The 72,089-nt window shown below is 40.7% G+C and overlaps 1 protein-coding gene across 4 annotated transcripts; it reads right to left on the bottom strand.

The window, feature by feature from the left end:
• Positions 1-12,009: 12,009 nt before the first annotated feature.
• LOC125744551 (solute carrier organic anion transporter family member 4A1-like) lies at positions 12,010-40,893 on the bottom strand. Of its 4 annotated transcripts, XM_049016523.1 has the most exons (13): positions 40,738-40,893; positions 25,484-26,452; positions 23,776-23,866; positions 22,584-22,705; positions 22,292-22,403; positions 20,710-20,864; positions 20,352-20,601; positions 18,945-19,107; positions 18,550-18,722; positions 18,143-18,207; positions 17,782-17,930; positions 17,328-17,477; positions 12,010-12,362 (listed from the first exon to the last, which is right to left on the bottom strand). In XM_049016523.1, exons 2-13 carry the CDS (start codon positions 26,280-26,282, stop codon positions 12,357-12,359), a joined length of 2,235 nt encoding a protein of 744 aa, XP_048872480.1. In that variant the 5' UTR covers positions 26,283-26,452; positions 40,738-40,893; the 3' UTR covers positions 12,010-12,356. The 4 variants fall into 4 exon arrangements, with proteins under 4 accessions (XP_048872480.1, XP_048872477.1, XP_048872479.1 ...); XM_049016520.1 differs by lacking the exon at positions 12,010-12,362 and having other exon boundaries at positions 15,669-17,477; XM_049016522.1 differs by lacking the exons at positions 12,010-12,362; positions 40,738-40,893 and adding an exon at positions 40,410-40,728 and having other exon boundaries at positions 15,669-17,477.
• Positions 40,894-72,089: the final 31,196 nt, after the last annotated feature.

The raw sequence follows: 72,089 nt of genomic DNA, 5'->3' as shown, positions 1-72,089 counted from the left end.
ACGTTGCTCAGGTTGCCTCCTGAAACCCAAAGATATGCAGGCAGGTAACTGATGTCTCTAAATTGCCCCTGGTTAGTAATTATGTGTCAGTGTACGTTCTGAGTGACGGACAGCCATCCTAACCCAGGGGTAACCTTGCTTAGTTCCCCAAGCTACCTTGGCAGGGGCAGAATTGGGGAGGGCAAACATCCCTGGGCCTGCCATCTATGGGGCCCCTTGCTCATTTTATCGTTTTTTTTTTTTTTTTAGTAACAAAACAAATAGACAAAATGTCCTCTTCAAGCCTTTTATATAACAATTTTGGTTCAAATATTATAATCGGCACCACTTTACAATAATGCTACCCATATAAAGAGTTTACGAACGGTTTATAATCTGGTTATTAATTAGGTTGTAACATTTTGTAAATTATTAATAGACAATTTTAAACAAGTTATAACACAGTTTCCCTTTTATGAATTAGTTACTACCATTTACAGCTGGCAAAAGGGAGCCTCATTGTAAAATGGTATGTTGCATAATTATGATAATATATCTTAAATTTGGCTGATCGATCCGGCGATGCGAAACTTCTTCTCCCCAAGATCGAAGAAATTTTACTGACAGCACTTCCATCCCCACCCTGATTGGTAGGTTTCACTGTTGGCACCCTGTGCTTTGATATATTACTGAGCAGAATACTGATGTTCCAATGTTTTTAATTCCCTCTCGTTTCTCTTTCGGCTCCAAAAAAATCTCAAATGGCCACCTTAGTGGGCCCCCTATCCATATCTGTCCAGGGCTCCCAGAGAAGTTTGCATGCCCCTGTATGTGGGAAAGGATTCCATATACTGTATGTATATGTGTTTGGAATATGGATGAATGGATAATTCATAAGGCAGTGTAATTGTACACAATAAGAGAAGAATAAAGTCTGTCTTACAGGACGTTTTGCAGGTGTATAAAAATACATTTTGTGTTTCTGAATTTGAATACAGGATTTGTAATTTTCAGATGCTTCCACTTTAGTCAGTTTATTTACCTCTGTTTATGATGTTTTTGTATGTGTGTGTCTGCAGTTTGTATAATGAGTGCCTCTCCCTGCCCAGGCGAATGTTTGTGATTAGGCAGTACACCTGCCGTAATTGCACACCTTCCCCCAGATGTTCAGCTTCTTGAGCTAACAGGCGCAGCTGTGCGCTGTTTACTCAGTACTGTCCCGTGCATTTGTGCACGATGGCAAAATGGAAACATTGCAAATGAAATAGCAAATATCCGATGCTTTACGCACAGAAAAAAGGGCCGTTGCTAGTGGCAACTAATGACCCTTATTTTTTCAAATATGGAGAATCATTAGTGAATAGATTATTTTAATGCATGCTTTAAAAGACATCGGCACGATCTACCTGTCACTTGTAAAATGTCAATATCCTAGATGTAAGAGTAAATGGAGAGGTTTTCCAAAGAAAAGAGTGGCAGGAGGCCTGTCCATCTGGCATCGGAATCAAGCTGTATGCTGAGGTTGATACAACACTCCCTTTCTGTCTGTTGACACTTTCATGTTCTGAAATTAGCCAATAGAAAATAAGTATAGCAAGAAAAGAAATTTCCGTAGTTCTTTACTCAAAGCTGTCATTTATAGTGCATTGTAGATTCCTTCATAATGCATTATAACGGTCAGTATAGGAGTTAATAAAGCATTACAGCATCTTCTATTGTCAGTCATAAGGCATTATAGTGTCGATTATAGTATTTCATAAGCTCCAATGAAGCTCTCATCTATAATGCACCATATATACCTGTATAATGCATTATAATGATTGGTATAAGAATTATGGATGCTTTGTACTGCATTATGAAGGTATAGCATATATATAGTGCATTATAGATGAGAGCTTCATAAAACATTCAAAATGCGTAATAAACATGGCTGTAATGAGTTATGCCTTCTTATAAATATTTTTAGGCATGTTTATAATGCTTTTTGAATGCATTATAATGTGCTATGACTATGTCCATAGGTTCTAATAGAAATGGCATTCAAAGAAAGTGTTACCGAAATTTCTTATACATGGCTAATTTCACTAAATGTACTATCAAAATGATATCTAAACAGTAGCAGTTCAGCTGGCTTACTGTCTCATCATTGTCTTCATACTGTGTAAATTGACTGTTTGGTACTGCAGACAAAGAAAGGGCCCTGAGATCAGTTTTTGATCTCATTTTGGCATCTCAAAACTCCAGAGTAATTCACCACGTACAGGGTTTTTATGCAGTCCTGAAATGTTTGGGGCTGTATCTGATTTTGGTGTTTATCAAGTCTGCAAAAGTATGGAAAAAGGAAAGAAAGTATGGAGAATATCTCAAATATTTCCAAACTATTGCATCTAATTGGCCTACTATACATTCTAAAAACAACATCAGAATTTACTTATTAATATTTTTGATAAAATCACCAATGTGAACTGGTTGTCAGCACAAGAACATGCAGAGAGCGTAGACTGAAGGGCAGCATCCCAAACGAGTGAGTGGAATGTGTCTGTGGGGTGCTTGATTAATTGGCAATGGTATTTGATTAATTGGCAAAGAAATGAGCCTTGTGATTTATAATGGTCGCGATGGGAAAATACAAATTATTACCTGCTTCGCAACCCCAAATACTGTGACTGGTTGGCTAAGGATTACAAATGTGAGTGAAAAAATAGACAAAATGTGTGTAACGTTATTTAACATGCGTTTTCAGCCATCTGGCATGCGGAAGCAATGCCATCTAGTCACAGCTGGTGGTGGATCCTGGTAAGGACAAGCCGGGGAATTGCCCAGGGCAACATTTTCTGGGAGGCGCCAGCTTTACAGACTTACAGTGTCAATCATGGTGCGTGACCACTAGGGGGAGCTAGAAACGTGTAACACTAGGGGTGAGCCCAATATCTGGTTGCAATGAGAAATCAGCATTAATAATGCATTCATTCCAATATTTATCTATAAAAATCCATGTGTATCTTCAGCACTTCTTTCCATTTTCTGGTTTGCATAGTATTAAGTTTGTTTTAAAATCTCCTGGTTAGACGTAGGTTTGGGCAGTAATATGGTAGCAAAATTAGATACCACCCAAGTCAACTTAGATGGTTCGTGTACTTCCCCGTTGTCTGCATTTTACATTATATTGTGGTGTATAGCATTTTGGCAGTGCTTTCAAAAAGTAGTTTAATTAGTTTTTAGCATACAAGCCTATGTGTGCCTGTATATTTGAATTATTTTATGCCGATTTAAGATGTTCTGCAACCTAAATACAGAAAGCTGTAGGGTTCAGTCCTAAATATATCACATTACAAAAGACATACAGTTAGGAATGGTTGTAGTACAGTTTTATATTGCTTGCATGAGCTGGGCCAATATCAGACTGGCTAATCACTCAAAAAATCTTACTTGTCCTCCACTTAATAAATCTGACTGACCTCATCAAAACTGTTAATCAATTTTATGGCCCAACTGAGGACTGACATTCCACATCCCTGATGTAGGACTATGCGAGCTAAGCCTTCTGGAAGTGATTCAATGGTAAATTTAAGGTCAACCCAGTAGGCAGATCATATTTATATTGTTATTATCCACTGTCTGCTTTTGCAACATTTACTGAGCTTTTCAAATGTACTTCCAAGTAATAACACTTCATATGTCACACTAAAAGACAATGAGCCACCATTATGCTGCTGTAATCCACTTACAAAAATATTCAGCCATGATTTATTTAACATGCATTTGTGAATTTGTGTCTCATAAACATTTGACACCTCTCAGTTGTTTGCAGAATCCGAGTTTGTTTCCAGGGGCACAGAGGTGCTTGTGGACAGGAAGCATACAGGTTCAATTTAGTGCTTCTGTTGGTTCATGTGCAAGGATTGATATAATTGGTATGCAAGTAGGCATTCACCTTTAAAAGCGACACGCACGGCAATCGATTAATGTACCAGCGTGAATGCTTATGTGTATAATGTGGAGGGACCCTGACTGGCACATGGACCGATCCACTGGGGGCCTGTGGAAATTGTTTCATTGCTAAGGCAGTGATCAGTGTTCAATGGGGTTTGGAGCTCACCATGCTCTGGGGCCCAGTGGCCAGCTTCCCTGGCACATGGACGACTCCGGTACATTCTATGGTTCAGCCATCTCTGTCAGGGTGGCTAGGAGTCTCTGGCCAACAGACTTTTATGTGAAAGCTCTGGAAAGCTTTGTAGATTTGATACTTAATAAATTTCACATTAGATTTTTCCCTAAGCATTTAATTTAACTGATATAATTTAATTATACATTTAGCTATTGTAATTTAATTTAGCTGTTAATTTTCAGGATCCATCGTTTATTTGAATATCATTATGCAGGTTCCATCCATTCATCTTCCTGCCAATTACCCAATACAGGGTCATGGGGGGGGGTACACATTGTAATTGTTGGGAAAATTGGTTATTATGTAACAAATTACACTTTCGGATTGATGTGCATCTACTGATAATAGATTGGGAACTATGTGAACACCTGGGAAGCCAGACTCCATATTTTGGAACAATATGTTAGACCCAGAGAAGGAGATGAAAAGGACAATATAAGTAGCATACTGTCACGGGACGCTGGAAGCCGGTAAGGCGAACAGGCAGGCGAGCCAACAGGAAGTAGGCAGACAGGCGAAAGCAGGGCAAACGGGGATTTATTAAGGCAGACGGGAACAGGAAACATCTCACACGAACTAACATCAATGACGGACCAGGACCACAAGTAAGACCAGGACTTAAAACAGGACAAGACTAATCAAAGTAATCAGACACAGCAGGAGACGATCAGGGAAGTACACGTGGGCTAAGCAGGGGGCGTGGCACACACGAGGAGCGGACGAGCCGGGCATGACACATACATCTTAAAAATATACATTTTAAAAAAACTCAGGTAACAGTAATCCCTAATGAGAACTTTATGTCGGTAGCAGCAGGATCACAGTATCGTCATAAGCGGGATATGAGTGCCATCATACCCTACATAGCCTTAGGTCTTCATTAATGGGGAGGCCCACACAGTGAAAATAGAAGTAATAACTATTAAAAACAAACAAGTATTATAGATATAGCTTAAGATTAGCAAAAATAATCTGTTAGATGGTTTCTGGCAGAAGATATTCAGAAATGCAAGGCTGTGGGAGAGCAGTGGTGTATTGTGAAGACAGCAGACAGGCGTGTTCTGATTGAAATCCAACAAAATGACAGAATATGCGGAGAACCTCTAATCCCTGGATGGCCTGTGTACTAATTACGCTCCATACACCTTTCCACCACTTAAAAACTGGCACCAAGGTCCTGTGTAGGTGTAACGGTGAAGTTGCCTGTTATGGAGCCCTTCCAGTGCAAGTCTGGAGCCATAAGAAGCGGTTGGATTTTTCACTAACTCAAGTGGATATTTTTCTGAGCAGCTCTTAATTATATCTCATATGTGCCGCTGTCGCCTTTCTTTTCCCTGACCATATTGATTTTAATGTTTGGTATATTTGCTCAGAAACTGATTAGAAATGAAAGCGATATTGGGACGACTCCCAAGGAGAGCTTCATACTAAACTCTGAAAGCATTCCGGTCTTATCATGTATCATGATTGGTGGAATAGCATCAGAATGTTTTTCTATGAGTGTGTTTTATGGTTTGGAAAGTTTTTGAAGGTGTTGTGCGTATATTTTCACTGCAAAATGTCAAAGGTGAAGCATTTGAGAACTAAAGATACTGTAAACATTTATTTTAATGGAAAATGCAGAATAATCCAAAAGGAAGTGAAAATAAAACGGAAATTTATGTATAGATCCTGAACTACTTTGGCCTGTGCCCTTCCAGGTTCTTGCAAAATCCTTTTGTCTGATACACACGTTTCTCTTTAACACTACATTATATATTCGTCTCCGAGCAAAAATAACAATGGCTTTCATTAGCACTTGAGGAATGTTTAGGGAACAGATGCAACAAAATACCATGACGTTTCCTGCATGACACTGGACATTCACAGAGTAGTTAACCAATTAGTTATACCACTTGATATTTAAAATATGAGTGCCTGCTGTGTTGGCCAGATTTTAAGCGTACATATAAACAAAAAATCCTTCCAAAGAAGGAAAATCCCTTGATGATAAAAGCTACTACAAAACTCGATGTTTTTCCATGTCTGTAATAGCCTCAGGCTGTTTCGTTAAATTTAAACGGGTAATTGCTTTGATTTGAACAATACGGCGCTTTTGAAAAATTCTTGTATGCGTCAAAGAAAATAAATGAAAGTTCAAATGAATGAGAACTAGAGCAGACATACTATCGAAAAAGATTTCAGCTTAATGGCTTATGCTGCTGTACCTGCATAGACTAGAATTTTTAATTTATTGATCAGTGGTCATTGTTAACACACCACAGCACACAGTGTGCAACAACGAAATGTGTCCTCTGCATTTAACCCTTATGTGACTTTCATGACATAGCAGGGGGCAGCTAATTCAGCGCCCGGGGAGCAGTGCTTGGGGGGGGCGGTACCTCGCTCAGGGTACCTCAGTGGTGCCTTGCTGGTCGGACTAGGGAAGAGGGTGAGAACACTGAGCTGATATCGAAAGTAGCAAGCAATGCTAAAGAACCCCAAAATATATAGTTCTGGTATCAGAATTTTCACCATGGTGTCATAGCCTACCACATTTTATATGATTTGGGCACAAGTATGGTCTGCAGTGGTCCAGCCCTGTGTATCTAGTAAGCAGAGGTTCAGGTCAAGAAAGTACAAAGTCAGACCAAGGTTTTGTTTCAACCAACCCATTGAGTACTCTTGTATATGGTGACTCTTTTACACTCAACTGGTTGGTTGAAACAAACCCATGGTTTGGATTTGAGCTTTCCACCTCGATCAGTAAGAATGGCCCTTTGTGAAGGGAAAGGAGCAGACCATGCTGTGGTTCAAGTGTTTACCATTGTTTCAGTATCTGTATATGGTATAGCCTTTATATATGCCTGTATATGGTGTATCCTTTGCTCACACAAAGGATCCCTTGGGTAGGAAATATGGATGGAATCCTGAGTATGCAGAAGACTTTCGAAATTATATTTGTTGTGTTTGACTGAAGGCTACTGTGAAATAACTGGTCATATTTTGAGGGTAATTCTTACAACTTAAGACATCACAGCATAATATAATTTTACTGCGCTTAATCGTGTGTATATCCATCCATTTTCCAAACCACTTATCCTACTGGGTCGCGGGGGGTCCGGAGCCTATCCCGGAAGCAATGGGCACGAGGCAGGGAACAACCCAGGATGGGGGGCCAGCCCATCGCAGGGCACACTCACACACCATGCACTCTCACATGCACACCTACGGGCAATTTAGTAACTCCAATTAGCCTCAGCATGTTTTTTGGACTGTGAGGGGAAACCGGAGTACCTGGAGGAAACCCCACGACGACATGGGGAGAACATGCAAACTCTGCACACATGTGACCCAGGCGGAGACTCGAACCCGGGTCCCAGAGGTGTGTGTATATCATTTAAAGGAATATGGCTGTAACCCCAGACAGGCTGTGCTAGTTCCAGGAAATGTGAATATATTCAATGACCCAACAACTTGCACTGGGTATAGTGAAAGTGTCAAAACACAGTAACAAAGCACCAAATCTGGCATTATAGGGGACTGATTAGTAGCTCCATAGTCAAAATGATGTACTTTCTTTGTGTAAGTAACAAACACAAAGAAACATACCATTCCATGACCAAGACCCAACATTACTTAATCTAGCACCATAATTATGTAGAGGACAGCTTTATCGTCAGATCATTATCAGAATCTGCAATAATAAAATTCAAGACAACCACTTATGGTGGCAAGCTGGCATGAGAGAGGGGCTGTGGATGCCAGGTCAGTAGTGTGGGTGGCTTGTTTGTGATGTGGCAGGTCCCCTCAGGTGGTCATCCTCCAGCAGAGAAAGCATAAGTAACTAGCTAGCCCCTTTTGTATTGTCTCCCCAACCTTCTCCCCAGTGCTGACTTTGAACTGCACCAGGACAGACAATCCCACTCCTCACTTGGGTCAATTCGCAGCTGTCAGCCATGTCCCACTACGATGCCTCATGGGCGGCTTAGAGACTGACTGCGGGGAAACTACGGTTACTGACTGCCTGCGTGGTGCTGATTGGCTGCTTGCATTTTTTTTACAAACTGGATTCCTGGTTGTCTGATTATATTTTAAATTTAATATTAACATATCCCCACATGAAAAGGTTTAAAGTATGCTTGCATGGAAAATGTTTTGTTTGTTCGGCATGACTAAGATATTATTTTAGTATCTGTGCTTTGTGCACATGAAATATATGGTAACGCTTTACGTTAACTGCACCTTCATGATGCCTTTATAACGCATTCATAGAACATTCAGTGCCCCTACATAATGCATTTATAGAGCATTCATAAGAAGCATGTAAGTATACCTTAATATCCTAACATACCTTAACAGCCTTAATGCACACTAATAACAAACATTATAATCATTTAATCTGATAATGTTTGTTATTAATGTATATTAAAGCTGTTACTGTATTTTTGGATGTTAAGGTATAGATACATGCTGACTATGAGTGTTCTATGAATGCATTATTAATGAATTACGACAGTGCACTGAATGTTCCATTAATGCATAATGAATGCTTTATGAAGGTACAGTTAATGTAAATCGTTTCCAAATATATTTTGAGAATGCTATGATACTGTTGATATCTGTATATAAAAGTTAACATGCATTATGCATTTGTAAAAGCTATAGTAAGCTGAAGTATCAGATGCTTAACAAAAAGTCCTCGCGGCCACTTTTGAGGTAGTCTGACATTCAGCAAATTCAGCACCAATAATCTGAGACCATTTGAAATATCATTCTTCTATTCTTTGTTTAAATCAACTATAAACACACATTTTTCAAAAACCTGTTTTTTGCTGGAAAATTGTAAGAAAACACATTATAAACACTTCTTGCCTAGACCGTTGAGCCCTGGAGTGTTTATGCATAGGGGTTGTCTTGTAATACTGGATCAGCTGGTCAGATAAATCTGCATTTTCCATGTGTTGCACAGACATAGTAGCTTCAGACAACTTACTTGCAAACTGCTTTATAACAGAAGTATTACGCTACATGAGCCTGAGAGGATGATGCATAAAATAATTCTTCAGTGAGAGAAAGCGATACAGCGACACATATAATAATACGTGAGTGAGAGAAAGCCAACAACACACATAAGGGGGTTAATTAATTTACACAGATGTAACCGTTACATTATAATGTCGTCATTTAAGATTTCCGGGTTTTTTTTATTACTACAGAAGGAGGTGAGGAGAAGCGCTACATAATTTCATGACGTTCGTGTATATATAACGACATTCATGATTTTGTATTATTTTTTACCGGTGTAGGTGTCACTACATAAGAATATGTTGTCTATAAGGATTAAGATAAGCGATTATTTAGTATCCGCTTCAAATTGAATGAGTAATTTATTATGCACGTTTGCCACCTCTCCCAAAGACAGCCACGATCGTGGAGTATAATTAATTTTGTTTGAATAGGTATCTGCTTCCCCCTCGTGGTGAACATAGCTTAAGCATGCAGTTTCATCTTATCATGACGGTTTTGAATTAGAAATGAATCAGGGCTGAATAACAATGTTCTGTATTCACGAACTTGGAGCATTAATGCAATTTTGTATTATCTCAGGGAGCAGTATTAAAACTCGTCACAAAGTCATTTTATTTCTTTCAAACAGTTCAGTCCAAGACAATTTCTTTATGGTAAAAATAGTGCTTTTTAAAATCCCAATTGTGCTTTTTAAAATCCCAAGTGCGTCTACGCCATTTTCCCAGCACAGAAATAAATAAACCAAATAACCCATAATTAAGATTTTTCAGTGACTCATGTTTGTTGACAAGCAAACAGAAACATGATAGTAAAAAAGGTTGTGCAAAAGCCATACAAAAACTTCACATAAGAGCACATTAATGCAGAGGAAAATAGTTCCTGTGAGATTTCTGGATATGATGGAAGGGCTGACATACAGTCACCTACTGTACAGTTGCTTGTAGTCGCATATAAGCCATGAAAAAGCTTAATTTCCCAGAATTTGTAATATTGACAGTAGTACCAGTACCGTGTAACCTGCTGCGCTGATAATGATTGTGCAACTTTGACTTTCCTGATAGACTGTCTTTAAAAACATATGAATTCAGCACGTGTTTTTGTCTAAAGTGATATACAAGATAGCTTAGTGCCAGAGACCAGGGTCGGTGAACAGCCCTGGAGCAACTGGGGTTGAGGGTCATGCTCAAGGGCCCAGTGATGATGTGATTACATTAGTGGCAATGGGATTTGAACCCACAACCACCTGGGCATGGGGACATATTCCTAATTCACTGAACAATATGATATGGGAAACACATGTGCAGGGTTGTGAACTTGGGTCAGCTGGCTGGAGTGCAGTTTTATTACCTTGTAAATAGCCTGTAGGGTTTGCAAATCACCCCAACGCTTTTGATGTAGCCGATTTTCAGTTTGTGATGGATTAATGTAGATTTGCTGTAATATTTCTTGTGTGGGCATGAGAGTCTGAAAGCATGAGTTTCACACCAGATGCGTGAGAGTTGGCAGTTCTGCATGCATTTTTTGCAAACACTTTATGTGTTATTATGTCAGTTATTGGAGAACTGAAGGATAGTTGACAAGAAATATGACCATGTGCATTTGGGGGGGGTTAGGGTGCCACTATCGCCGCACACCTCCAGCGTTGTGGGTTTGCTTGTTCCCCCTGTGTATGTTGCATGTTTCCTCGTGCTTGCAACTCCTGCAACTGCAGTTCTAAGACATGCAGTTCGGCTGATTGGTGCCCCAGCCTGGGATAGACTCTAGGATAGTTAGAAGATTCATGTCAATGGAGATTTACATTTAGACTCAGTTGCTCAAAGTTACTTCAAGTTCCAAAAGGTGTCAGGTGCCACTGTGATTAACCTAGATTGTTCAAATCAAAAACAAGTGCAAGACCTTATGGGAAAGACGCTGGTTAAGCAACATAATACAACAAATAAGAATAATAATGGAGCTGCAGGTTAGATAAGTTCTTTGTGTTACATAACATTTCACACACCGGATATGCACACCTAGTAAACATTACAAGCCGTGGATTCTCAACCTTCTTTTGAAAAATAGCATAACAGGAGCATCTGAAGTGTTTCTTGTTTCTAGAGCCATTCGTCTCCTTGCATACATGTTCCTGTTTCAGGCTTGAAATGGTGTACACAAGGAATGTAGAGAAAGGGTAAATACAATAAATGGACTGGAAACTGATGTTTCAGTGCACTTACACTCTGATGAGCTGTAACTTAAACTGTTTACACGCTAAAGATCAAAGAGCACTTCATTAAAAGATCTGGAGAAAAAAAGAAGAAGAATGTAATTCTTCAGGAAAGATGAAGGTACTTCCAGTTACATATAAAACAAAATGCTTTTCCAGTCAAGAGGATCAGACGTAACAGAGATTCAAACAGTGCGACTTTTGATTTCTTCATAAAAACTTTACGACGCTGCCTAACCCTGTCTGAAAGTATTTGTATTTAGATTTTAAGCTTTTAAACTTCACCACAGCTTTTCTTTTAAATAAAAACGATGGTCTTTTTCAAAGGTTAGATCCATTACGCATAAGTATTAGTGAACAAAAAATAGCAATAAAAACACTTATCAAAGTAAAAAGTTTCAAAACATGATTCTTTGTGCCTTAGAAGCATGTATAAATGTTTAAATATCAATACATCTTCTGTAACCACTTGTCCAATTCAAGGTTATTGTAGGTCCAGAGCCTATGGGTGCAAGTAAGGGCACAACCCAGGAAAGGATGCCAACCCATCCCAGGGCGCACTCACACACCCTACATTCACGCATACACATTATGGACAATTTGGTAACTCTAATTAACCTCAGCATGTTTTTGGACTGTGGGGGGGCTGGGGGGAAGCCGGAGCACCCAGAGGAAACCCCACGATGATGTGGGAAGAGCATGCGCACTCCACACACATGGAACCGTGGTGGGGATGTGAACGCTGATCACAGAGATGTGAAGCTAACCACTGCGCCAATCATGCCGCCAATCCGGTTAAATAAACACTGAATAATGGTTATACTTTTTAAACATGTATGCAGTTAATGGAACGACAAGTTGCTGTGTCGTTTCGATTTTGGAGAGTCGTACTGATTTCCTTCTTGTAGACGTGGGTTGCTCTCTGCAGATGAATGTCCGCCGTTTCTCCTGGCAGTCCTGTGACCCACCAGAAGCAGTGGAGATCACACCGGCTTATTCCTGAAGGGTCACAATAAAGAGAGAGGGTAGGAGAGAGAAAAGCAGTCAGGTGAAGTCAGATACTAATGAGACTGCAGTGTCTGGAAATCAGACCCGAGGAGGATCCAGAGTGGCGATGCCCTCGTGGGTTACATTGGCCACGTGATTTTTCATCATAGAAACATTTCTGTTTCTCTAAAATCTGCCCGGGTGACTCCAAGTTCAATGACAAAGCCAGACTTTTCACCGTAACCATATCAATCTTAGGCTGACCTTTAGAGAGATGGTTCCATTTTTTAAATCTCGAAGATTAGCTGAGCTTCGATGACCTGAGCCAATTTGGTGTGACTCAGGCTGCAAACGCCTAATTTCTTAAACAAACCCTTCCCAAGAGTGATAATTGTACGAGGCCTGCACAGCTTCAGACGATAGTAGCCCAGAAAAATGTAATGCTATTTTAAACATTTCTCTCAGAAGCCTCTTGCTTCTCATTCAGACTGTAAGGATAATCCCCAGGTCAATATTGGAGCCACTGGCAAGTAATACCGTTTATTCATTAGTGGACCTGCTGACCCAGACGTCAGATTTGTTTATTTAAGGAAACATTTAGCAGACTGGTAGTGGGCAGAAGCGGTGCAGATGGTGATACCAGGCACATGATTAGACAGCAGACATCATCCACTGCATGGTCATGCTGAAATGATATTCGGGGGATGTATGAGTGTGATATGGTTTTGGCGTACATATACAATCTGATAATCTGCGTGCATCTGAAGGTGATCAGTGTTTTTCTGCATGTAATGTGTGTCAAACTGCATTTCAGAAGAACAATCATTTCTGTGAGCACACCTGGTGAGCGTCGGGCAATCGGACATCATGGATCAATATGTCAGAAATGGAAAAATGAATAACATGATGCAAAATAAAACTGCACGGATAATAAACACAAAAGACTTGTAACAGTGACATGGTTATTTATGTTTCTTTGGGGGGAAAGTATTACAATTTTGGTCTCCATTCTTTGATCATAATATTCAGTTCACTTTAAAAAGTACCAAACACGACAACATGAAGCAGTATCAAAATACGGAACAGATAACAGTTAATCAGTAAAGCCCTTTAAAATCTTAAATAAAATACATTGGAAAGACAAATATTTGGCAACAGGTTGAATAAGTTAACGTGCGAAATAAAATTAACGAAACTATAATGAGGCGGGACACTGGGACGACACTGGGACACTGGGATTCTGGAAACCAGGCTCTAGCTACTAATACACAAGTCATTCAGTGACTTCGAGTCTTGTCGAGGTGAAAAAGCTCTAAACCTTTAAGGGTACAGATGCTCCTCGACGTGATGGATTCATCGGAATGTAAGTTGAAAATAATGCATATAAAATTTGGTTAAACACAGAAAAGGGCATTTCTACAATACGCTGTTAAAGGCGAAGCTGCCGGCGTTTCCCGTCATCAGTAGAACGTGTCAAACGGTACATCGCTAGGAACAGATCAAAATTCAAAGTTTAATGACAACTTAATGCATCGCAATCACACCATAGCAACAGGAATGTTTGGCAAGTTGAACCATCATAAAACTAGGAGCATCTGTATAATGAAAGTTGAATATAACTTGTTGCTTTTTTTTTAGACATGAAAAACATTAGCAAACTTAAACAGGAAACAATTTTACATAGACATACATAACTGTATGTCTTTTTTTACATTATGCAATATATTGATGCAAATTGGAATTTCACCCACAACAGCAGTGCTTGCATCACATACCCTTATTAGGAATGTTTCTCCAAGTAGGGGAAATAGCATTTTAAATGTATTAGCGACGTCATACATGTTGCAAATCTCCCAGCCGAGTGGGTGAGGGTTCTATGCAAACAGCAGTTCATTTTGCTACTGAAATTTCAATAAAGCCTTTCAAAAAGCCTTTTAGTGCACAAAGCACTTTTAGTGAAAAGCACTCTGCCACCACAACACTAGATCCAATAACTCTACACTACACTGTCCTGTCTTATAAGACATTGTTCCATATATTTTTTTCCTTGCCAGTTTTAACAGGCATTAATATAAATATATTTTTTTTAAAAAAAGCACAACTTCAATCCATTCATTCATTCATTCATCTTCTCACTGCTGGGGTCTATCCCAGGTACAAAGGTACAAAGCTGCAGTGCACTGCGGATGGGATACCAGTGTACTGCGGATGGGATACCAGTCCACTGCGAATGAAAATGGGTCCAGAAAAGAATAAATAAATAAATAATAATGAAAACAGGGCATGAACTGCTCATACATTTCGGTCACTTTTGTATAAACGTAAAGAACTCTTCACATAATACTTATTATGTTAAATTAACGGATACAAAAAAAAGCTTTGTGAATGGATACATAAATATAACTGTGTGGTTAACATGATTATTATAATTAATGTTTTATAACGCAGCTTTGAATGACGAGCTCTTACTGTAGGGTGCTATCACAGGGTAACACTTACGCATTACTGTGGGACAGACTCGGCTCTCAACAGCAGACTCGTCACATTCCTCGCATGCTTACGGTGCCCCCAGCTTCAATCTATACACCCCAGACTGTTGTCATCTTTCCCTCTTGTTCATCTGACAGCTATTTATGTGGCATTTCAAATCTGCACTTTGGTTAGCACACCTGCAGAAAATCTGATTTAAGTGCATGTTGTTTCATACAGTGTGCATTGGGAAAAAAAAATCAGTCTCCTTTAAAATATTCACATTTTGTTGCTTTGCAGCAACATACATACAAAAAATATACTTTTCCAGCTGTATTTACTCAATGCAACTTATAACGGGCAAGTGAAAGATATCAAAACAAAAAAACCCATTGAGATAAGTTAAAGGATCACCCTTCCCCCCCTTCATAAAAAACTAGATCAGGTGCAACTAATCACCTTGTCCGTTGCACACCAAGCTAACTGGCTTCCGCCTGTGATAAACTGTAAGTATTATGATGAGTTCAGCATTCAGTCCAGCACTTGTAAATGCAAAAGACAGCAAACAATCAAGTATGGGTGGCATGACACTTTCAAAAGATGTCAGGCGTAAAGCTGTAGACAGGTACATAAAAAAAAAATCAAAAGCTTTAACAATCTTTAGAAGCACAACAAAGTCCTTAACCAAGAATAGGAAAGTTTTGGGTAGGACTTGGACCGTGACTGGACCAGGCCGTCCCTCAAACCGGATGGAAGAGTGAGTTTGGTCACTGGTCAGAGAGGCTACCAAGGTGCACGATATCACAAATGCTGCAGAAATGTGGCTCGAATGAGTCAAAAAGCGACACTGCTGAAGAAAAGCCACACGAAGTCTTGACTGAGCTTCGCCAAAATGTATCTTAGGAGATTCTGTGACCAAATGGAATAAGGTGTTATGGTCAGATCGACCTATTTGGCCTCAACGTCAAACAGAATATCTGCCGGAAAGACGACCCAGCTTGCTATCCAAAGAACACCACACCTACAGTGAAGCATGGCGGCGGCAGCATGCTGTCTGAGGGTGTTTGTCTGCAGCACGGACTGGGGCACTGGTCAGGAAAAATGGATGGTGCGAAATACCGTCAAATTCTTGAGGGAAACCGGCTGCCCTCTGCCACCAAATTGTGGCAGAAAGGCGGTTCACCTCCCAACACGACGCTGATCCAAAGCACACAGCAAAGTCGACCACAGAGTGGATTAAAGGAGAAGAAGTTAGATATCTTTGTGTGGCCAGTCAGAGCCCAGACCTAAACCCTATGGAAAATCTGTGAATTCACTTGAAGATTGCAATACACCCACAGTCACCATCCAATTTGACTGAGATTGGACAGTTCTGTATAGATGAGTGGGCAAATATTGCAGTTTAGTTGTGCAAAACTGGTCCAGAAGTATCCCAACAGACTCATGGCTGTAATCAAAGCAAAAGGCAGTATCTCTGACACAGATACTGTAAACCTAGAGAGCTGCCATAATGCAGTCAGACAAGCACCTTATAAATGACCCCTGCAGCAAGTGTGTAGCTACTCAAGGGAGGGGGGGGGGGGTGATCCTTTAACCATCTCAGTGATTATTTTTTTATTTTATTTTTTCTGAACTGTTGCTATGACATCTTTCGCTTTGCTGTTAAGTTGCACTGAGTAAATACAGCTGGACAACATTTTTTGGACGTCTTCATTTCAGGATATTTTGAAGGGGACAATTCATTTCTAGACCCATCTATGTGGAGTTCTCCAGTGAAGAGCTTCCAAAATAACTTTCTTTTTAAAATGTGTGTTCTAGAAAAAGCCACATGCCCCATAACTTAACAGCTCACAATAACCCTTGCAAGCAGACAGACAAACATAGAACGTTTAAAAATACCTGTTTCACTTTCAGTTTCATTCTTTACGCCACTTGCAGTCCTTGTCATATAAACTATAGTTTATCTAAAATCCCTACCTATAAAATTTAAGAAAATATTAAAATGAATTAAAATATGTACAGTCATATAACGAATAATATACTAATCAATATCAATAAGCCCTACAAACCTCTCTAATCAACAATGTGGTCATTTTCACTAGGTTAGTAGATACGATGACATGTATTAGTTAACCAAATATCTAATCTAGCTTTAATTTGTCGCTTTCACACCCTTAATTTCATTCTTGTTCTGTTCCAAGTTGATCCCCTGGATTTCAGGGATGAAAAAAAAATAAACAGCCACTTGGATGGGGCTGGTAACAATGTGCTTTACAGCTATACACTGGCTTCCATAAACGGGTGTCTGCAGTCACATCTAGGTGCCACAGGGAAGTCTCAGTGGAAATGGTGCCTGACTCCGTACCAGTGTTGGTTGAAATATGACGATTTATGTGTGTGTGATATGGTGCAACACACCCAGCCCAATGAAGAGGCTAGCAAACCAAGGCAGACACAGTGAACATGTGGGCAAGCGGTGAGAGAACGACATCAGAGATTTGCGTTTACATTGGAGATCATCTCTTTGGGGACTTCCTTCACGGGGAGGTCGGCAGGGTCCCCCAGACCGTGGTCTGTGCTCTCACAGCTGCTCTGCGGGGACTCTGGAGGGGGATGGTATAGAATGCATGCCAGCAGGAAGAAGGCTGTCCCTAGAACCTGACGGAAAGCAAAGAACCACAGTTACATCTGAATGGTCCCAGAACTTGACAGAGAACCACAGTCAATTGACAACAGTCTGAATACTCTCTCTGGGAAACAATCCTCAAAATAATACTCTATATAACTCTGAATATCGATCATTTCTCCCCACCACCATAAACAAGCTGAAATTTCCTATCAAAAGCACACATCCCTATTAACAATCATAACATAGCTACAATACTATGTCAAATAACCTCTCTGACACAGATACAGTAAACCAATGCCTAGAGAGCTACAGTACCATAATGCAGACAAGCACCTTATAAATGACCCCCGCAGCAAGTGTGTAGCTGCTCATGGCAGAGTTCTGGTAGAGGTAGCAGGAACCCTGTTCTCCACACTGGTCTTGCCACAGGATGCAGGAGATGTCAATCATGGATCCAAAAGCTATGGGGCCAGGGATTCCCCCTGAAACACAGCACAGGGAAAAACATTATAGTCAAATCATTTGTCTTTTGTCAACTTTAAGTCTGAACTTGATTTGTTGATTTATCTTTTTAAAAACATTTTTTATTTGATTATTTTATTTGGCTGCCAGAGAATAACTTTTGGAAGGTACTTATCCAAGTCTGGAATGTTTAAAACCTTGTAAATCTGATCATTCAACAAGTGAAACATACCAAGAGTCCGTACAACAATCCACTGAATGCCCAGTCCAAAGGAACGCTGACTGTCTGGTACACACCTACAAGTGGGACAAAGGCAGGCTTTCAGAAGCACAGTTTGCTAGGGGGACAAAGGGAGGCGTCACAAAGCAGCTTGTTTCTCAGAAGTATCCTAAAAATTCACGGCTTCAGCTGGCCAGAAATCGGTCTGCTTTGCTGGGAACCTCTGGCAATATTTTCCAGCCATGCAATGCTGTCAACTGCGTTGTAAAGACAGGACTTTGGTTTCGGCTGTTTTACAGTTTGCCTCCGATGTTTTGCTGCTACCTGTGGACCTGGTGGCATCTGATATCTTTCAGCTGACAGTGACTGCTATATAGTACAGCGAGTAACATTCCCAAAAAAAATTTAAAAAAATGTACCTGAGGGTGGCGGTGAGGGCAGGGATGCTGCAGAGGAAGGTGAAGAAAATGACGATGAAGAGGAAGACGAGTAAGACAGGCATATGCTGGCACGAGGAGCTGCACTTTCCCGCGAGGGCAAACCCCTCCTCCATAGTTGTATTCCCCATTATGCAGCTGCAGCTGGAAAACAGCTGGGTAGAGCGACAGAAGGGCCAAGGGAGAAGTACAGAGGAGAATGAGAGTAAGAAGTACACAAACTGTAGCACCAAATATGTTGGGGTTGAAAGCGACCTCATGTGCCCATATCAGCCCCTATATCTCCACAAACATGCTGAAGGGCCAAACACTTTAGGACACACTCACAAACACACACACTCATCCACGCACATCTCCGTGCACTGCTGCCTGCTTACCTGTCGGTCGGTTGTGCGCTGAGAGTTGTTCACGGCGGCGCAGCCAGCATGGCAGGGCGAGTAGTACATGATCCCGTCAGATCCACACACCGGGTTGTACAGCTGCTCTGTACAGTGACATCCAGAATTGCACCCCACTGTAAGGTTCACTGTCAGCTGGGACCTTTGACAAAATGGGATTTTATAAGGCAAGGCGAGGCGAATCATTTGCATAGCACCATTCACACACATGAGTAACTCAAAGTGCTTTACAGAAGATTAAAAACATATCTACATTAGTGGACAACACTGTGGAAACACTTTTGCCATTATGTTTTAAAAATTACTACACGGATATTGGCGGTAATGTTTATACTCAAAGAATATTTGTAAACATCATACACTGGATGATTAAATAAGTTCCTGGAGTAACTGGAACAAAGTTCTGCAATTTCTCCACAATTTGGGCCACTACTGACATAACACTGACATAATGTATGAATTCTCTGGAGGTTAAAATACAATGAAATACATTTTTATTTGCAAGCATTAAAAGTCTTTAAAATGAAAAAAAAAAGCTAAGATTACAACACAGTATACAAAAGCATAGTGAAATAAAAAGGTCTTAAGCCTGAATTTATAAATGGCTAGAGCTGTATCATGTCTGAGATTCTCTGGTAGTCGCTTCCAGCTTCTGACAGCATAGCAGCTGAAGGCCATTTCTCCCTGCTCAGTTCTAGCTTTACAAACTGCTAGTTGACCAGTTCCAGAGGAGAAAATGGCTTTGTTTGGTTTGCAGACTTCAAGCATCTCAGAAATATATTTTGTGCCTTGACTGTTTAGTGATTTATAGGCAATTGGCAGCATTTTAAAATCCATTCTATAGCTGACTGGAAGCCATAAACCTAACAATTTGGGAGGTGTGCTCTTCTCGGTTTTAGTAAGCAATCTTGCACTGGAATTTTGAATAAGCTGCAACTATATAATTGTCATTTTAGGGAGACCAGAGAAAAGCATAAAAAAATCCACCTTACTGGAATGAGATCGTGGATTACTTTCTCCAAGCCTTGATTGGACATAAGCCCCCTGACCATAACACGGAGTAACTGCTAGAATGCAAGCAACCGTCCTGTACTGTCCTGTAGCTGACGCCCTTTGCAGTTGTTCAAAGTGACAATTCTCTCCGAGAAAGAGAGAAGCTTGTGTGATTATCGATTAACTTTAGGAACAGGAAAATGGCCAAAAGGGCAATATTTAATATCGCTATTTGTTTATATAATATTGGGAAAAAATACAATGATTACCAAATATGAGCAGATAAGGCACCATTGTCCTAGTTTATGAGGTTAATGGAAGTAGCATACTATAGTTTATTCAAGGTCATAGGGTGGTCTTCTGTTCATCGTTGAAAGCAGTGCTATTTCCCACCTGTTTTTGGAGTCCTGGAACATGGTGAGGTACTGGTTCTGGTACTGGATTGGGCTGGTGTGGTAGGCTGTGGTCACGCCGGCCATGGGCACATTGGGGCAGTGCATGAGGAAGATGAATATGGCCAGCAGGCTGACAACGGCGCACAGCATGCAGAAGCGGATGATGCCGCGGCAACGAAGGCCGAGCTTCTTGACGAAGTACCCGCCCAGGAAGGTGCCACCCCCACCTGCGGGCACCACCATGTAGCCTGCGGAGGTGGCGAACAGAGACGGGCCCGCTTATTCTTCCACTCTTTGGTTTGTCACGCGGCGATTGCCGCCTCACAGGAAACGCGTCAGATGCCTCTTTTTCTTACCAAACCAGGTCGCCGCTTCAGATGCACTGAGGCTGAACTGAGACTCCAGGAATTTGGGCCCGAAGGTGGACATGCCTGCGATGAGGGTGGCCTCCGTGGCTCCAGCGAAACACAGGAAAATGAACGTGGGGTTTTTTAACAGCAGCATTACTGACCTAGACAAGCACAGACAGACAGATGCTGACTCAGACTGAGGCTGTGCAGCTGAACTTGCGGTGTAACATTTAGGGCAGAGACAGAAAAAAAGGCTTAATCAGGACAATGAAGGTCTGAATGTCTGGCATCTGGAAAAAACAATTAGCTGTTTATCAAACAGGCTCTGTAAGCTCTGAGGTCTTAATACCAAGGGTGCTATAGGCCCCTTTTCCACCACACCAGGTACCATGCTTTTGGTACTTCAAGAAAGTATATTTAAGGTATTTGGCAGACGCCCTTAGCCAGAGCGACTTGCAGAAGTGCATAAACGTCCCATCAATGGATACATTCTGATGCTGGTTCAACAGAACCTGGCTAAGAATAATATCACTCTAAAAAAGTCTGGTATTTCAAGGTGTTTGTTTTCCACTGGCCTTTGAACCGTTACCAGCCCAGAATGACATCACAATGCGAGGCACGGTATTTTGTACTGAATTCGAAAAATGGCTGCAGTATATTATAGGCCTGGATTATGCATGACTAATACCAACATAGCATGTTATACACAAGCAATTCTTACATGGCTAGTTAGCTAGATTAAAAATCAGGCTTTTTCATACTTTCAATTCTTTACAGAGATTATAGTGCAAGGGGTTAAAGTTTTGCTAAAATCTTTTTAATCTGTTACTCCGTCACAGGAAAAATACTTAGCAGGCTTTGCGATTTTAATGATTACTCCTTTTATAGATTATCTGTACAGAGATCAGTTTAGGTTACTTCTGCTGTTTTTGCACGACCGTTGAATGTGTTCTCTGAGACAATCTTAAATAATAATTTTCATCCTTGCCGTTTACATCACTTGATGAGTTTGTGAGATATTTATGAACTCCTTTTTTGTTTTATAAATACCCCAATATTTATAAATATTAACGATATTAAATATTAACATAATGACAATTGCTATATTTACAACAAAATCACATCCATAGGATTCTAGTACATTTAAACACATCCTAGTACATTAAAGAAAATTTTTAAGGCAAATTTCTTGTCATGCTCTGTTTGTTATCTTTTTGTCGCACCTGTTCTCCCAACCAGATCACAATATTTATCTATTTGTTTGACTTTGTTTATCCTTGTCTTCTGAGTTCGCTATTGCTTTCCCGGCGGCGTTCGCATTCTGTTTCATCGACAGGCTACTTGCATGACCAATCAACAAAGAAAAGAAGTCACACTTCAAAGTACCGAAGTACTGCAGAAGTACCCCAGCTGGTGTGGCACTTTTGGAACTGGAACTTGGTACTGGTACTCGACCGGAAGTCAATGGAAAGTAACGGAAAGTACCATACTAAAAACATGGTACTTGGTGTGGTGGACAAGCACCCTAACACTACCATCAAAAAGAGGATTATGAGGAGGCAGTGCACAGAAAGGTCTCTGGGTCTACCTGGGCATGTCTTTCACTGTCTTCCCAAACTGCGGGTCGGCCGCCCTCTCCTGGCTCCCATCCTTCATCTGATGGGCCTCCGATACACGCATAGCCACATAACGCTGAGAACCTGGCACCCATTACGACAATGAAAACACCGAAATTAAAAGCCCAGCAGTCCTACAGAGAACACCCGTAGCAGCTCTTTTACGAGCGCCATCTCTCATGTAACGATACTACACAGATTGCAAGTCACATGGTAACAGGACTTTCAAAGCCTGCACAATGCAAAATGAGGGTGGATAATTACCTGGAAGTTGCCGTGGATATCCCAGAATAGGGAGCGCGATGACGAGCGCGGCAATACCTCCCAGGATGAAGCCAATCCACCATGCCCCCACCCAGAGGGGATTTTCTGGGGTCAGTTCAGTCCTGCGGAAGATAGAGGGCAACATACGTGAAGTCAAGAAGAGTTAAACTGTACAGCCTGTATTAGGCCCGGAGTGGTCAATCAGGAGACTCTGGAAAATTCCCGGTGGGCCACTTAGCTGTCATGCTGGTCAGAAACAAAATTACTTGACAAGTTTATAACAAAGCTCAAGAATGTTAAACAGCAACTTGTGTGTGCAGGCATGCACAGATACACAGACACAGATTGCTCCGCACAGATAAACGAGCAAATATGCGGATTATCAGTTTGATCATCTCTTATTTAGAACCCAGTGAGGACAGTGGATGTTTGGGGAGGTGCCACAGCTAATTGGGTGCTATGGGTAATCACTGGATGTTTCCCAAACGACGGGATGTTAGAAAGAGACCGTGCAGGGCAGGGCTGAAAAAAATCAGACTGCTTAAATAGTTCAGTATGCTGTTTACTACTTTCATTATTATTATTATTACTGCTATTTTCTTCTTGGAATGTCAGTAATAAATTTATCGGCCTAATAACAATCATTTATCAAAGTTCTCCCAGAACAAGAACAAAATGGGCTGGTCTTGGGCAGAAAACTCCCAGGCTGAAAACGAGTCCCCGTCTGTGCCTGGCTGGTATGCTGCTCCGCATGCATGGTGCTGTAGGAGGCAGTGTTGGATTTTCCATATGGCATTGCTCAGGTTGTTTTTATTTTTTGTCTTTTAAGAGACATCGTTAGAATTCTGCACGACCAAAATGTAGTCTGGGGAGCGCTCGATGGGGCAGGATGTCCGGGAGCTCGTCCGAGTCGCTCCACGGGACGTTAAAGTCTTCTTCCTCAGGTTCATAAAAAAGTTTCTCACGATGTATTTCACACCTGACGTGCTCCATGGGAGAGTCCCCTGAGGGTTAGTCTGTTTACCAGGGAACCTATAAAACTGAGAATTAACAAATCATGTGGAAGGATTCCACACATGTACAACAGCGGGGTTAACTTCCACTGAATGAGCAGATGCAGGTTTCCAGAGGTTTGACTGGAGGCAACCGTGCAAGGATCCATAAAAGGAAGTGGGACAGGAGGGGCACTTACGTCTCGTGGATCTCTGTATACATGTTAAGGAAGATTCCCCCCAGCAAGTATCCAGCAGCAGGTCCCACGATGGCTGCCGTGTAAAAAATTCCTGGGAAGAGGAGGATAGTCAGTCGGGACTGACTGCATTGTTAGCTTTGTCCTGTCTGCATCCTAATGAACTGTTTTTGTTTAGGTCAAGTGCATTTGCTAAACTTCCTTGATAGTCTTTGATAGCTTTTTAACTGCTAGGAGGAAAATGCAATTCAAGGACATGTTATTGATGTCTGGGCTGGGACTGGTGGCCCTGCTGAGAGGACTGGTGTATTGCTGGAGGCCTAAAAAGCAAAAAGGATAGCTTTATTGTGCAGGGAAATTAAACGGATCAACTGTATCCCGTAAAGAACAACGTGTAAATCACAGATGCATGTAAGCCACAGCTACAATGTCATTTCGAAATAGCGACAGAATTTAGTATTTTTAACCCGTGTTAAAATAATGACGTTATAAACCAAGTAAGGAAAAATGTTACCCATGAGATCAACTATTCTTCTCAATAAAGAACAAAAGAAGCAACGCTCTAGAAAAAGAAGTATAACTAGATGTTATAACATTTGCGACAAATGGACAAGCAACCTGCTTCAACCAACATCAGTAAAGTTTATTCTAAGATGGCTGGAGACTGGTCCTTCTGGTTCTAAACTGTGCTCAGATCCGTGTTTACCCTGTCAACTGGCATTCTGCCTTTGTTTCCTTTTTAAAAAAAAAAAAAAAAAAAAGAGCTCCCAAACAAAAAACAGGTGACTAGTGTGTTCCCTTTCCCATAGTGAAAGTGTTTCAGTTCTGTGTTCCTACAAAGCATGGATGCCAAAGGTCTCAGCATGGCCAGTGGGTCTGTCTGGCAGGGGTAACGTACACAAACACTGGCAATTCCCTTATACATCACTACCCTTCACAATAACCTCCAACCTTCTACAGCTCCTTTCAGTTGCTGCAACAAACTAGCCCTACGAAAATAACCGCATATGACTGCAGTTCTGAGACTCACTTCCTTAATTCAGTTTGTTTTTAAAGAAACAAGATTCATGCCAATAACCATATAATCCATTACCTGCTATCATTATTTTACTCAAGTCTTAAATAATGCAGCTTACAACAAATGTAACCCAGAGACACTTAATAGTTTGTCATCCAAATTAAATAAATAAAAAAAGATGCAGCTCACATGTGGTGTCAGAGCTTTTTTGTAATTCTTTGTAGAATAATTAGGATGTATTTTCTGCTCATTCAGTCTTCTGTTGAAAGATTTAGGCCTAATCTCTTAGGGCCTGTGCTGGCTTACGAATACATACTGGTTTGGACTCCTCTGATCTCTGGCAGTGACTTTCCTCCGGTCATGACAATGATGAGAATAGAAACAACAATATTTAACGTTCTCCTCTTTGTCGGAGTCATGTCCAGGGACTAGACTACAGAGTTCTTAACACACACAGCAACCCGTGACCACATTTCTCAAACGGTGGCTGTTTGGCAAACACAATATTAAAGAAATTTCCATGACACAAACCATGAAGCAAAATTTCATGACTGTCTTCATTCAATGATTTACTCCTGATTGTCAGTTTTAGCTTGAAACTGGTGAAAGTGATTGGTGCCATATGCAAGCGTGTGTGTGTGTGTAATACCAGATGAGATCTGATCCACTATGCCCATCTGGAAACCTACTTACCAATGTAGACTGGTGCGTAGCTGGATTTGACGTTCTCATCGAGGTACGTAACACCCAAGGTGTAGAGCGGTGTGGCCCCCACACCATGCAGGAACTGGCCCAGCATGAAGACAAATCTGTAGCTAGACAATCCGCTCCTGTTCTCATGGCAAGGACCGGTTCTATTGTTCAAGCACAGGCTGGTCTGCTCCGCCATGCTAACCTGGTATGTGGGGGTGGTGAAGTGCGGCAGGGCAAAGACCAGAGAGCCCAGGGCCATGATCAGCACACCCCAGCCAAGCCACTTGGGCTTGTGGCCCGTACCTCCAAAGTAGCTGACAAAGGTCAGACAAATGCAAGCGGCGATGTCATAGGAACTGGCGATCAGGCCGGTCTGGTAGCTGCGCAGGTCAAAGCGCCGCTCGATGGATGTTATCACCGTGTTGATGAAGCCATTGATGATCATCCCCTGAAGGAAGGAGGCCACGCACAGGAAGAAGAGCACCCAGCGGGGTGTGTTGAAGGCTTGGATGCACTGGGGAGTCAGGGCTCCCCAGCCGCAGAGATGCTCCGAATCTGTAGGGACAAACCTGACCCCATACGAACCACCTGTCTCTTCCCTGAAACCCTCTCCTAGAGACACCGTGTCAATTTTCTGGTTGACTGCACTTGAACTGCCAGGACTGGAACCTTCTGGGGAAACATCCTGGATCTCCGCTGTATCGTGATCATCCAGGGAGCCAGGAGTTGACCCATCTTGGAGATCCAGGAGTTCCTGCCTGGAACTGAAGGAAGTGTTGGCATTTTGCAGGTTGGGCATAGCTGTAAAAGTAAGTTCTCTTTCTTGGAGGAAGATTTTCCTGGGTCGGTCACTGACTCTATATCCCTGAGCACCATAAGATACTGGTGACCTCTGCCTGTTGGATGCTGTTCTCCCGGTAGAAAAGTTCTCTAGGAGGGACACTTGTGATGGACAGCTGCAAAAAAGCCCTGCAAAGGAATAAATGAATTAACTAATTAAACAGACAGACAGACGGCTTAATTTCACTAGCAAAAAATACACTGAAGCAAAAAAAAAAAATAAACATTTTTAAAATTGTGCTTGTGTATTTTTATATATACAGCTCTGGAAAAAATTAAGAGACCACTACAACATTTTTAGTTTCACTTATTCCTCAGTTTATGGGAATGCATCTGCATAAAATATATTTTTTCTGCAAACTCTAGCCTGGCTCTTCCTTGCTTCTCATTGATGAAGGGCTTCTTCCTTGTTTTATAGGTCTTTAAGGGCTTTTAGGAGTTCTACTGTAGCAGTCCTAACTATCCTACCAGTGCACTTCACACCACTTCACGTTTCCCATTCTTTTTGAAGGTCACTTAAGGTCGTCCTCCAATTTATGAGGCACTGTTGAATAAGTTGATGGTCATCTCTGGCATTAGAAAGTTGCTTCTGCCCTTAACCTGGCTGGTTTTTGGTTATTGCCAGTGTCTCCTGCTTCACCTTATTCTTGTGTACTGCTGTCTTAGAAACTCGAGGTCTGGAAGCAGCCTGCCTCACAGTGTAGCCTTCTGCCAGCAGAACCAGAAGTAGAGCAGCATTTAAAAAATGCAGGTTTTTTAAAAAAAATTCCACGGCTGTATATGAAATAATGCTTTAATTTCCATTTGCAGAGGTATACTTGAATGCTTCTTGTTACATATCACTAACTTGTTCTCCTATGAAACATACACAGCCATATACACCGGTCATGAGCAAAGCTTTGGGGTACAAGTCCAGCCATTAATCTAGAACCCCGGTGCATTATGTAGTAATTACCCCCAAACTCCCCAAATACAGCATGAAAGGTTTTCATTCATCTTTGTCATCTTGATATGATAATATCTGTTCAGTCGTTTGCCATTTACTGGGATTATAGCTATTATTTTTAATGATGTGTTATTCTTCTCATCACCACAGTATATATCACCCTGACAGTAACTCTGATACTATAACCAATTGTGTACATTTATTGGAACTCTGCTCTTTAGAAAACACAGAATAACATTCTTTATAACTGTGTATATATACACAAATTGGTTTACTAAACATGGTCTGTAAGAAGTATTAACTATCCAATATCACAGAAAGGGAACCGTGTTTCTTACTGGCATACTTTCATCTTCTGGGCCGATCTTAAGTATTTGCAGTATTTCAGGAGACAAAGTGTACAGAAGTTTGCGATTGTGTGTATTAGCGGTAGTACTGCCTGGAATCTGAAGCAATTAGTAAATGCATTAGAATGAAAATACAGCACGAGCAGGAACAAAGTTTGTGCAGTTCTTTGGGTTTCTGTCACAGTGCCCAGTAAGGCCTCTTACACAATTACAAAGCTTTAAAGTGAATATTACAGCCACAGACAACCTAGAACACTGCCAAACAGTTATTCTTGGTTATTATGGAGGCCTGTAATCCATCCATCCATCCATCCATTTTCCAAACCGCTTATCCTACTGGGTCACAGGGGGTCCGGAGCCTATCCCGGAAGCAATGGGCATGAGGCAGGAAACAACCCAGGATGGGGGGCCAGCCCATCGCAGGGCACACTCACACACCAGTCACTCTCACACACACACCTACAGGCAATTTAGCAAGTCCAATTAGCCTCAGCATGTTTTTGGACTGTGGGGGGAAACCGAAGTACCCGGAGGAACCCCCACGACGACATGGGGAGAACATGCAAACTCCGCACACATGTGACCCAGGCGGAGACTCGAACCCAGGTCCCAGAGGTGTGAGGCAACAGTGCTAACCACTGCATCAGCCTAAGGTAATCTTTAAGTAGAAATAAAACAGTAGCTGCAAAATGACATGTAGAATGATATTAGCGCAGCACAAACAGAAAGCTGTTCAAGGATGAAATTGGAACTTCTAAATGAAGTTTCACACTCCTCCCCTTCGTCCGGCACTGCCTTCTTCTCCATTTCCACTCTCCAGGTCTGCACTTCATTTGCCCCATAAATACCCCAACTGGAAAGGCAGACGGTAACGCTCCTCGCTTGCCATGTGCCGGAGGGGTTGTGCAGTTATTACTAAGTTCAGCGTGTGACTCCCACAGGATTTCATTCATTCCATAATCTCTGCTTTGCGATTGTGGTGGTATGAACACCACACCTAGTCTGTCGCCACGAGTATCACTATGTACAAGGCATTAATAAAAGATATGAAGGAAGTTGGGGGATGTCAGTCGAGGTTCATGGGGTAAGTGGCTCACAGACCCAGCTCATAGTGATGGAATGAATTGCCTTTCCTGTAAAAGGAACCCAATCCTCTTAATTTCTCTGATTGGAAGGTTCCTATAGCAAAAGCAGCTATAACTTTTGCTATAGCTATAGCTAAGGAAAAAGCTCTTCATTTCATATGTAATGCTTGATCATAGTCTACAGAAACGTCTGCCACATTTCATCAAAGTTCATCACTATTTGTGAAAACCAATAACTTTCCACTACAAATTATTATTACAAGAAAATGTTGAGCATAGACCAAATATCTTCCAGCTAGGCTGTACCAGAGGACAGAGAAGGAATAGGGTTTAACTTTAATTTTTTCCAAGACATTAGTTGAGTTCTTTTGTTGTGCCTTAAACAACCATTTGCAGCTCTGGGAACATTTCAACCACCAGGAATAGAATAGAACACTTTACTAATGCCTAGGAGGAAGTATTTTTGCGTGCCTCATTTTGCTCACTATGAGACACACAGAGACGTACAGTATGTAAGTAAGAGCAAGACTGGAGATCACAGCGTGGAGCAACCAGAGGTTAAGGCCCTTGCTCAGGGAGCTACAGATGTGTGACTATTCTACTGACAGCAGGGCTCAAACCTGTGACCTTCCGATCACAAGCACAGTGGACTAGCCTACTGAGTCACATAGCCTTTGCTGTGAGTCACAGACCTGCTGCATGCCTCGATCATACACGAACACTCATTATACACTTCATTTTGTCAAGCGAGTCTTACACAGATTGATGTTATCCAATTAAATGCAACTTGCATGAGGACATCAGCACCCCACTGCATATCTGATACATCATTAACCTCATCACATCACCTAACAAGGTCTATACAGTCAAGCTATTCAGGAAGGTCACACAAGGTTACAGAAATGGTTTTAAACAAACAACAAAAGCAAAACTGAAAAGATAAATACAACACTTCCTTCCCATGAACATACGATTTAAAAAAAAAACTTCCCTAAGTCATTGTCATACAATAATGAAAACGATTATTCCAGCAAGTGAGGCTTTGGCTGGATTCGATTCTGAATACATGAAAATGTCAATGAGATAATTTCACTCAAATAACCATGGCAAAGTTACATTCCACAAATAAATTTGTTCAGTATTGTAAACATTTAAGTTTATTTAATATTTAATATTAAACATTTACCATTTTATTATTTATCTGTACCTACTGCACGAATATGAGCAGAGACAACTGGAGACAAAAATCCCTCTACGTGTGAACATACTTGGCCAATTAAACCAGTGGCCTGTACTACAAAGCAGGGTTACTGGCTTATCGGGGTAACTTGTTGTATTTAAGGTACCACAGTTTAAACAGACTTCATATTCATTCAGTTACATTTTGCTCAGACTACCTTAAATCCGACAAGTTACCCCGATAAGCCAGTAACCCCACTTTGCAGTACAGGCCACTGATTCTGATATATGCTTTTTCCAGAACTTAATTTTGTTTGGAAAACCTAGTCTATGGATTACCAAAGTTAATATTATTGATATTAATAAAAATATTAAAAACTGGCCTCCATACCGAAGCCCCTTCCCTCTGTAAGCACTGACTAAGATCGTTTTAATTAACCCTCAATTTCCTCCAATTGCAACAATTCAACACACGAAAAAAAAATTGAATAAAAATACTGTAACATTACAGTCACTATTTTAAGAAACCATTTTCTTCGAATTAAATTAAAAAAAAGAACAAAAAGGTTTGCAGGTGAATAACACACAACAAAACCTTACAAAGTTCAGACTTTTGAAAAACAATTGATAAACTATTACATACAGTTTTTCTTTAAGGAAGTATTTAATAGCAAATCCAAAATTCACTGACTCTGCCCCTTTTGACTGATTTATAAGTAGCTTCCTTCACTTTACTCAACATAAAAAAAATTCAGCATGCTCAAGCACCACTGACTAACTTAGTCTATGACAATCATCCTGAAAAATCCACTAAAACATAGACCTATGCATAGCCTAGTCCATTCAACAAACTCACCTGTGTCGTTCCTTGTACTTAGATGATCACCCAAAGACAAACGTAAATGCTGACCACAAGCCTGAAGGCTGGAGTCATTATCAAAGTTGTTTGTGATCCAGGTATGACATACTGTAAAAGGTACTGCTCTCTGATCACATTCGCACTGAGAAACTCACACTACTTATCCAGATGATCTTTTTCAATGACCTCATTGCTCAGGGAAGAATCATGCACCCAAACTTAGCAGAGCCAGGAAAAGGGAAGGAAAAAAAATAATCACTTGTAGCAGTTCAGATGTTGGTTCTCAATCCACACACCAAGAATAACAAACACTTTGCCTCAGAACAGCTCCAGATGGGGTAGAATAAAAAGAACATAGGAGAAGTGCAGTAACCCGCTCACCATTCCTCACTTTCCCAAGAACAAACTGCTAGTGTGACAACTGTCAGTTGTATATACAAATATATCATCATATTAAACAAACTGTTGTCTTTCTCACTCCAGTGGCTGTACCATGGAAGACATTTAATTTCAGGCATACCTAATGCAAATACAATAGTTAAGCTTTTCCCGGAATGCTTTTTTTTAATGACAGATGGCATTTTTAATGTTCAGCTTTATATCATGCAAACCTCCATCTAGTCAATCCATATGTAGTAACCACCCCCAGGCATAGATCACACAGCAGAACATAACCCTAAGCAGAATGTTGCTTCATTCATAAACATAAAAAGCTACTCAGGTATTGATTGTGTAACAGTCAGTCTGGGTAGGAAACGACCTGGACAAGCTAAGAAACAGAGTGAAAGAGGACCATGCTGCCACTGTGCCATGTAAATTCGGGGGTTTGAACTCCCCACTTCCCGCACAGACACAAATGTAATGAGGAAGGGCAAGACAATATGGACAGTTCTTCATTTTCACAGAATTAACTGCCATGCCAACGAAAATAACAGCTGGAAGCTTTACTGTGCAACTTTTCCCACCCACCAAAACTCAGGGGTCAATGCGCTTATGGAAAATCGCGATACCATTGAAAAGTACTATTAATAATTTGCATTTGCCGCAAGTATTTAACAAAATACAAAATCTAGGGCAACAGAGGAAAAAGACTATTTATGTGTTTCCCCTCCCTTTATTAGGTCTTCCTGCATATTAATAGAAAGGCTTTTTACAATGGTGAGAATCGCACTTTTTATATCAGAAGACTCGCCATTTAGCAAAAGCGGGTGTGGCAAGACTGTTCCGGAAATATGCGTTTGAAGTGTGCTCTAGACAGAGGGCCCTGCTTGTGTTTGTTTTGCAAGGAATTTACTCAGGATGCCGAGAACAAACTAGGCCTATGATCTATAAAAATCTGGCACCATTTCTCTTTCAATTTTCTATTTATTATCATCACAATAAGACTTCAGGAAGTTAAAATCCACAAGAAACAGTGTATATTCTAAAAACAGCTGTCTGCACTGCAATTATATGTCTTTCCTTCAGCAAACAGGTGCTTTTGAAGTTCTAGAATACCCATGCATGTATGCAGACTGGGAATTTGGCTGTTATGCAAAGCTAGATTTAGTCTTACCTAAAAAGTTTATTCTATATTGTTTTTTCAGACACCCCAGGTGAGTTAGCGCTACAGTGCTAACTCACCACAACAGGCTTGAAGGTGTCAAATAAAAACTGTTCCTTAGTGCCTTCAACAGACCTGTACTTTTCTCTCCAACTAGTATTGGTGAAGTGTTGCTTGTCAGTTGGTTAGAGCCACATCGAGAGTTTTGAGCCGGGAATGTCACCGACACTAGTAACAATCCAGCCTAAAACCAGGGAGACTTATCAGAGATTCTCCCAATGAGATACTCCCACATTGCAGCTGGTATCTATACTGTTTTGCTTGTCAAGGACTGTAGTTTTATCCTCTATTAACACCGAGGCCTTGAGCGAGGTATCTGCTACATCATTGACACAGGCCCCTGATCATCAAGCATCAAGATCATCAATTCTGTTCCTCATTTTGCAACTTCATGGACCAATCACAAACAAGAACAGTAAAGGTGACAGTAGACAATCTTGTTCAACTGCAGTCCCCACTTCGAATGCGTCTTTGAGCTACTTGCCAAAGACAACTTTGCAGGTCGTGTGATGGAATGTATTGTTGATACTATTAGTATCTCTGCTTTGATTCCTTATCTTTCACGGCTCTTTCCGTGTTACTGTATTAATAATTTGAGTGGGTTGTGGTTTGCCAAGTTGGTGATCATCTGATGATTGAAAAGGGGGATTTTAAAAAGAAGATACTTATTATCAAAATTAAAAGGGGAAGATGCTCAGGTACTCAATGTCTCCGATTCTACATATGGCTGACCCATCCCCTAGCACAGAACTTATCGTGCTCCCATAGCTGTTCGACAAAGCAAAGCAAAAACATTTAGTGATACAACTTTTTGTCGTTACGCTCCATGCCGCTGGAACAGCCTTCCTGAGGAGGCGAGAGCTGCTGAAAGTATATAAAATTTTTTTATGTAAATTAAAAACACAACTGCATAGTCTACTTTGTATGCAGTGACTCGTCAGTCAATGCTACATTATCACACAATTACAAAGGAGTGCCGTGACAATGAAGACCACAAAATAAGGCCGCACTCTGTGGCTACAAAGCTGACTCATCTTTATAATTACTGCTACTCTCAAGGGTTCCTGTGTTTAGAGATCTTCATTTTTTTATGGTATAATGTCTTACAGACATTGACAGCTGCTCGATTCTATATATTTATTTTTGCATATAGAGAAAAAATTAAATTATCTACTTCATTTTCCCCCATTAGCTACACATGGTAAAATTTAAGCAAACTTTATTTCTGGTCAGGTTAAACACCTTTTACAAGGGTACAATGGACAAGAGCCTGCAGAAATTTACCATAGTCAATAGGTCAGGTCTGTATACCTGTTGGCCCACTTTGGCACTACAGGAATTAGCAGATACAGGCTTCTGAGAAGCCAGGCGAATTCTGCCACATACTGTGCCACCTCTTTTAAGCCTTTCATATCCTTTGTTACCAAAAGATCAGGGCATCCTGCCACTGCACCTATTCATCTAGCCAGAATGCTGGCTTTGTCTTCAGCCTTCTTGGGTTACCACACAATAACTAACGTCTACATTACAAAATGGCTTAACTGAAACACATCCAGTTTCACACACTTGATGCAGTCAGACAGGCATAGCGGGCTTTTACAGTTAATTCTGTAATATAATAATAATAATCTCTACAGCAAATGCAATTTTTATTTATACCATTCTTTGGAAATATACTGTACAAAAGGTGCAAACTCAAGGTGCTACCGGACCATATATGGTGGCAGTTCGTCGAACAAACTAAAAATAGAGTTCCCTATATTAGGTACATCTAAGTTTTTCAAAGTAACATGCACAGCAATGCCTTCCTGTTAAAATGGTTGTGTATATTAAGTGTGACAAGAGAAAAAAAGTTAAGAGAACTGAAAATGGTCAGTTTAATGCCTAAAGTTCATAATAAGCTAAAGACAACCAAACCTAAGAGTGCCTGCTAAGGTTATAACATTATTTTTTCCATCTCCTGAAGCTGATCAACCTTTGCATCTTTTTAATATGCATCCACTCTAATCAAGCTCCTCCTGCATTTGAGGCAAGTTGGTTAGGTTTGAGAATGACCAGGCAGAGGTGATTTGTCAGAACAGTCAGCACCGATAAACAGGGTCCGTACCACAAATTTAACTCTACTTTACGCAGCAGTAAAGTTGTCACAGCAATGAGAGACTCTGGCTTGACTACTCCTACTTCCAACAGAGCCACGATATCGTATTGTGACCCCAGGCAAAGTGGAGTAGTGCTGGGTGCTCTGAATTAAAACAGATAACCTTCTTTTTTTTCCTACTAAAATGAATAGGAGCAATTACACAAAAAAGCTGAAGTTTCATAGGCATACAAACAGTAATAAGTAAACAAGCCGCCTGCACTGGTATAATGTGTATAATGTTCTTACATTATATGCTTAAGTATGCTTAATAAAGGTATGAAGTCATAGGATCAACGATAGGCCTTCATGCAAAAAATACCTAATTTTTCTTGTTAGTTGTACTTTCAGAATGATCTTCCTACTTCTTGAAGCATACATATTAACTCATAGGCAAAAGTGGATACTCATCTTTACCAACTGCACGGTAAGCTCCACAACAGTACAGTGTTTATGCTATAATTATATAAACCAATAAATGTGATAAGCAATCCCTTCTGACAAGGTACACATAAAGTACGCTTGGGTGATAGAAAACACATCATCAACTGTTTCGTTCAATCAATCGATCGCTTTTATTGTCACATCACATTGCTGGTACACTGGTACAGCACATGTGAGTGAAATTCTTGTGTGCGAGCTCCACAAGCAGTAGTGGTGTACAAAATATACAAATACAAAATATAAGAATAAATATGTACATGAGTGAATACAAATACAATATATACATTTATATACATATACATATATATACATATATATATATATATGTATGTGTGTGTGTGTCTATATGTGTATTCAGTAATCATTATAGGTCAATAGATGCAGCTCTCCATTTAATTTGCAGAATAAATTTATTTATAAATATAAATTTATTTAAGATGACATGAAAAATTTTTTGTTTGAAGTCTACGAGTAGTTAAAGTAAAACCGTGAATAATGGTTTTACTCACTTGTTGTGGGTCATGAGAGTAGATGGGGATGTTTCTGATGTGATACACATCTTCAAGCCCTGAAAGTGAAACTAGTTCTGTCCCATAGGCGAGTGAGGGGGAACACAGCCTCATTCATACTGTAAATCTGCCCTGGCTGAAGATTCCCAGCCAGCTGCTCTGCTTACACACCTCATCACATGTTAACTAAAGCACAAGAAGTACAAGGCACTAGGAAATCAGCCCATTACAGGGCACACACTCATACTATAGGCAACTTAGAGACACCAGATCAACTAACTGAATGGAGAAACCACAGTACCTGGGAGAAGCCTGCATGACCCGGAGAAAATGCGCACACACAGAACGGAGATTCAAAGAGATTCAAGAGATTCAAGAGATTCAAACCCCGACCCCTGTGAAAGTATGATCAGTCTTACATACTGAGCCAATCTGTCGATCTGAAAATAAAATAAAACATGAAACGACGGGCAAAACATTTGGACGACGGGCTAAACATGTGTCCGCATGCCAGCTTTTTAGTACTATATGGGTAAAACAGACACATAACCATCTGAAAACTGTCTGTGGTAACACCTTCTCTGTTTAGGCCCAACACTTGTGGAAGCACAGGTGTACCGCACTGGTTTTCCCAATAACCCTGTACTGATTCATACTGGCTGCCATAATGATCATTTAGTTATGTTGATACTTAATGTCACGCCAGCAACTAGGACTACATTCATGGCAAGAGCACATGGATATTAAACCAAATTCAAGAAGCAAAAGGGTAACAACTTCATAAATAACCAAAGCATTTTCAATAGATAAAACAATGTAAATACAATGCTACGTTTATCCATCGATCCATCGATCCATCCATTTTCCAAACCGCTTATCCTACTGGGTTGCGGGGGGTCCGGAGCCTATCCCAGAAGCAATGGGCACGAGGCAGGAAACAACCCAGGATGGAGGGCCAGCCCATCGCAGGGCACACTCACACACCATTCTAAATAAATAATAATAACAATAATAATAATAATATATAAATGTAAAAGGAGTGTTACATACAGGACATAAAGGTAGATCTTCACCTGTAAGTAAAGACATGTGAGTCAGCCGGGTTCGGCCCACATAACACTTTATACGACCTGGTCCCATCGATTTCAACTAATTTCAGCTTTCCAATAATTGGACTTTTATCATCAACGTTTTCATTCCATTCTGTTTGTAATATTTCCTTTACTTGAGAAAAGAGCAGTTTTGACATCTGAAGGTGATATAATCATCAGTCTTACAAAAAACTAAAAGAAAAGCCAGCACCAGACTTCAGACTCCCCTGGTCATCGGGAGGCAAGTGGTGTGACATCTGCATGCTACGGGGGAGTGTGATGAAAGAAGGGCAAGAGGCTTGCGCTTCCCTAAGCATGGTCAGAAACTGCAGTGTAAGTACAAAGCAGAGACGGAAGGAACGAATCCAATAGCAGTGTCACCTTCAAGGGTGACAGTTACTGTATACGGCCACAATTACCAAAGAAATACACAAGACAGACAGACATGCTCAGGTCATGTGGGAAAGGTGGGAAAATCTCATCTACTGTAGAAATGGCCTCGGTGAAGGTGTTTGCTGCAACTCCCTAATTAGATGACTAATTAGACTACTAATTGGCTGAGAGTCCTCACACCTGGGTTTGAACAGTTGACCTAAAGGTTATCCCACAAACCTACATACACACCGGCCCTCTGCGGATAAGATTGCCCACCTCTGTTCTGAATGATGCAAAACACAACAGCTTGTTTAATTTTCAGCTCCTACAGGTAGATCTCCCTCCTGATCTTTGCCCCCTCCACAAAATACAGGCTCAGAGTTTGTTGGAATACCCTGGCCCATAAAACAAAGCTTAATGACAAAATGATCTGGAGGACACAAAGTTACTTCTACATACACAGCAGGCAGCTCTGTTTCCTAGCTGTCTGGCGATCAGTGGTGTCTACTGTGGTACTGTGTACAGTGTAGCCTCCGGTAGGGTTGCCACTCATCCTTCATTATACAGGATTGACATTTCATTTTCTAATATAGGACAATCCCATATTATAAGGGATGGGTTGCAGCCCTAGCCTCAGTATAATGCAATTAAGCAGGTAACCATGATAATTCCTACACAATAACTATGCATCTGGGGTCTGTATTACAATGCAGGATTTCTTGTACCTTGATTTAAGGTATCCCAGTTTAAAAGGATTCCATCTTCACTTACATTTAGCCCAGACTACTTCAGATCAGATAAGTTATCTACAGTGTAGCCAAAAATTATTAATTTGTACACTTTGAAATAAAAAGTCAAAAATGCAAATGAAATTGAGGATATTGAACAATACATTTTAAAAATGGTCTTAAAATGTTACAGTTATGTGTGAGTTATGTAAAGAAACAAGAAAAGCTTTTATTCAAAACATATTCTGGAACTGTTTTCAAATTATGAAGTTTATTGCCAAACAATTATTTGTACACCTAGCAATTGGGAGTTTTCTTAAAACCCTGCTCAGTATTTAGTAGGCCCTCCTTCGGCAGCAATAACAGCATGTAGCCTCTTGGGCGTAGTTTCAGCAAGCGTGCTGCAAATGGCCAGATCAAGGCTCTCTGATGTGCGGTGGAGCGTGTCCTTCAAATTCTCTTTGTTTTTTTGCTGGGTCTGCTGGGTATTACCTCTCTATCTCAGCCCAGAGGTACTCAGTAGTATGGAGATCCAGACTTTGTGGGGGCCACTCGAGCATTTTCACCTTATTCTTGGTGGAAAAAGGCTTTCATATGTTTTGCAGTGTGCTTGGGGCGGTTATCTTGTTGGAAAATGTAGTGACGTCCAAGCAGTTTAGCAGCAGATGTGATGATATGGGTAGAGAGGATCTCAGAATTCATGATGCCTTCAATAAAATGCAAATTGCCGACACCGCAAGCAGCCATGCAACCCCAAACCACTACTCTCCCAAGACCATGCCTGAAGGTTGGATTTAAGGACTAGATTCCTCCTTTGCGTTGCTCTCTGACCATACAATTAATTTCCAGAAGTTGACAGGCTTCTTTGAAGATGTTCTTTGACAAATTTCAGATGTTTCAGTTTGTTCTTTTTACTTATAAATGGCTTCTTACGAGGAACCCTGCCATGCGGCCCACGTTCGTTCAGCCTGCTCTTTATTGTTTGTGTGCAAACCTAAATCCCAGTAGCCTCCTTCAGTTGCTTTGCTATTTGTGTAGCAACCTTTGGTTTTTCATTGCAAGCTCATCGATGTACCTATCTGTCCTTGGGCAGGTCTTTCTCTTTCTCCATCTTCCCTCCAAAGTAATGATTTCACCAGTCTTCGTAAATTTCTGAATGATGTAGTGCACGGTTGCGTGCCTCATATCAAGTCTGGTGGCAATTTTTTTAACAGAAAGACCCTGACCGTGAAATTTTATGATTCTTTCCCTCAGTGCATTGGGTATTTCAACAGTTTTAGCCATGTTGGGAAACTGAAATAAGTCTACAAATGCTTGTGTGGAGAATGACCACCAGGGCTACTTGTAGAAACTAAGGGCAGGCAATTACCTGCCTGTTTGAAACATCTGCCGTTTTATGTTGGGTTAAATAATCTCTATCGACTGAGAACTCCTCCCATTGTCACCTATTCGTCCAACTCTAGGAATGGCCAGGTGCACAAAAAATTATTTGAAGGAAATAAATGACATAATTTGAATACGATTGCACAATATGTTTGCATAAAAGTTTCTTGATTCTTTAAATAGCACACAAATAGTGGTAACATTTTTGACAATTTTTAAAGTTTGTTCTTCAATATCCTCTATTTCATTTCCTCTTTTGACCATTTTTTCATATTGCACTAATAATTTTTGTCTACACCGTAGTTAACCAACAAATCTCACTTCATGATACCGGGCCCTGGGAATATCTACAAACCTTGTCATATAACTGTTGCTTGACAACTGCAGAAAAATCCATCCATTTATACAACCATCAATATGCCCCTTATTCAGTCTGGTGCCCATCCCAGGGAGCAGAGGACAGATTGCCAATCAATCAGAAAATGAAGTGTATATACATAAAAAATAACAATATGGCTATATTAAATGATTTCAATTGGTGTAGAGTGGAATTAATAAGCATTTTAAACTATCTGTTCATATGGATCATTGCCATTTATACACAAGAAACAATGACTGTTAAAAATAAGGTTGCCTTCCTAGGATGGCAAGAGGGCAATAAAACCCAGTGAAGTATTTCAGATAATACATTTGTTGCAAAACAGGAATGAACCCATGCAAAAGACGGACTGACCCAGAAACTCTGAAAGGACCAAACACTGCTCAACAGTTTTTTCCCCTCACTAGAAAATTTGACACCCATTTATCATTTAGTTAACATAATGTCGGTGACGTGTCCTTTTGTCCTGATTGACAGTTTCAGCTATGCCTTTAGATGGCGTTTGTTAAAGAAACAGAGGACACCATTCCATATTCACGAAGGCAATAGTATATAATTCTGTTAGAAGAAACACTCGCAAATACCTGGGTATGAGGCGCAAATCGCTTCTGTAGGCCCTAAATAACTGGAATATCGATTCATAGGTTCACATGGAAAACGATCTGCGACGATGACAGTTTGGTACAGGTGTTTAACCGGCAATAACCCCGAGCCGGAAGGTACAATACACAGCCCAAAACGGCTTTCATTTCTTTAAACACAAAAATAGCACTTTCTCCTTTGCTTAGGTGCAGCACAGGCTACCGAATTTCATTCGACATAGAAGCAGCACATATAAACGATAGATCTCGTTCGCAAGAAACGAACAGAACATCATCAGTCTCATAACCATGTTAGCTGTATCCGCCTGATATGTACACGCAGAGTCAATCTCTGATTCCAGTGGAAAAATTAAAATAGTGAATATTACACGAAATATTACGATCCTCTCAATCACCATTATTATTGTTGTTAGCTTTACCTCAATAATCTTAATTCCAGAAAACGCGACTCTTCAACGAAAGACACAGAATCGTTAAAAAACCACGCTTTAGTCAGGTGTCAATCTTGAATGGTTTCCTGGTGTCTACTGACAGAGCTCAACCCAGATATTCCATTTATATAACCTAAATATTTAGCTTTTTTTTATTTCCCCGGTGCATGCACCTAACACTTCAAGCGTCTCGTGCTTCAAGCACACCCACTTTGGCACGAAAGCGCAAGAGCATCGCACGAGCTGCTCCCTTGTATCTCATGCGCCCCGTGATTTCCCCATCAGTGGAAACTTAAAGCGTGACTCTGCTACTTACAAGATTTTGCGCACGGGTCTCTTTATCGTCATCGTATCATCGTTTTAGTTCAGATTTCGTAAAAAGAAATATGCTTAATAAAGATCTTCCATCCGCTACAGCCCATTCATTCCACAGACAATGCTGCCAGCAGATTCATTTCGCTGTGTACCACTCACTTCCTAAGACATTGCTATCCAATGAGAAAGCATGCCTCGATGGCGCTATAGTATTTGAACCAATAGATGTAATATCACGTGACTCGTCTGCTTGTACTTTAAGTATCATCTATAAGCGGCAATCTGCTATCTATGTAAAAAATTGTGTTGGTCACTGTATAAGGCCTTTTGAAATTGTGGTAATAATAGAGGTCAAATCACACTGTAGGTTGAAAAATTCTGGTTTATGGTTTAGTGATGTTTTTGGAATTTTTCCACATTTACTTTGATAAGATCTTTTGTGGTTTCAGTTCTAATATAGCACAGAGAAGGTAAATAAGGGAATAACATCACACTCCTGTTTCACACACACACAAAACGTATTTGTCTTTTAAGGAAATTAAACATGCAGTCTCAAGTATATGAAAAAAAACACTACCCTCCTCTAATTAACAGCTCAGATATAAGGGATATCTTTGGGAAAATATCAGCTAGGTCTGATTTGGACTAATATAATTCTTAACCAATTTTAGCACTTTCTCCATTGTTAAGACATAGACAAGGAAAGGTCACCACTAATCAACTGCTTGATTGACTGACTGATTTATCGATTGTATGAACAGATAGGTCACTGTGTGTGTGAATGTGTGGCACAGTGTTGGCTGCCTTGTGCCCTTTGCCTCCTGAGAAAGTCAGAAAGTTTCCTGTCACCCTGTTTAGCATAAACAGTTTGAAGATGGATAAAAAAAAAGTAATTTGTGATGTGTGCAACGAGAGGAGGGCAATTACTGGATAGACAGGCATTCATTTTCTGTTGACTAAATTAACCAAATGAATTATGTATTATAATTCATTTGTTCACTGCTTCATATATAATATACAAGTCTTGTTTAAAGATGTGACAACATTCAATATTGAAAAATGTAAACATCCCAGATCTGAGTAAATCTAGCTGAATACCTCATAGGACTAGACCCAGCAGTCCTTTTTACAGTCAGTATAGCTGAAGCAATGCATGTTATTCCAAGTCTTTAATGTGCTGAGAGAGCAATAAATACTACAGAACAAATTATTTCCATACATTCAAAGCTACCCCAAAAAAACAACAGAAATGTTTGAATAAACTGAAACCACTGACACAGCTGTAATGATCTTAGAAGAATTCAGCTTATGAATGACAGAATTATGGACACTGACTCTTTTATGTGAGGCCACGCTTACTAAGGGGAGAAACGGTTCCGTCGGTGTCAAACTGAGATGGAAACTTTATTCAGTAACCTTGCAGTAAAAACTGTAAGTTTCTCTGTATGTCCCTCTTTACATGTCATTTGCTTATGGTCTCACTTAAGGCTAACATGAGGGTATAAGTGTTGCCTTTATAGGAGCGGACAGTGCAGTAACTGTAGTATTCTCCCCATATTTGCATGAATGCTTATACATATGGTGGTTACTGTCTTCCTCTTAGACTGCCTGGGTGTCTGTGTCAGTTGAGTGACGCCACATGCAGGGTATCTGTAAAGTATGCATGTTATTCTTGTGCATTTAATGAGGTGGATGTTTAAAATACTTCCTCTAAAATGTGTTGTGAATGTCGTGCAAGTCATGCAATTCCAAATAATTCAGTGTTCCTCACATGAGTTTTCGTTGATGTTGGCAGACTTCTTGAGTGGCCAAGTTTTGCTTACCTGCACAATAGGATGAACTGGTCTTACTGGTCTAATAATGAGTGGTGCAAGAGTGACATTTAGCTTAGTTCATTCACTGAAATTTTTTCAAAGTATACAGCCGTGTAAAACAATTTAATTTTTTTTTTTGCAAATTGCAGCCTGGTTCTTTTCTGTTTCTCATTGATGAAGTGCTTCTTCCTTTCCACATGGGACTACAGTACCTGGGAGAAGCCTGCATGATGCAGAAAGGGCACTTGATGTCATACTACGATAGATGAGAAACTGTCAGATAAGTTACTGGTTATCTCTGGCATTAGAAAGTTGCTACCGCCTTTTACAGCACGTGGCTGGTTTCTGGTTTTTCCAGTGTTTCCTGTTTCACCTTATTCTTGTGTACTTCTGCCTTAGAAATGTTGAACCTTGAAGCATCCTGCTGCTCAGCGTAGCCTCCTGCCAGCAGAACCAGGATTATACCAGGATTTAAAAATGCTGAGTTGTTTGTTTTGTTTGTAAACAGTGGTCTCTTATTCTACGGCTGTATATACTGTCTTCTGAAACTGAGGCCCTAAATAAATTGATGTTCATGTATGAACAGGGGAACAGTGACTTTAGAATTTCATAGTGTGCTCTACTGCCAGTACCATGGACTTTGGGTATACCATTGAGTCATCAGGCCTGCATGGAATATACAGCATCTAGAACAGTGGTCTTCAACCCTGAATTTTTCCAATCCTTCAACCCCTGATTGTTACAATCAACTAGGAATGTCTTTATGATCTCAGTCAACCTGTTGGCAACCACTGATCTAGAAGGTGGGGGGTGTGAATAACTGACCAAATGGGGGAACAGTGTTCACAGACTGTTCCTTGTGTGACTGGGTAATTTTGCTTGTGCACCATCATTGTCATGTTTTCCAGAGTATTACAGAAAAAGCTCATTATAATATTTACCCCGTACAGATTCAATACTAAGCTGAAAACTCAAATTCAATTTAAATAGGAAGCTGGATGGATGGATAGAATTTTAAAAAAAAGTAACTTAGTGAGTAAACAAAATTTACTACAGTGGAGTATAATGAGTGAAGCTATCTGTTTGGCAGGCTGGACTGAACTGTATAGCATGGGATTGGACAGGGAACAAAATTTTTATCTGAGCATCAAATTTAGAGATAAGATTTGGTAGGAACTGGAGAGACAACCACAGACAAAACTCTTGTCTGAAAAGACAAGATGCATAAGCATGCCTGGACGTGTGACATGCCCCCACATGGCGACATATTTTGTGGCTCCAAGTCACTTTAGAGTAGCTTTCCTGTTTGTCTGACTACAGCAAGTTCATCTGACTCAGTATGTTACCCTACTGCCCCTAGTATTTGCGGACTATAAATATGTTAACTTTCAAAATGACATTGAGTACAATGATTTATTTTTAAAAGACTGTTATATCCATGGTTCTCCACATGTTGTCGTGGGGTTTCCTCCGGATACTCCGGTTTCCCCCCACAGTCCAAAAACATGCTGAGTCTGATTGGAGTTGCTAAATTGCCCGTAGGTGTGCATGTGTGAGTGAATGGTGTGTGAGTGTGCCCTGCGATGGGCTGGCCCCCCATCCTGGGTTGTTCCCTGCCTCGTGCCCATTGCTTCCTGTATAGGCTCCGGACCCTCCGCGACCCAGTAGGATAAGCGGTTTGGAAAATGGATGGATGGATGGATGGATGTTATATCCATGCTGAATTTCATTCAAAGTCAAAGTCTCGACATGGAGCTAGATATTATTAAGGAAATGGTACACAACATGCATACATATACAGTACTGTGCAAAAGCCTTAGGCAGCCAAAAAAAAAGAATTATGTTTAAATAATCATGTTGATGTAAAACTATGCTGTTACATCTAGCAAAGTGTGTCAGCTTAGCCATTTCAAACCCTCTGCTAAAATAACCCTGTTATTTCCAGCAACCATACAACACACCCGTGTATTTTTTGACCTGACCACTAGCCCACCTCATATATCTATTCAATATCTCGTTCACTTTTTTTTAACTAATTAAGTCAATTAATACAATGCTGAGCTTAAAGCCGACAAAGGCGATAATCACCTGTCAATCACTGTCAAACACTGGCACTGTGTAACTTGTTCATCATTATCGATTACTGATGATATCGTAGAATTATAAATGCTCAGTCTCGAGTGCTGAACGCTGCTGTGCAGCCCAGTGCTAGAAAAAGCCAGCTGCTCTGTTTACACACATAGTCACATGTTTTGCAGTGACTATTAATACGATTCTTTTAACTAGAGAATAATATCTGACAAAGACTTTGTTATTCATCCATCTTCCAACAGCTTATCCATTACTAGACCATGGGGAACCCAGAGTCTACTTCAACAAGTACAGGACACAAGGAAGGGAATACCTTACCTTACAGGAAATCAGCCCATTACAGGGCACACACTCATACTATAGGCAACTTAGAGACACCAGATCAACTAACTGAATGGAGAAACCACAGTACCTGGGAGAAGCCTGCATGATGCAGAAAGAACACACAAACTCCATATACTCAGAACAGAGGTGGAATTCAAACCTTGAGTACGATCAAGTACGATCAGTCCTACTTGTTGAGCCACTCTGCTGATGTGAAAATAAAATAAAATTTGATTTGGTGATCAATGATGACACACCACAGCATACAGTGTACAACAACAAAATGTGTCCTCTGCATTTAACCCATATGTGACATTGTGACATAGCAGGGGACAGCTAACTCAGTGCCTGGGGAGCAGTGCTTGGGGGCGGGCCACCCACTGCTCCACCACATGAAACAAAACAAGAAATAATCCTCAGTTTTTCTGTGCATTGCACAGGGGGTAGAGGCATGATGCAGGGAAGTGGTGCAGAGATGACTGTCAACTTATCCGACAGTTTATCATGAATTGGAGGATGACATCAAGTGATCTTCAGAGGGAATGGGAAACATTAAGTGCAGTTGTGAAGTGCACTGCTAATACAGTTTATATCAGGCTCCTAGAAACAGGACTGAAGACCTATAAAGCAAGGAAGCAGCCCTTCATTAATGAGAAGCAGGGAAGAGCCAGGCAGTAGCCTGCAAAGAAATATACATATTTCACAGGCACATCCCCATAAACTGAGAAATGAGTAAAACAAAAAAATTGTGCTGTGATCTTAAATTTTTTTACACGGCTGTATACTTTGAAAAAATTTCAGTGAATGAACTAAGCAAAATGTCACTCTTGCACCGCTCATTATTTCAAAGACCAGTTCATCCTATTGTGCAGGTAAGCAAAACCTGGCCACTCAAGAAGTCTGCCAACATCAACGAAAACTCATGTGAGGAACACTGAATTATTTGGGATTGCATGACTTGCACGACATTCACAACACATTTTAGAGGAAGTATTTTTAACATCCACCTCATTAAATGCACAAGAATAACATGCATACTTTACAGATACCCTGCATGTGGCGTCACTCAACTGACACAGACACCCAGGCAGTCTAAGAGGAAGACAGTAACCACCATATGTATAAGCATTCATGCAAATATGGGGAGAACACTACAGTTACTGCACTGTCTGCTCCTATAAATTGAGAAATGAGTGAAACAAAAAATTGTGCTGTGGTCTTTTCCAGAGCTATATATCATGTTAATTTTGATTATGTTCATCTACATATTATACCGAATTAACTCTATTCTTAATATGCTTACCGTATGTGAAAAATATAATGTGTATATACTGGAGGTGTAGCAATAGTAGCAATAATCAATATTTATGTATAAGGACACACTTTTTCCAGTTTATCGTGATCAACTTTTATCACTTTGAAATGTTTATTCCCATTTTCACATTTATTGAACATGGAATAATATATGAACAAAGATATCTTAGTGCGTGATGCCCTAGCAGGAAATTTTAGGAGAACTGAGGGGCCCTGTGCAAGGAACCTTGAAAAGGTAGCAAGATAGATAAGAGCCAAGCTAAAAGGAACAAAAAGATCAGCAAACAAGAAACATCTGGCAAGTTCATGTAGGGACATCACCCGCAGTAGAGGTATAAAAATGGATCTTGATTTGGGATGGGGGGCTTTTCCTGCATTGCTTGCAGGGAGCCCCTGTGCACACAAACTAAATAAACCAGACACTTTTTAACTTCCACAGTGGCTCTGTGTGCATACATGTGTGTGTGTGTGTGTGTGTGTGTGTGTGGACATTGTTTGTCTTCCCTGTGTTCCTGTGAGTTTCCGTAAGGTACTCTGATTTCCTACTACGGCCCCAAACATGCAGAATTGTGTGTCCTGCGATAGACTGGCATCACATTCAGAGAGTCTCATGCATCCAGGCTCCAGGCTCACCATCATCAAATGGTCTAGTAGACTGATTGGTGAGTCACAGCTCAACCTAGAATCCCTGTATACAAGACAGTTGAAGCAGACAACTGAGTTGATTTCAAATGACTCTATCTATCTATCTATCTATCTATCTATCTATCTATCTATCTATCTATCTATCTATCTATCTATCTATCTATCTATCTATCTATCTATCTATCTATCTATCTATCTATCTATCTATCTATCTATCTCTATCGCTTTACTTTTAAGTTGTTTAGTAAGGTCTGAAACCATCAGCTCGTATTGTGTGTCAGTTGTTTGCATTGTTCATGAAATGTCTGTCAAGATGGATAATGACCGCTGTAAGCCAAATGTACCTCCATGTATCTGAACCTCACCACGACCCATTTCAGTATAATAGCTATGGATAATTGGTCTTTAATATTTTATTTGTTATGTATGTAACTTAGCAAGTCACTAAAACGATTAATCACTAAAACACGTTTCATTACTCAATATCTGAAAAAGATTAAAGATAGAATTATTAATAATGAATGAATCAATTTTTGGTTAATCTTATTTATTTGACTGAATCAATCGATCATTTTAGAAGATAAATCGCTCATTTGATTAAACTAAAAAACAAGAATCACTTTAGCAACATACTGTAGTACTAAATATGTTCTTCCTCTTTTGACTCTTCACTTTTGGCCTTTGGAACTATTCTCTGTCCATAGCAGCTTGGCTGCTCATTGAGCCCAGGAGAATAACATTCATTTCTGCCAACAGAATTATAGCATAAATCACTTGAGCACACAAGTACTGTATTAAAAAACATTTGAGGACAGAAGGAGTCCTCCAGACTCCTGGGCGCCAGGTCCCAGTTTCGTACTTTTCTTGCTTTCAAGCCTCAGGTCACTGGCAAGCATCTTAGGCCAGGAAATATAATTTCCGTCCATTCATGTCAATCTCTCCTGTTCACTCTAGTGTAGTTATAGAGCATGAGGGAACGAACAGTTTTTTTGTTATGTATCCTATGTCAGATTGCATATTCACTGTGAGGACTTCAGATAAGGGCTCTGCAACATTGCCTGCCAGCACTGGTCCACCTCACAGGAGATACCAGAAATTTCCAGTAGTGTTCCATCAGACCCCATAATTTGCAGGAGGTTTTTGGACATTGGCAGTAATTATCAAGTCAACCTTGTGACCTCACACAACTAGGAACACTTAACTTTAATCCATAGTAACCCATCCATCCATCTGTCCGACCATCCATCCATCCATCCATCCATCCATCCATCCATCCATCCATCTATCCATCCATCCATCCATCCATCCATCTTTTGTACCCACTTGTTCCATTCAGGGTTGTGGGGGGCCCTTGGACATGTATCAGTTGCTTTCATACAATTCTCTGCCGTTTTATAACATTATCATTGCTTATGTCATGTCAGTCAAAATGAATTATACTTTTGGATGCTGAATAGTCGTTTACATTTTCATTGCTTCATTCATTAGATATAGAATTGTTGAATTAGTTATCAAATTCTGTCAAGCAAATTTTATACCTTTATGACCAGCAGAGTCATGCAGAGGGTGGATTCGCCACTCCAGGAGATACTTTCCTCGCTGCATTGCAAGGGATGATATCCGTTGTGATGTAGATGAAAATATGTGGCCAGACAGACAGGAAGGTCTGGATGTATTAGAATGATTTATGTATGTTCAGTTACAATATGTGCTGTTTATATTGTTCACATTTGTGTACAGCTCTACCAAAAGGGTGTTTCTTATGTTTATTCTACATAAGTGACTGTAGAGTATTTTTCTTTTGCACAATGTTGTAGACTTACTAACAGCCTACAACAGTACAAATGTGAAACATACATATTCAGTGTCTTGTGCTCACTTACTTCCCTAACTACAGGAATGTCTAACTTTACTGTAGATTTTACTGTAAATAGCTGAACAAAAAGTGTATAGTGCTGTCTTGAGCATTTTCAGGTCGTGTCACCGAGTTCTGACCTTCTTTTTGTGTTGGAAAACACTGAGAGAATCCTGTAAACTGTCATAATAAAAACATGACAAAGCCATTTGACTTTCTTGTTCATGAAGATGGTGTCAAGACTTCTCATTTTGATGACACTGGCAGTTTCATTGACATGAATACTTGCTTTTGAGGAATGGATTATCGATTCTGAGCAAGTGACCTGCTTCTGCAGGTTATCCACTAGGTTTTGCAGTTTGCACCAATTGTTTTGAGAAATACACTAACTGCTGTGCAAATGTGATGTGAGAAAAGCACCAAAGCGACTGAGAAAAACTGTAATTGCGTTTCAGTTTCTCTAAAGAATATTCAAATATTTTTAGATTTTATATGAAAATTTCGAGTTTTAGTTTACTCTTCATTTAGTTCCATTATTGATTTTAGTTTTCAGTACTATGTGTTAATACCACACTGGAAGTGACAATATCCCGGGTGTAGAACAAAGTAGTTCTACATCCCTGTAAATGCATGCTGGTAAATATATGCTTTGTAAATCCTTACACATTAGAGTATCTACACCAGGCTTAATGTGGCATTCATTAGTTCAACCAATACGGATTACTTTCAACTAAAGGTCATTTTGTTTCTTTGAGACCATAAATTGGATTTTGTTTATCTCTAAATCTGAGGCTAAAGTGGCCTTTTGGGGCGTGGGATCTTGGTAAGTCAGATGTAAACCTGGATTCACCATACATCATCTATGCACAGCACAACTAAATGGTTTCTCTACTAGAATGACATGATTTTACATTCTTTGGAAAGTGATGAACTGCAGTATTTAAACAAAAGGTCTTAAACAATAACTCTAAAGTGCGAGAAAGAGAAAGTAAAACCATTACAGGATAAATAAAAGCCCATGTGTTGCGGGACAGCTTAGTGGTGGTGGGAAAAACAAGCTTTTCTGGGAGGTGATGATTCAGATTTATTTTCCCCAAGTGCCATGACAGATGGACAGTGTCAAACGAAAGAGAATGTGAGGAAGAATACTTGGAAAAAAAGGTTAAGGCAGAATCATACGCTAATGCAGAAATCTTGGTGATCCAGGATCCTGACACTGAGCAACAAATAGTGAGAAATAAAAGATAAGAGACAGAATTTTAAATACAAGCCGAGGTCAGAAAGCTAAAAAGTCTGTCCTAGGAGCAGAGGCAAAGGCAGGCACATGTGCAGAGATGGGAAAGTGGGGACGCACATGTCGAGAGTAGTATCAGAAATCTCACTTGTAGGGTTTCGGGGCTTGCAAACAAAACAGAAGCAAACAATAGGCACTTGTGAGAAAATAGAGATATAAAAGAATTGTAACTGCTCATGGGTCGGTTCCTCGCACTGCTTTAGAGTGGTTTGACTGGTTTTATAGCACAGGAGACTCAACGGAATCAGTACGGGAATGAGTTGCATTTGTCAGTATTCTGGGGAGTAAGAACAGCAAATGGGCATAGTTATGGCGCAGGTGGTTGATTAGAGCTGAACCTTAATGTAGCCCCTCCTCCCCCAGACACCCAAGATCTGTGTCCTAGAGGATGGCCATGAGCCAGAGTGTCAGTCTGGTCGCAGATGGTGAAAGTCCAAGAACAAGACAGGATCCAGTATGTTGGTGGCTGGCACCCAATGTTCTTCCAGGCCATCGCTCCCCTAGTCTATGAGATACTACAGCTGACCATTCCAGTGTCTGAAGTCCAGGAGGGTGTGGAGTGTGTACGCTGGGGTACCGTCAATGTCCAGAGGAGGTGGAATAATCGTGGGGGTGATCAGAGGGTGAAATAGAATATAATGAAAAGATTTGAGCGGAGAGACTTGAAAAATCAGGGAAATACGATAATGATTGGCCAACTGACATGGTATGTGACTGGGTAAATAAGGTTTCTAAATGGGCCAGTGAGATGGGGGAATTGCTCCTTTGAAGAGTGACAGCTGTACCTGTTGTGTGGGATGGAGGATCGGTATGGGGCGTGATCAGTTGGTGTCTGGTGTGGGTTAGAGCCATGAGGGGAGCCCCAAGGTGCATGCAGACCCCTTGTAGAAGTTGGCAAGCCTTACCTTACTATGGGTGTCCTAAAACAACAGGATCATAAGGAGGGGGGGGGGAATTGTCAAAAATAACTCATTTGTCAGTGAGACAGGCTGAGCTGAAGGAGAATGGGATCAGTGCAGTGGCCAATAAGACTAACAACCATCAGTGACCTGTCCAAAGTGTGAATGTCCAGTGAAGGCTCCTCCCATTGTATAAATGGGTCCAGGTGGTGACAGTGAGGGTTCTGGCAGCCTCAGAGTCGATCAGGGCTGTGGACGCATTCGACTTATGAGCCAGGAACAGTGCTTACACTAAAACAGGCAAACAAAATCAGGACCAGGACCAAAACCAGGACCAGGTAAACAGTGCACTCAATTATGGCAATGGAACTCAATCAGTGCCCATGACTGATTCCATGACTCCTAAAATGAGAGGTTAGACTTCTAAGCAGAACTATAGGCAGCTTAATTCCCCTAACTATTTAAACGTTTCAAGAAACCAAACACTGGTAGTGTCAATATCAGGTCAGGTCAGGTCAGGTTGGGGAGCACACACTGGTGCAGTGTGTTGCCGCACCTTCTTCATAACTAAACATCTCCAGAATACAATACAATATAAATACATAATTTAAATATTCTGTTTTGTCTATGACCCACCAAGGTACCCCATTGTTGGAAGAGACCAGTAAAACCAAATATTTCATTAACAACTAAGACTTTAGACTAAAGGCTTACTATTAATTTTGACTATCTGGCAGGGAGCTGGGAGTGACCAAAACGTGGACTGTTTGGGGTCCCTGAGGACTGGACTGGGAAACTCTGCTCGAGAGTCAGGAACAGCTTCTTCCCCGACAGACTTTGCCTCCCACTGATGACACAACAGCTCCCCCCCATCCCAACATGAACATTGCACTCAGACCACACTTCACTCTCACGTTACAGCCCACAATCTATCAGCACTTTATATTTATTTAAAATATTTATATCTTTATTATTTATTCTATCATTTTCACTTATTTGGCATATTTTATATTTTTGTACTGTGCACCAGGATCCAAGGAAACACATTTTGTTCCTTTATGTTTCACAGAGTGTTATGGATAAATGACAATAAACCTTTGACTCTAAAACTATGAAAATTACTTCTGCTCGTGATAGTCTCTGATAAAACATTTGATGCAATTAAACCAGCCAAATGCTCCATTCCACCACACTTGCCCTAAACCCACTAAAAGTCTGTGGAAACCTTCGTCATAACTTCCCCCAACTGGCTCTTTAAATAACCATAACGAACATTTAAAGTAATGAGGGTTATCTGAGTTTCAATCACAGCGTTCCCTGTTGGCCTAAACCTGGTGATCATGCCCAACCTCAAACGATCACTGTCTGTAACTCGAGCCTTTATTATCACCCCTGTCAACACACAGGCATCATTGCACCTCTTCTGAATCAGTATAGCCTTCCAGCCATATACTGACTCTTAATCACAAATGTCAGGGATTGGGCAGTGTCTTATGTATGAATGGGTTAGCTCACGCGCAGCTCTTTGAGCATGAGGGTGCAGCTCATCTCAGAATGATAGACGCATTCATATTTTCATACCTTAACTTATTACAGTCAAACCTCGGATTGCGAGTAACTTGGTTTGCGAGTGTTTTGCAAGATGAATATTATGTATACGCTTTGTCTGCCGAGCGTTGATCACAACTGAGCCAATGGCTCTTCTCTCTCTCTCGCTCCGGGATTGTGGGTAATCGTCTCCCATGCTCGGTCTCACTCGTATAGTCAAAATTTAGTAGAAAAGCGCCACCCGAATAAGGGCGCAGCAGTGCGAGTGATGAATCTGTTTCACGACAATGCAATGTCCACATTTCCACGAAATCGAAAAGGAGGCAAAAGCGGCTGTCATTGGATAGGTTCCTTGTTAAAGTCGCACAAAAAGAAAAAGATTCCAGTGAGCCAACAGACAGCAGTGATTCCGTTAGTTATAGTGAAAGTCATGCTACAAAATAACCACCATCCGCAATTCTTTTCAAAGGTAAAGTGCAGGTTAATTTCTTTTGCGTATTTTTACTTTATATTTTGTATTAATCATTTTGTATGAATATTTTTGGGTTTTGGAACGAATCATCAATCATTTCCATTATTTCTAATGGGAAAATTCGTTTCTGGAATGAATTATGCTCGCAATCCGAGGTTTTACTGTATAATAATGTTCACCACAGACCCTGTAATACCTTATATGTGTATGGATTAGATTTATACCTTATCTAAATGCACTAATAAAATTATGGATATCATACCATACTTATATCATACCTGCAAAACTGATAAGAGCCAAAGGGAGGCAGAAGGGACAGGGAAGTAACAGGGAAGGGAATGGTTGAACACTCATTTTGCCACGACTTTGGGATTAGAGGCATCCCAGCCATGGGAACCCAGCTGACTCGCATCGCTTTTATGTAGAAGGACTATTTACAAGGTCAGCTCGTTGGATGCTGGGAGATCCACTGGGAAGCATCTGTAATATCTTTAGAATGCATGGGTTTATATTGGCTATGTTTCTTTCTGTTTATAGGTGGGGATGACATATATTATTTTTAAGGGGTTCTCCATTGACTTTTGTTAAAGGGACGGCATCCCTTTTTGTATTGTTTTTGAAAATATGAAATATGAAAGTATGAAAATACTTTACATGAATTAATTCCTGTTGTCTTGTGCCTTTCTCCTACCCTGTGGCACTCCTCAGCCTTGTAGCTTACCACACTCTGCTTGCACATACTTTTGGACAGGTAGTGTATCCTCTTTGGTGATGTTGATGGCATTCTATGCACTTTCAAGACTTGTAAAATTGTGGAACATGTCACGGTTTACACAAGGCACAGACCGAGGAAGCAGAGGCAGGACTCAGGGAATCGGGAAAACAAGGGGGTTAATTCCGGACGAACACAAGCAGGACCACGGAACAGGGAGTGAACACGTAATGACAAAATGACGTTAATGACCAGACTAGGGAAAACATACCTAATGCAGACTTAAATACATCAGACTAATTAACAACAAAGAGAAACAGCGGGTAACACGGGGGGTCCACACGAGGTATATGAGAAGGCGTGGAACACGGGAAGATCGGACGAGCAGGTCATGACAGAACAGGCTCCAAAACCGCTAGAATCAAAGGAAGAGGATAGGGGAACTTGACTGTCTTGTCAGTTAGGGCTTGGTGCAGTCCAGCATATTCCCTATAAAGAAAAACCTGGCTGTGACTATGTGTCTCTTCAGAGTACTTATCCATAGCTTTGGACAGAAGGACAAGAGAATAACAAGAAAAAGATATGTGGAAGGAAATTGCACATTCTAAGAAAAAAGGCTACTCTTCCCTCCCTGATATTACCAGGTCCTGTAGCAATAGCCAGAGATGTCCAGATACCAAAAGGCGTTTTGGAAAAGGGATAACAAGCAATATCTCATGATTCAGGACACCAACATGTAGTTATACATAATCTGTTTGGCGAATGACGTGGCTGCTTACTAAGGATTGGCCATCCAAAGTTTGTACATAAAGTGGATAGTTGGACTGATGATGGACCCTAAGACAGTCAGCCAGTTTTACGTCTATTCAACTTCTTGCAACCCCTGAATCCACCAGTGCTGTGAAACACATTGATGCAGAAACGTGAGACAACCAAAAATGTACTACAGGCTGTTTATGGGAGTCAATTAGGAGGAGGATAAATAGGGAACATGACATCAAGAAGCCCTTACATCCATCAGGATTGCCATCATGCATCTCAGTGTGACAGTTACAATGCGTGGCTGTGCAATGCTTGGTCTCGGACAGTGGAGGACCAGCAAATATTTCACATACAGAGACAATTGACCAGCTCCACAACTTGAAGTAAATCTACCATGGCTAAATATTCTGTAATGAATCAATCCAACTATCCAAATGCAGAGCAGATTCTTTAAAAGGAAAGCAAAGTTCATCGATAAGAAAACACCTTCTATCGCTACTCCAAAGGAAAGGCTAGGGTCAGATCAGGTACAACTGATTCTGACTTAAAAATTGCCAGGAGTAAGTCAGAACAGAATACAATAAGGTATAACTATGGTTCAGCAGAGCAAGCACAAAATTCGAAAAGGACTGAGAACACTGAGATCCTTTTATATACTTCCTAATTAATAAAAGAACGATGGTATTTGCTTGATTCTGTAGTGAGATAGAACATGGCCTGGTTGGCAGTAACCATGGGGAGCTCTAACTTGCTGCAGCTTAAGGTTTGTTCTTCCTTTTTACACATTTACCTTTTCAGTTTATAAACTGTAGCAGCCTTGAGTCGGACAAGCATTTAGAAGATAAATGGATCATGATAAGCTGTCAAATGCTGTCTGTAGTTTTTAATCCCTTAAATATGAAATTTGGTGAATAACTGTACAAGAGTTGTTTTATTTTACTTGTTTGTTACATGACCATGTGAATTCATTGTAGTCTTGTATCCATCCATTTGCAGTTTCATGGCATGATTATAATTTTCTGAAGTAAATTCAGGGTAGCATGACAGGGGGTAGTGCTGAGAGTATAAAATAAAGGGTTTCCCAATGTTTTGTGTGCTGTGCATTGGACACAGTAAGTGGGCACAAGATTTTCAGATATAATGAAATCAAGTCATGTAACTTTATTATAGTTCATTTAGGGTGACAATACAGAGGGCAACTTTTCTGACCAATGATGCTCAGGCATTTTCCCATTGATACTGGGAAACAAATTTCTATTTGAAAAACTTAAATCGGCAGTGGGAAATTTTTCGCGATCATCTACATCCAGATGAGTTTGATTCGAAGTTAACACGTGAAACATATTTGTACGGTAACAGCATTAAATGAGACAGCTCAATATTTAGCTATGAAAGGAACCAGCAGAGGGCGATATTATACTTTAAAAAGCATCTTCCGGTGCAATTCAAATACCAGCTGCCTTTTGGCAGGGGAAAGCATAAGTTATTGCATGACAAACTTAAAGAGATTTATACCACGTATCTCACACATTCATACCATATTTTAAAACAATTGCAAAACTGTTGATTATTTGTGTTCAGCATGTTTGCTGTTGGTGCCAAACATTGCCAGACTGATATGGTGAGAATTAAAATTTTGTTTAGATACACAATTAGGTGCAATAATACCAAAGTAACTGTGACAGCACTGCAATAACAAATGAATCTGATCATGAACTGCATGAGATATTCAAAAGTTGTCAAATTTTAAAAACAAACAGCACGCACGAAACTATGTGTCTGTTCAAACAAATGACAGAACCATGTATGGTGTAATTAACAAATGAATTGCATACTTGCATATTTCCCATATATACCCCTCCAAAGACTTCTTTCTATAAAAAATGATTTACAAGAAAATCTACACACATGTACAGTGGAAATGCTTCAGTATGCAAAGGGAATCTGGAGCATGACAGAATGACTTTGTTATCCAGGTATTTTGGTTTCTTTAGACCTCTCAGACTGGCATTTAGGTTTCTCTAAGTGTCTTGAGATGTTTATGAAAATGGTGCATTACCATTCCCAGTTCCATTGTAATAGAATGTGCTGCACTATATTCTTAAATCAAATTGTCCATACTCCATATTGCGGAACAATATTGGAACCCATCAACTACATACAAAAATATTTGATCCAAGGGTATTTTATAAGTGCATTCAGCTTGAGATATTTTTGGAATTGTAACTTTATTTGATTTAATATTTATATTTCAGAAAATTTTCTGCCAAACGTTACTGCAGCAGAAGGCTGTTGGCCGATAAATCCTTGTTCACTAATCCACTAGAGGGAACTCACATCCATATCAATTATAATTTCTCATTTTATATATAAAATTATGCAATCTAATTAACATTTTTTGTAATATTCTATACAAACCTATCTACATCCCAGTTTAAATAACCTTAAAATAATTTACAGTAGGTTTTACACGGAAAAATTTTAATGGCATAGTTTTTAAAATCAATTAAGTATAAACAATTATATCTATATCCTTGAGGGTATATGAAATATTAATTCTGAACATTTATTCAATTGTGAAAATTAAGCAATATATGAGAAGATTTTTGTCCAGGTGTAATTGATTTACTTTATGCATTTTACTCATATTCTTGTAGAACGCATTCTCAATCCCATTTGGCTTTGATTAATACCCCATCACTAGTTACCAAAGGGCCTAGCGGAGAGGCCTCCAGTTTATTGTTGCGAACTGCAATCGCATCTCCATTAATCAAATGGGGGGGGAGCCTGTCGAGTTAGTATTCATCAGTGTTGCATTATGATATTTAGATGATTCAATACCGGGTGAATTCCACACTTAGAGAAGGAGCGAGAGGAAAGAAGAGAAATCAATGTACGCGGGGAAGGCTGTTCTCAGCAGTTAGGCTGGCCCTGCTAGGTTATAAAGTCTTTCTGTGGAAAGGGGTGGCAGTGGAATTAATGAGCTGGCTTTTTTTAATGTTAGGCTTCAGGGCCTCCATTCACCTTATAAAAGTCAAAGAGCTAGTTGAGAGGTAGGGAGGGACAATGGCACTGTTCTGCGCAATATATGATCGCAAAGGTTCAGTGGATGCCCCTCCCCCCTGCTAATGTCTACTTGAACGTCTCCCCACCCGGGAGACTGGATCAGTGCGGCAAATCAGACAACCGCAGACTCTGAAATCTGTGTTGACTCGACTTGACTTTCTTGTTACTCATACCTCGTTCTGGGGGGCTTGGGTGTTGAGTTTAAAACCTTTAATTTCAAAAGCAGGAGGGATTCCACTGCTGGTGTGCTACTAGACTCAGCTGACAACCAAACAAGGGAACTGCTGATTCAGAATTGCATTTTTTATTGAATATCAATGCAGGCAGTTGACAAGGCAATTGTATGATCTGTGGCTAGTGGTTGAATCATAGCAGTCGGCTGAGGAGCAGTCAGACATTGTTGACAATAGACATTGTTCTGAAATAGAATCCTACCAGATTTCCTGGCCTGATATAAGCATTTGAAAATGTGACTTTTTTTGACAGTTTTTAAAACACCGACAGTGAAAATTTATTTTATTTTTGTTGTTGTTCACGCTCACGATGCACACAAGTTGGCATGGCTTCTACATTACATTAGCAATATTACTCTGTGTGTCACTGATAAATACATAAATAGATTGACTTTTTGATGCTGAAATTGTCCAGTAAGCACTAGTGTTCAGCCTGTTGGTAAGACTGACTGTAAAGTATTAGTCTGCAGATGGACAGTCCATTAAAGCACATCTTATGAGAACAGTATGATTTTGGGTTAGTTCACATCCTCCAGAATTTTAGGTTCCTGGTTTTCTGCTTGCAGTGACTATCTGCCTCTGGTGGTTGAGCCTTGGGTAAATGACAGCTGTCAGGACTTAGCTGCAGATACTGTAAGGGTTACTGGCAGATTAACTGTGACCAGACCAAAATGCAGAATCTTCTGCATCCACCAGGAGTAGGTAACAACTGCCAGGCAGAAAATCAACTATGGTTGGCTAACAACAAACTGAGCTCACAAATAATGGATACAAATGGACTCTAGGGGGAGCAGTGCCTGGCAGTAGGCCAGTAGCCCAATCGGGTATATGTGTAGAAGGACGGCAGCTCAGCAACTTTTTCTTTGCTGAACACCTTCCTCATCGCTCCAAGCAAATAAATCACCTGAATTCTGTGATATGTGGGTACAGTGGGCTCTCAGTCAGGACAACCCTAAAACTGATTGGATAGTGTGTATATAATTGAGAGCCAGATCTGCTCCCAGTGGACCCTGAATTGTAGCACCAGGAGACGGATAACTGATATGAGTCACCGAGGTCTCCTGGGCCTTCTAAAGCCCTCATGTGCAAAGGAGTGTGACAATGTTCTGCAGGAATCCTTGTGCATTGCAGAGGCTGACAATCAATGAAATGTCCAGACGAACCAGAAATGATACAGGCAGCAAATGGGAAGTGCTTATACCTCCAGATGAGACACATGGGTAGGCGAACTCATGAGGAGGTCATCACAGGAAGAGTTCACTGAGATGTTCCACCCCCCTAACTGGGGTGCTTCCCAGCATTACAGAGCATGACTGACATAAATGGCCTTAGTCTCACAATATAGACTGGGGGGTTCTTTTCTACTGGTTGACTCTCTTAGTAACAGCCGTCCCCAACCTAATTGCATAGGTTCTGCTACAGGAATGTTTTTGGGCTGAGGAGAATGATGAACTCTCCTTATTAGCGCGGGATCTAATACTCTCCAGTTTTCTCTCTCATAAGCTCATCCAGCCTAATAGAGAGATTTATCAAACTATCCAGAGTGCCTGCTTCATCACGACATACATGTTCCTTTTTAGAGAGTTTCAGTCAACTAGAACTGGAATAGCATCATTAAGGAGGGCTGAATCCTACCACTCTCTGCATCAGGATCATGGAGCTCCACCATAACAAAACTGGGGCAGTGAGATGACTATACTGCAGGAAACAAAACAGCACTGGGTAACAAAGTGAGCTAAAATTTTCCTGGTTGTATAGTAACCGGTAGGTAACCATAACTGTCTGAACGAATGACCTTTTGCATTTATGAGATGGTCTTGGCAGGCTAACGCAGTATTATCCCAGTCACCATTGGCTGGCTGATGGAGATGGTAACAGTTTTTTTACTTAAAGAGAAAGTTAGCATGCGCTAGATTAATGTGGGATCATAATAGACAGTGAATCATAATAGACAGTGAGAGAATACACACACAGACACACTACAGATGCCCATTAGGTGCACTGGCCATAATAGCGTGGATGGTAAACTTCACAAGGTTCAGCACAGCCTGATGAAGATGATAGCCACTTTGGCTATTGTTTCTGAGCAGCATTACAATGATGTAAAAACAGAATAGGGAAAACAAAGAGGGATTACAAGTCAGTCTTTACAAGGTCCAGGCTTTCATATGCATTTTACTGATGTGAGACATCTCATATTAACCTGATATATGGCTGCTTACTCTGTGTGAGTAGAAGCAAAATGAATAGCATGTACCTTATACCTGAAGGTCATGGCCCATTTGTTTTAAACATGGTGTTTTCTGAACTTGGGATGTTTGGTGTATATTTGTAACACTGTGGATGTTTACCTTAAAAAATTTAATTTATGTCTTAGCTTTATTTTTGTCCTCTTATATTTGTTTACGTCATCATCTTATTGTCGCATTTTGACTTAAGAGCAATTTTAGGGTCCCGAGCTCCTCTTGGCAGCAAGTCAGTGTTTCCCAACCCAGTCCTCAGGGAACCCTGGACAGTCCACATTTTCGCTTCCTCTCAACTGCCAGCGCAGCTGTACCAGGTATTCGGTGTTCCTGATTGGCTGGGTGCTGGGAGGGAGCAAAAACGTGTACTGTCCAGGGTTCCCCAAAGGACTGGGTTGGGAAATACTAATCTAGAGGACAACATAGAGTGTCTGTGGGAAATATGTGAAAATAGGGAGAACGTGCAAAGCCTTTGGCAGCGTTTGAGCCGCCTCGGAATGGTGACAACGTTCAAGGGCTACTGTGTCACAATAAAAAGTGCTGTTAATGGGTAAACAATGTATAGATAAAGTATAGATCCACAAAGTATTACTTATCTACATGGCAGAAACCTGAAAATCAGACAAAAAGTATAATGACTGGAATTCTATCATGTCCAACTCATTTTGTCAGGGAGACCCTGAAGAGTGTGTGGAAGTTAAAGTATTAGATACTTTAACATAGAGTCGTATTTCAGTTCCGTCTATCTTCTAACCTCTTATACAATACAAAGTCGAAATATTTTTTATTGTCAGCTTCAGATGTATGATGTACATTGAGCTGAAATATCGTTCTCATTGGGACAGGATTCAAACCCCTTACCCCTGAGGTATGAGACAATAGTGCGGTCCAGTGAGTACAAGGAATTGCTGCAATATGGTTGCAAATTGTGTTTAAAAGGATATAGTCTTTTTTAATGTCTCTTTGAATAATAACAACAGTTTGATGTTTGCTCTTATGAAGTACTTGAAGAAAAGTCACATCTGCCAGCTGGCATTGATTATGCATGTCATTTAAAGCATATCCAGGGGGACTTCTAAGGAAAACTGTAGAGTTTTCAAATGTATTAAGACAGCTGTACTGGCTCACTGACTTGGGTTAGAAATAGCAGATTTCCCATATCGGTAGCATTCACATATTCGCTGGTGCATGAGTGATGCAGGCTGATACAAGTCTGCTGAGATGCCCATTGATAACATGCCCAGAAATGCCTATATGGGAAAAAGTGCTTATGGTTTATCTCCTCGGTGGGCAAAGATTTCGAATAGCTCCCTCAACCTCTCCCACAATGACGTAGAGTCAAGACAACAGGACAGTTACACACAATCAAATTTTATTACCCAGCTCTTGAGCATAGTACACAGCCCTAGATAAAATAAAACTCCACATTGTGCACACACTCTTCAGCTGGTGAGAATCAGTATTCAGTGAAGAGAGGAGTCAATCTCCAATCTACAGTGGATATTACTAATGACAGAACTGAGGCATTAACAAAGTTGGCTGACCAGTGAACACACCAGTCTAAGACCAGGGACTCTCAAGCAAATTCAAATCACAGAGCAAAACCAGAAATATAAACTGAGAAAAAGAACAGCAAGACAATTACCCAAGGGTGCAGGTCTGGGTCATTATGCATTTAAGTCACCTGGAGGTGGGCGTGGCTTTGAAAAATGGTCACACCTCTGATAGATGGCTGGTGAACTGGATGCTGGACTGGATGCCATGCAGAGCTTCTTCACCTGAGTTTGCATTTGTACAACTAAGCCATACTTTTTTCTCCATAGGCGGAGCTGTCTTTCTGTCTGTTTGTGTTAGTGTTACCACAAGCATGTGTCCATCGTTTTTGTGCTTTTTCTTCAGTGTGTGTATCTAATCACCGTCCTACCTGCTTGTGCCATGTGGGTAATCTTTGTATGAGGGCCTGTGGGCACCGTTGTCTCAGAAGTGGGGGTTGCCAGCATAATCAGTAGTGGCTCTGGTTTAACCCTCCACCCCACCCTCGTCACCCAGCTATGCCGCTTCATCCTAAATCTTTGGTTGGAAGGAGGTTATATCCGTAAACTTATTAAAGCAGGTGCAGCACATTGAAAATCCATTCAGTGTTGCTGCCACAGCATTTCTGTTTCATTGAATTAAGTGGGGTCAATCCAACAAATCAAGAGATTACACTGAGGGAGAAAGGAAAGAGCATGCTGTCGCTAATATAGAAAATACACACAAGGGGATCCCCATGCACAGATGGAAAAACACTTACTCTGTAATACTGTGTGTGCTCAATATGCAGAGGTCCAACAAAATGGGAGCAATGGCACCAGCTGAACGGACCACGTATGTTAGGTATCACCATGGCAAGAGTGTATTACTAGATGGTGCAGGATTTCAAGAGGGCCTTAAAAGACTGTCTCTTATTGAAAGTTCAAATGCAAAACTTGTTCGTGTCTCATTTCAAATGCAGACTCTTCTTGACACATAAAAGATGGCAGGTTGTCTTTTCATTTGTTATTTGAAATAGTCAATCTGTTTCAAGATCAAATGCGACCACATCCTGGCATACAAATGCATTTCATTGTTTTCAGAAATGTTATCTATTATCTAGCAATCCAAGGCCTGCTTTTGAGTTCTGGAATCTCTATTAAACCTGCTGGTGTTGATGTACTAGGATTCAGTTTCACACCCAGTGGGCAAACTGAGTCTGGGTGCCAGGAGGTAGCAAGATGTTTTGGCATCTGGTGTCATTACTGCTTGTATGCTATAGTGCTGACTGAGCCACTGAATACCGGGACTTTAGCAAAAGTCAATTCAATCCCCCATTCTGACTTCCTTTAATTATAACACACCAAACTTAACTGATCCCATAATGCAAATACATTGTCGTAGTTTTATATTAATTTGAGCTGCCATTACTGCTTGCAGTCAGTAATTCACTGTCACAAGTATTTTGTGGGGAGCATCTCTGTGTATCATTGCTTCTGTAGGTATATGATTATGTGAGATAGTGTTCTGTAATTATTAGTATATTTAGTGGAAATGGGTACTAAGACTGATCTGTGTGCAAAGCCATCCACTCATTTATTGTATGATTTAAGTCTTCTGCTGATTGCATGCGTCTCAGTGCAGTTCCTTGTTATTAATGAGGAAGTCGTGTAGAACATGTTTTTTTTTTCCACAGCTGCTAGTTTTTGTAGTCCTAGTACCACCACAACCTACTTTTTGTACCCTACTTCAGAAATGACTCATACAGATATGCAGGTAGCGGCTCCTGTATATATGCATTAAAATAAAAAGTTGCATCTGGATGTTTTCTACCATTAAAAAGAGCCCCTATTTTATCTGTTCCTCTAATGTAAATTTCTCAGTTGTGAGACTTCCAAATGAATCCATTTTTTTTATTGAACTAATGAAGTCATAAAGTGTCATTTCAGGTTCAGGCCACTAGCTTCTCGGGATCTTATAGTCACACATTTCTGATTATTATTCTTCACGTATTGACATTAATCTCCCAGCTGCTTATCCAGTACAGGGTTGTGGGAAGCTGGAGGGCAATGCCAAGAAGCACAGGGCATGAAGTAGGACACATTCTGGATCAGATTGTCCGTCACATGGCATACACACATATATTCATAGTCTATGTGAAATTCAGAGATTCCAATTAACCTGTGTGTCTTACTGTATGAAACTCCTGGAAATACAGGGAGAATGTGCTTTCTCCACACACACACACACACACACACGTGTGGTGACAGGATGTGAACTTACAAGCCTACAGGTGGACATCCATAATGCTACTCATTAAGCCAAATCAAATTATTCTGTGATCAAATGACAGCAAAACATTTTTTTCTCTCTTCTTCGATTATTCTCACATTTTTGTCACTCTCTGGATTCTCTCCAGCTTTGGTCAGTATGACTACCACTTCGTTATAGAAAATAAAGCAGCGTGAATAAATCGTAAAAGAGACGACCGGTAGCAAAAAGGAGGGGAAGATGGTCCGCTGAAGAAAACGGCCTCTCATATCTCAAGAAACACCTGGTGAATTGGGGTCTCTACACTGCACATTATGTCTATTTGCCTTGTGAAGGGCTAGCATCCCGTTCAGGGTGTCCCCTGCGTTTGCCCTGCTTGCAGAAATCGACTCCAGGCTTACTGTAAATCTGACATCCCATGAGGCATCCAGCTGTCTACTTTTAGAAGTGTACTTAGGTAGGAAAAAGCAGCAAATGCATAAAAAAAAACCTACAAATGAGTTATTGTTTGGAATTATTGCCAGCTGTTGATCAATTTCTATTTTCTCAGAAAATGTCTCAGAAGATGATGATAGTAAATTTATTTCTCTGCTTAGTGTAATAGATTAATCACTGGTCGTTGCTCTTCATATGCGGCCTTTTGTCCCAGGTGCAGCATAAAGGTAACGGTGTGAGGTAGAATGGGGGTGTGCTGGGGGACCTTCATGCCAGCTGAGCTGTGTCGCAGACACAACGGAAAGGAGGGGAAATAATGGGCAGTGATTCTCCACTTTAGCTTCATATCGATTTCACTTTTCTCTGCTCCTCCTGGGTACTGCCGGGGAAGGCGTGCCCCCACATGGAGGGGGGGGGGGGGGGGCTCTTCAGGGAGGAACCCAACATGTGTAAATGCTTCAGGCAGCATGTGGGGCCACAGCGACTCAGTGTTTACAAAAATGAGAATGTGTTTCCTTCTGGGGGAACTAATCCCTTTGACCTTTTGATATGCAATTACTGCACACAAGAGATGAATTTCCATCTTTATTTCCTAGAGGTCCATGAAAGGAGTTTATTTTCAGTATCAATTCAAGACTGAGAGCCTTAGCATAAGCTCAGCCTCGCCTCCTGCTTACAGCTGAAGCTTTTTAGAAGCAATTTAGTTTTCCATTTTTCACAACCGGCCCAGAAAATTCCCTTGAAAGAAAGGCACATGTTCTTCCTCCAGAGATTAACCCTCTGTAAGGTACAGCTGTTTGCAGTATCTGCTCCTCAGGGGCTAAAAGGCCCTCCTCATCATTGCCAACAATCACTGTAAACAATGGAGCTAATTTTGTCCGATCTGCACAGACGGTATGGACGTAAGCATTAACTTTATTTACAGCTTTAATCGTCATCCAGAATGACCCTTTCCCACTTTTTTTCTGAGGTTAAATAGGAGTAAAAAATATAACAGCTGCCAGCAGCTTCAAATGATTTTCTTTTTCTCCTGGCCATTTTCATGTCCAGGAACGGGCACTGAACATTAAATGCACTGACAAATTTCTGGGGTGGAGGAACATAGATCTTTGCCAATTTCAAAACAATTAATTGTCTTAATCTCATCATCATTAGGTTACAGACAATTGTCTCTAACTTTGTGTCCAGAGAATTATAAAGTACAGATATAAGCTGAGGCTCTCATGCACCCTCTGGGCCAGTGTAGAATTAGCCGTGGTCATAAACACCTGAAGTGACCTGAAAACAGTAGCATGGAGGAGATTTACTGCTTCTCTTCAATTATTAGGTTGTGGAGTCAGTGTCTAATTCAGTGTATTATAAAACTAGAAATTACAGATATGCTACAACAAAGCAGTCTTTATGTCTCAGTTATATTTGACTCGAGACATTTATATATTTCAGGCAGCCTCTTCGGGTAGCTATCATAGTGACTATCAGTATCTCCACAATCCTTTGTTTCCTCCCGGTTCCTCCAGATGATGCTTATTTGCTAAGTACTTTTTTGGTAACTTAAGTGTTCAGCTTGAGACACATGCTTGCTTTAAAATACTCACCAGTGTAGTTTCCCAGCACAAGCAAACACAACCTTTCTGAGTGCTTTTAGCAGGGAGATTTTTCACCTCCACCAACTTTTGTATCATACAGCATCATCCACCTCCATCACGGAAACATTGGCATTATTCTCTTGCTGCCATAAGCTGATGTGGGATGTGATGTGTCACTGGAACATGTAGATGGGGTCACGTATGGCATTTTTCATTCTATGTTTACTGTAGAACCCCCCCCCCCCCAAAAAAAAAAAACCAGAATATTTGTTCCTAATCCTACTAGTGTACGCCATTTCAGATTTATCAGCATTATTTGCTATTTGACATGTTCTCGACTCGTTTACTCCCATTTCTCTTCCCTTTTCCTTGTCATTGTCTGTTTTCTCCCATTGATTCACCCTTTCCTCACTCAGCGCTCTTAGCAGATCGGCCGACGCATGACCTTGTCAGGGTGTTTCCTGTAGGAGCGTGTGCCATCCCGCCTTGCCTCTGACTCACGCTATCTGAGCCCCGCTGTCAGTCCTGTCATTTCTCCACGAGAGGCGCGTGAAAAAGCCCACTCTGCTTTCATCACCGGCTTCGAGCGGCGTCCATGTGACAGTAAACAAGAATGCCATCAGTTCCGCGTCACACAATCTGAGGATACGTGCTGCCACCAAAAGACCAGTTTACATGATTGACAATTAAGTGTCAGTCACATTAAGGAAATGGCTGCACCTCTGTGATTTAACCTACTTAGTCAGACGTTTTTCGATTGCCGTTCCGAGTGGCCCTTCCATATAAGGGTATGGAGGCATAACATTAATAAAAATGCAGAGATACAGCTGATACCACACTTTCATTTGGAACCCGTTCCAGGACAAGATCCAGTCCTCCATTCCTTCCACACGTAGCACTATCAAAACAGAAAGCTAACAGCGTGACAGCGGGGGGGGGGGGGGGGCTTTGACTGTAGGTGGTCCCAAATCAGTGCTGTGTGGCAACGGGCAAGTCACATGTGAAGGTGGGTGGGTACAGGAGCATCCGGGAGGGAAACGACAGAATTTAGCGCTCTGTTGCACCCTCAGCTCTCCCCCGGGAGGGAGTAAAGGGAGCTTCGTTTGACCCAAGACGTAGAAGCAGGACAGCAGAGGACAAGAACATGTGGGGAGGGGGGTTGTAGTGCAAGGGGAGGAGTGTGTGAGTGCTGAATCTGCTTCCTGTACCACACTGTGGGGTTGACACTGAGCAGCTGAGCACGTGTGTGTTTGTAATGATGAGGATGTGTCATATTGACTCCCGCCGCAGACTTTAGCTCCCAATACACTTTGCGACATTCAAGTGCACCTCAAATTAAGCGTCGTGCTCCTGGGCGTGATGGTTGGAAACCGCATTTTCTCTTTTGTCTCTTACTGCAACACATCCAGTTCCAGTTCTCTCTTATTGCATAAATTTAACAATTTAATTGACACACCTATTAAGCCTGTTAATTTTTTTTCCAAAAGTTGGGGTATGGCATTTTTTTAAAAACTGATTAACACCATTGACAGGGTAAATTTTGGTCATTGCTTTTCATCCCATAAAAATCTGAAACAAAAGTGTAAGGTAGGGCTGGGGGGAACAGTTTCACTGGTGGTGGCGGTAAAATTTTGCCCTCCTGACATAAAATCCTTGCATTTCCCGACCATCTTCAGCAGCGGCCAACCAGGGCAGATCTTCGGGAATTCTCCCAATTAGCCACTTCGGCACTGGTGTATGGCATGAAACTGGTGTGAATTAAAACATTACGGCTGTTGGGGACACTAACTGGTGATTCATTTGTATTGTGTTCACCTGTGGGTAGAAACAGTACCTCTTGCCCTGCAACTTTACTGCGCCACCCTGTGTGATGCCCCTTATCTTAAACAAAAATGAGAAAAATATTGTGAGTGATGCGGATATCCCCCCCCGCCCCCAGGAACCCCCTGGAGGTTCTGGTGCACAGTCAGCTCAAGGACACTGCTTGGCTCTTGCTTGTTGTCTTGGAGATGCATAGAGTTTGTCTAATTCAGGGGCCTTTTGTTTTTTAACTGCAAAGGCATCAAGAGAATGAACTCTGAGGCGTTCGCTCACAGACGCAAGCTTGTTTGTGCTCTGCTGAGGGCTTGGGGGGGGGGGGGGTCAAACAGGGTTCACGGTTAGAGTTTAAGGTCAGCTTTTGTTGCCATTCATAAATTATGTTTCATGTAATATACCTATAAGTATCTCTACAGAGCTAATAATAAGAACACAACCAGAAAATGACAGAAGAATACATTTGACCTTGGAGTAAACATCTTTAAGGAAGCCGGGTGTGAGTGCACTGCATCTTACCTCAGGTGTCCGTCTCACTGACATCTGTGTGCCCATTTAGCTTTTGACCACATGCCCATCTTCCTGTCTGTCCACCCGCCTGTCTGGAGAAGACCGGGTCTGCAGAATTCGCACTGGCTAGATCCTTAACTGCAGGAATTTAGGTGTGCTTGGAGAGGGGATCTATGAATAGCTCTCCTCACCCTCATCTCTGGGACATGGGAACTCATTATCACAGTTCTCACTGGAGCACTGTGGACCTCTAAAATACAAGCGGGCCAACATACAGCCTACAGTCACACTGCCTGAGCTCACTCTCAGCTAGAGACAACAAATACTGCACTAATACGACACGGATCATACCAGAATTGACTTGTATTTGGAGTGAATGTGTGATGTCTCACTTTTATATTCTGTAAGATTTTTAAAATAAGCCGCATTCTCTATTTTTCTGTTATCTTTGTGCATTCACATTAAAGAAAGTACCAGTAGTATTTTAAATTTACCCTCCGATAATACGTTTCAGGAACAGATGGATGTGTATGTAATACTTGCAGAATGCCATTCATTTTCTTGCCTGTATTAAATACAAAGCAACTCCAAGTGCTGAAATAACTTGCGTTCATTCAACATTATATATTACTGGTTCAACATTTTAAAATACTGTATAGCGAATGCCCAGGAATACTACTACTACTACTACTACTACTACTACTACTACTACAACAACAACAACTACTACTACTACTACTACTACTACTACTAATAATAATAATAATAATAATAATAATAATAATAATAATAATAAAAACGGTTGAGAGGCCTATACGAAAGACCAAGACTTTAATCACCATCTCTGCATTTATTTTTGGTGTGAATTAGATGTAATTTCAAAGGTTTTAGCAGCACTATTCGGTTCAATGAATTAAACCCCCTTTACTATATGTGAGTGTATTTCGTTCCTTTAACAAAATTGTTTATCAGCTTCACCCATTTACGAGCCGTTTGCTCGAACAACTAAAATGCATAATTAGTCTTGCACAAGTCGGCAGACCTACAAGTAGCCTAAATAAAGAAAAAGCGTTGCAAACACAAAGATATTGCCTGTTCGCTACAATTACTTAAAATAAAAAGAAAAAACAGCGCTGCAGCAGGATGCGCGAGCGTTCTCCTCGCGGATAAGCCGCACGCGGCTAAACCCGCTTTGGACCTTGATTACCGTGAACCGCTCAAAGGGGAGAAGGTACCAGGGTACCGGTCGGTGAGTCTTCTGTCTTTTCAAGCTGCCTTCATCTTTCTGGGTTAATAATAAGGCTAATTTTTCCGACCAGCTAGCAGCTATACTATCAAATTGCTCACGGTAGATTAATTTTCACAACTTGGTGGAAACTGCACGAACCGTCCGGTTTATAATCTTTCGGTAGTTCCCATTCCGTCAAGTACATAATTACATTTAGCTACCACAGAGAATATGTATTTAATTATATACTGTAAAGCCTTTAAAGCCATTCTCCTCTGCACTCACACCGGTCTCCCCCCGCATTTGTCTGGTTGCCTGGTATAATCCATTTTGGTACTACAAAATTTTAGAAAAACAATACAAATGAGAATTGTGAACAAATAATATTAACAAAAAATAAACAATTAAATGTATACATATTAAGTTATAAACAGCCCCCCACAAGCTTACATTGGGTGGCCAGAGGAGACGTCAGGTATGTGGAGTAGGCTATTCCTAATGCTTAATTAATTGTTTCGAACTTAATTTATCGTTTAATTAGCACTGCGCAATGAAAATTTGTCTCAAAACAAACACACTTGCCAAACATGCTTTTCCATATTTGAAGGCTAAATGAGGTTAATTATTAATTAGTGAAACTTACAAATGCATGAACGAAAGTAATTAAAACTATCACTGAAGGAACTGTGAAGTGACTCGGCTGCACTTCTGTCAATTGTTATCTTTTGCCATTGCCATCTGAAAAAAATGATGGGAGGGCAAATTAACAGGAACTGAAAGAAACCCGTGTTGATGAGAGTTCATAAAGGAATTGTTCATTGGAAAACCAATCACATTTATTGACACCTGGCATATGGAAATGCATTCTGCATTGTTCAAACTTTCTTCCTATCAAACGAAGGATGATGGAAAAACTAAATACAGTTTAGTTGCATGTAGGCTTCAGACAAAGGAGAAATGGAAAGAGCTCATTGGGAGTAACACACTTCCAACCAAAATGTGCATATTTGCCAGTTTGCAAGAAATTTTTACAACTTAATTCCAGAATTTTATGGGCAAAGAAGGAAGGGTCGTGAAAATAATAATAATAATAATAATAATAATAATAATAATAATAATAATAATAATAATAATAATAATAATAACAATAATAACAATAAACTTCATATTGTGTGGTAATTTGTAAAAAATAATAATAATTTAAGGATGATTTAGTTATTCATCATATCTTTCATTGAAATGGGATGGGTATGGAGGATACAAATCATCTGCCACGAAAGAAAACACTCTTTTCTTTCATTGAGTTTTATGAGAAGATCCGCACGTTTCCAAGGACAGTGCGCATGCGTTCCCCAAGGGTAAACTTTTCAATCCATTCATAATAAATCAGGGAGAGAAAAACCCCTTTTAGCTAAGAAGTAGCTGACCGGTAAGCTACTGTAGAGCAAGCGAGTGCCATTGCCACTCTGGCAGCAGCTGAATTTAATGCCATGTTACACAGGGGGAGGGACGGGTGGGCAGAGGAGACAGGACAGAGAATTACTGACCCATGCACTGGAGGCCACATGTCACACATCGTTCAGTCCCTGGGAATGGCAGCAGGCCTTCCAGTTCCTTATATTTATTCGCAGACTGTCGGGGGACTCTTCCATCAAGAGAGATGTGTGTTTCCAAGTGTTTTTATTTCTCCTTAAAATGATGCCGTGCTCTTGTGGATGGGGGAAGATAAAGTGGTTAATGGGACAGCGATTTTTTTTTGTCATACTTCAGGACATCTAGTTGTGAAACCCACTATATGTTTTGAATGATGCTTCTCCAGAAACCCTTGGTAATCTTTACTTTAGTGGGGTTGCGGACATGTTAATAGCTGACTTGAGAAATAAGCAGAGTGCTGTATTAATCCAAGAAAATGTAGCACGATGGGAGAATATAGCTCATCTCCTTAATATGGTCAATCCTTCATCTGATTACTGGTAGTCTACCTTTTTTCCGCCATGCAAGACATTCTGCAGTGGTCTGTGGAAAAAAATGCTTTGGTTGGGCAAGCGAAGAAACTGGCCAGAGGACTCTCAGAAACACCGACCATATCACATCTACCCGAGTGTATGTTTGTGGTTGTATGTCTTTCAAAGAACGTTCCGAACCCCTTGAACATACCCCTTCAAAGTATGGGTGAATCGTCTTCCTAAGCCTTCCCCACCCCTCCCCGAATTTAAAGTGGAAAAATAATTGGTAGTTCAGTGACATGTGCTAGACAGCCACAAATGAAAGAAATGTGGGGACTGCTGTGATGTTTCAGTCATGGATTTCAGTTTTGCCAGGAGAATCAATGAATCACTCCTAGTTATTATGCAGAAGTTTACTCCGCCTTCGTTTGCTCGTGTGATTAAATGTAACGCTGCAGGTGATTTAGGCATTCTGATGCATAAGAGTCGATACGTTATACTTTCACTCTTTATAGTATGAGTTTCGTATATAGTACTCTGCTGGCTGTTTTATATTCATTTTATCTAATGCAGTTCATTTTTTTGACCATAAAGTGAAAAGTTGTCATTGCTGACGCACAACAGCTAAATGTGTCCTTTGCATTCAACCCATATGTGACATCGTGGCATAGCAGCAGACAGCTAATTCAGCGCGTGGGGAGCAGTGCCTTGCTCAAGGTATCTCAGTGGTACTTTTGCTGGTTGAGGATTTGAACCAGCAGTCTTTTGATTACAAGTG

This window comes from Brienomyrus brachyistius, chromosome 6, assembly GCF_023856365.1.
Source record: "Brienomyrus brachyistius isolate T26 chromosome 6, BBRACH_0.4, whole genome shotgun sequence".
NCBI lineage: Eukaryota > Metazoa > Chordata > Actinopteri > Osteoglossiformes > Mormyridae > Brienomyrus > Brienomyrus brachyistius.
The sequence above is the reverse complement of the archived record's forward strand: the minus strand, read 5'-3'. Positions and strand labels throughout refer to the sequence as shown.

Excerpts from the sequence above, each read along its gene's own strand:
- LOC125744551 (XM_049016520.1), bottom strand. The coding sequence starts at position 26,282 with ATGCCCAACCTGCAAAATGCCAACACTTCCTTCAGTTCCAGGCAGGAA. Across the intron at positions 22,706-23,775 it reads TATACAGAGATCCACGAGAC|GACTGAACTGACCCCAGAAA; the intron begins GTAAGTGCCCCT and ends TATCTTCCGCAG. Across the intron at positions 18,208-18,549 it reads GCCCTCACCGCCACCCTCAG|GTGTGTACCAGACAGTCAGC; the intron begins GTACATTTTTTT and ends TCCCACTTGTAG.